The sequence below is a fragment of the Monodelphis domestica genome, chromosome 6, assembly GCF_027887165.1.
Source record: "Monodelphis domestica isolate mMonDom1 chromosome 6, mMonDom1.pri, whole genome shotgun sequence".
Lineage (NCBI taxonomy): Eukaryota > Metazoa > Chordata > Mammalia > Didelphimorphia > Didelphidae > Monodelphis > Monodelphis domestica.
In genome coordinates this window covers 289193659-289265747 of record NC_077232.1, presented here as the reverse complement: position 1 = coordinate 289265747, position 72089 = coordinate 289193659, and the positions used below count along the sequence as shown (strand labels likewise).

The window sequence follows — 72089 nt, the reverse complement described above, 5'->3', positions numbered from 1 at the left end:
GATGAATTTCATGTTTCTGCTTTTTGGAATTTGTGATGGTCATGTCTTAAAAGTTAATTTTTGTAGCTGTGCCATGTACTGCTGAAAAATATGTATAATTATTTCTACTGCTCTTTAGTGATTCCCAGAATCTAACACATCTAAATTTTCTAAAATTCTATTCAGATTCTTGCTATCATTTTAATGTATGTAAGTGTTTTGTTAGATTTGTCTAAATCTGAAAAGGGTACTATGCTGAAGTACCTAACTCTTACAGTTTTACTCTCTTATTTCTCCCTATAAAAACTTTCAGTCTTTCTTCAAATATTTAGAGACAATATCTGGAGAATATATTATGTACTGATATTAATTCATTGTCTAACACCATAAACTCTTCCAATTTATCTACATTAATCAAGTCTATTTTTGTTACTGTCTTATTTGAGACCATGATTACTAATTTGATTTTGAGTGTAGCTAAAATTCAAAGGATTTTGCCTCTTAATTTTAAGTTGATATTTTTATTTCATACATATTTCTTATAAACTACATATTGTGGCATTCTGCTTTCTAAAATATTCTGCTACCCTTTTTTTCTTTTTGGGGGGTAAATTTGTTCCATTAATATTCATTCATGATTATTAGTCATTAATGAATGTTCATTAATGATAATTAAATTACTTGCTTAAATAAGTATCTCTGTTCCATCCTATATACTTTTCCTTCTCTTTCCCCTCATCATTTTTACAAAGAAGAAGACAATGAAAGAGGAAAGTAGTTTTAGCATTAGTGATCTATTCTTGGTACAATCTGTTTTTATTCCCATGTCTCTTTTCTTTCTCCCTCATATGAGTCTTTTAAATCATATTTTCTTCCACTTTAAATTCATTCTCCAATGTTGGAGTTACTTATGTCAAATTCCTCCCTGAATATGCCAGCATTCTAATCTTTCCTTTCTTTTCTCCCCATTCTCTCCTGCTTCTCTGTTGAGTTGAATGGATTTATATACCAAGTTCTTGGTGTGATAATTTATGTTTGATTTCTTGCCAACTTTAAACAGCTCATATGTAGGTAAGATTCAAGTGACACTCTAATCATTGTTTCCACTAGAATTTATAATCTACTTGTGAATCTTTAATATATCAATAAGTTTTCTCTTCCTCTTTATTCTCTAGCACATTACTTCCTTCTGTCCTCTTCTTTTAAAGCCTAACAAAACAACTTACAGGTCTTTGGTTTATTTGACTCAATCTGAACTTTGATGACATTAGAGTTTTTAGGGGACAGCTGTTTCTTCTCTCTACTAAAATGAAAACACTTTATCTGTTGTATAGCCCTCTCTAATTGTACAATATATATTTACCTTTTTATACTTTTATATACTCCTGTGTTTTATATTTCCAAGTTTTTACTCAGTTTTATTTCAACAATATTTGAAAGACTTCATAAAAGGTCCAAATGATCCTGTACATTTACATTCAGTTCTTTCAAGTAAGTGATTCTTGGTTGTAAACCGTTGTTTTGTTTTCTGAAATCTTATAGTCTAAGCTTTCTTCTTCTTTAATAGTAGTTAAGTCCTCTGTGATCCTCCTGTGGTTCTTCTGTATTTGAACTTATTAAGGCTGCTTGGAATGTTTGGACCTGAAGACTCTGGATTTTGGTTATAATGTCACTGAAAGTTTTCAATTTGGAGTTTCTCTTGTGAAGTGATTAGTGGATCCTTTCTATTTTTACTTTGCCCTCTGGTTCTAATCTATCTGAGGAGTTCAAATTTATGAATTTATTAAATATTATTTCTGGACACTTTGCTTATTTGTAGCTATCAAGCAATACCTTGGTTCTTAGGTCTTTCTCTACTCAATATGTTTTCTTTTTCTTCTTTTTTAATATTTTAATTTTAAAAATATTTATTACATGGCTTATGGAATCACTTAGTCATTCTCAGTTCATGTAATGTTCATGGAAAATGCTACATTAATAAAATTTTGTACCTATTGTAGTAATGGATTCATTCTTCTTCCAAGTCTTTCCTCTGGAACTCTCATTCCTTTCCCATGTTTTTCTTTGAGAGCTCTCATTTAATTTAAAATATTATTTTAATAACAACAATAATAATTTTTGCATAGCAGCTGCTATGTGCCAGGAACTATGCAAAGTATTTAACAAATATTATCTTATTGGATCTTTACCACAATCCTGGGAGGTAGGTGTTATTATCATGCCTATTTTGCAATTGAGGAAACTAAGGTAAACAGAGTTTAAGTGACTTGCCCATGGTCATACAACTAGTAAATATCGGAGGCCACATCTAACCTAAGATGTTCTTGCCTCCATGCCCAGTGCAGTACCCACTGTTCCACCTAACTACCTTTTAATTCATGCTTCATATTTTCTAAATCCTATTCAAGCTTCTGTTCAAACTGTGTTTTGGTATAATGCTTTCATTGTAGTTTTTGAAGTGAGTTTCTTCTGGGTATAAGTCTTGGGCATTGGTTCAAACATATTTCTCTGTTTTGGGGTTTTATTTTCTGTTTACTAAATTTTCTAATTTTACTCCTCAAATTGAGATTTTGTATCAGTGCCAAATTGTGTATACTTTTGGAGTGAATTCTGAGGTTTGACTTAGTATTAAATTATGTTATCTAGACTTCTACTGCTACCTTGTCTGAGCATGGATGGTTCAGAAGAAACACAGGCTAGCAAACTTTAATCAATTAGTGTGTCCTGTATAGTCTGTAGAGTGTGGTCTGACTGCTGTTCTCCAGTTTTGATTCTTGCAGATTTGTTAGCCCCATACAGAGTTCATGTCACAACGATATACATATGACTTTCTAATGGAATGCAGGTCTCCGAAGGCAGAGATTGCCATTTTTATCTTGGTAAGTTGTTTTTGTTTTTGTTTTTTTAGCACAGTAGCTTGTACTTTTCAGTTATAGATGTTGGTTGACAGCAGCTGGGGACTTCTTATTTATCTTTCCTTGGAAATAATGCAATCCTCACTTCTTCCCTCATTTTCCCACTATCAATTTTTTCATTTCATATCTCTGTTTTTTATTTGCTAGTTTCATTTTAAAATGCTGACCAAGATAATTTCTGTATTCTTCTGGCTTTCTCATTGTCTATTTGTTTTACATGGGTTAATCTTCTCTAAAGTTTAAGCCTGATGTTTCATCACAGCCTGGATTTAGCCCCATGGCTTTGAAGTCTATGACAACTTCTTCCATGAGCCTGGAAAGGTTTTAAATACAGACACAGTGATGAAATGTATATCCATCATCCAAAGACCAGTCTAGCTAAATTCAGAGGTGCCTATCATTGTATTGCTACAGGGTGACTACTTTTAAAACTATAGCAACTCTCAAAGAACTTCTCAGTCCTGGAGGAATTACACTCTAAGTCTTTTGCTTCAATGAAATCATAAGTATTAATGGGGGGGAGGGTCATGTCCTTATGACATGGTGATAATACATGTTGATTTTTCAATGTCAACAGCTTATTTAAATAGAAGAGATAAGGGGGCAGCTAGGTGGCTCAGTGGATTGAGAGCCAGACCTAGAGACGGGAAGTCTTAGGTTCCAGTCTGGCCTCAGACACTTTCCAGCTGTGTTAACCTGGACAAGTCACTTAACTCCCATTGCTGTCCCTTACCACTGTTCTGCCTTGGAGCCAATACATAGTATTGACTCCAAGACAGAAGGTAAGGGTTTAAAAAATAAAAATAAATAAATAGAAGAGATAGGAGCTTTTCTATTGTACTGAGCATCGGTCTTCTCATCTTTAGCCTTCCTCTGGGTTGGTTTTAAATTTTACCTTTATCCTAATTCATCAGTAATCCTGACTGTCTAAATATAACTTATGTGGAAAATATTCCCACAAACTGTCTGTTTCCTGTTAAACTATATTGAAGTTCATTTATTTTGTTATAATGTTCAATATTCACTATATCCTCCACTATTTTTGTGAATAATTATAGTTGTATCCCTAGCACCTAGCACATTGGGTGGAGCACAGTAGGTGCATAATAAATACTTGTTAGTTGATATGCAGGTCTGAAGCCTCTAAGTAATCTATAAACTATTAGGGTCTTCTATTTCTTAGCCCTGCACTATGATTTCCAATATATATTTTTGCACCACCTCTCTTCATTACTGATTTCCTCATTTTAGTCAGAGGACAAATTTATATGTTTACATTTGTGACATCTTAGGAAGTTATTCATGAATTTTTGTGCTTCTTTCTCCTCCACAACTTATCAGTCTATCTGTCTTTAAAAAGGTGTCCCCTTGCCTAAAATTCAGTTACAGCCACTAAAATTCGAGATGTTCATGTATCAAAGGAAATTGTGTTTTTCTCATTGCCTTGGATGCATTATAAAATCAACTGAATTGAATCTTATTTGCTTTGCCAAAGAGAACTCTTGAGCTTTCCTTTCATTTAGCTGTGAGATCATTATTTCTTCTGAATTTACTTTGATCAAGAAATTCATTATGAATGTCATTTATTTACTCCTGTTCTTAAACTGCAAACAAACATCTCCTGTTTAAAGTAACTGAGTTAAATTAATGTGAGTGGATGGTCTAAAAAAAACTGTGATTCTCAGCATCATTTATTCGCTCTTCTACCTCTTCCATTATTCCTCTAGATGGGGAAGTAGGATGAAAATTTATTAGCAGAGATGCCAAAAAGTAAAACAAAGTCTTCAATCCAAAAATAAATGGGTTTATTGAGAGAGGGCCAATCTCACAATAAAGCCAGACTCTGGTTGCCAACTGAAGACACCCCTCCCCCCAATCCCTTCTTGCTAAAAATATTTTTTTTCAGGTTGCCACCAAGAATCAAGTTCCCAAGCAGCATATTATTCCTAAACATCAAGTACAGTCAGCAAAAATCAACCAAAAAGGAGAAATAAAGTACAAATCAGATACCATGTGGATGTTTGAACAACTATTTCACATAATACATCATAAGGTGGAAAATAGTCAGAAAACCTCATACCAACTGTGTGATTTACTTTTTAAAATGATTAATTTTAGAAAAGTTTAAGGCCTACAATCACAAAATAACCGAATTCGTCAAATACCTGCTATTACTGCTGCAGTCATGGGGAAGGGGAGATTTCACATTCATATTATACCTCCTCTTATCCAAAGAAAAATGAGGACTTTCTTTTTCATTTGGATCATTTAAATCTAGGGAAGTATAGAAGGTGCAGCACAACAATCTTATTATTAATGGATACAACTTATGTGAGTACAAGGACATTAATTAAGATTACTATGTTATAAAATCAAGAATTCAGTGACAAATGGTACAACAGGAATTTGTTGATGTTCCAAGAAATGTAGTCCAGGAACAATAGATCACTCTAGTACTTGATGTTGAAGAATGTTCAATGTGGACCACTTCATTGGTGCCTCAAAGGAATAGAGTTCATTCAGAGTAGAGGCAAGAGAGTTCAGAGACAGCCACTGGGCAAGAAAAGCTATATTTGTAGTGGTGCTAGTCACCAGCTAAAATGAGGGTTCATCCCAACAGGGCCTTTGCTTCCAAAGAAGAACCAAGCATCTTGCAGACAGAGTACATAAGAAGTCCACCAAGTATTTTAGAGGAGTTCATGCTTAGAAGATACATCTAATGAAAATCTATATTATATGCTTAGAAGCAAGTTATTATTTAGGAAACTGAGTAGGGTGACATTTTATAATTATCCTAATAAGGATAAGAATTCCAAAAAATGATTAGGACCCATTTAAGAATGAAATGTAACAAGCCACCATGTTTGAAAATGTGAGGATAGGTCTCGCCAAGAAATTTTATCCTCATTTACATGTGTGTTGTGCTATCTGTATAATTATCTTAATAAATTTTGTAATTCCCCAGTGTCATTGATGTTATCTCCCAAACAATTTATATATGAACAACATGATCTATTATTTATAGCACAGGCTCTTCCTTGGACAGTAGGGCCTAGGACATGATATTATGAGGAGTCCTGTGCTGAGTCACACATAACTTGAAAAGGGGTAAGAGATGTAAAACACTCAGAGGGGAAATTCAGGACTTCAAATTAATATGTTTGATTTGAGGAGTGTTAATAGGTCCCTGGTTTCCTATCAATTATCTGCAGATGCAAATAATTTTAGTTCAACATAACCTGTGAGTAATATATATATATATATATATATATATAATATATATATATAATGTTCTACTTTGTCTAAAACTAGAGAAAGGTATTTATCAGAATTGATTAGGATCAAAGTTGAATTTCAAAGTCAAAATGAAAGCCAAAATTTAATTTCTTTCATTTCTAAAATATTTCCTAAAATTGCTATATTATCCCTCCTCTTAGGGATATGTTGTTGCGTCATAAACTTAAACCAAAATATGAATATTCCCAAGTTCAGTAACTGATCAAACATAGTTGTAGATTTTCCTTTGCATTCAAACTTCCTATTGGCACTCTAGCTTTCAAACTTTATCATCTGTCTCTTCCTCATCCCACTTGCTTAAAAGAAAGCACTTTCAAACTAATTCTGAATTCTGATTCAACATTTCTCTTACCTTCTTTTACTTTCTTAGTCCCTTTAGTCTTTATTTCCAATCATATTCCAGACTACCTATATGTATGGCCAAACAAATTTCAGCTTTCAGTTTTGATTCCTTTTATTTAATAGGATCTCAAATCTTCCTGGTCAACTTTGGAAGTAAAAAGAGCTACCTTCCTCTTGTTAACTTGTCAATGATAACCAAACAACTTTTCAAACGTCCAGTTTCTAGCTAATTTATAAAATCAATTTATAAAATTGATTTGTGAAACTCAAATAAAAATTAATTTGCTAGAAGTGCATATGCAAACTTTTTAGAAGCATATTGGTTAAAAGTCATACATTCAAGACATTCTGATGTTATACTAGAAGCTACTGAGGTGATCTTGGGAGCTACCCATGCCCACCTTATTGTATCTGCAATTGCCTGTGCACTGTAATGACCTCCAGCAAGAACTGCCAGGCAGACCTGGTGATGACATTTTTATTTAGAAAGAAAAGGCTTGCCTTCCTCACTTACCCAGACTCCTTATAATTGGCTTTGCTTTTTACCATTACATCCAATTTTCCTTGTCTTCATTAGTGTCTTTATAGGTGATGGTTGGCCATATGCCTTTGTCCCCTCCAGTCTTAGTGTTCTCCTCTGCAGTATTTTCAGCAGCTTGAAGTGTCATTTTCTTCTGCTGTATTTGAGACTGAATCAGTTCTTTGTAGATGTTAGAGCAATGAATTTGGCTTCCTGGGCATTTAGATTAGACAGAAAAGAGGCTGACCACAAAACCACAGTCCCCTTCCTCTCCTCTAACTCAGGCTTGTCAGGGGAACATCTGTGAGAATTTGATGGTTTTTTTCTGTCAGTTCAGCCATGGTTTCACAATCATGCAAGGGTTTGTCAGATAAAGGATTTAAGGTGTTATTTCTTTTGATAGAGATATTTTCCATTCCCCAATTATCTAACAAGTCTTTGGTCTAAAGGAAGTTTGCATGGAGGGTTTATCAGCTTAAGCCACTGGGCATTGGGGGAATGCAACCCTAGGGCAGGAAGCAGTCATGAGTACTTTTGCAATAGAAGCCTTAGTGAGCATAGTAAATGGCTTCACAGTCTCCCCAGAAGATAGAACCATGACCAATAACTAGCTGCCCTTGGTATGGAATGTATCTCTTTCTTGGTTCTGGGTACTGACAGGTCCTGTAAGGTTTGTATTCTTTTGGGGGGAAAAGTCCTTTTTCTTGGTGCATTGAATATTCTGTGTCCATGCTGAGAGCATTCCTGAATCAAATGGAGCAACTTCATGAATACAGGAGGAGAGGAGCAAGTCATTTTTGTACTGAAGCAAGGTGGAAACATTAAAAAGTTGATAGTGGGCAAGTTCTTCTACAAAGTCTAAAACAATATTGTTGGACAATTTGTGGTAGTCTGTGAGAGTCTGGTGCATGTAAACTTGTGGTTTAGCCAGGTAAGTGTGAACAGATATTGGGGTTCAGGGCTAATAAGGATAGAATGGAAGGCAGCATGCAAATTAAATACTGAAATACAAGTGGCATATGTGACAAGGGAATCACTTTAAAAGACTGATATATATTAATTTAAGGTCGCCAAGGAATTCAGCTATGTAATTCCTAAATGAAAACTCAAGTCAGCAGTCAATCTTTTATGGAGTTTAATTACAATAGGAGGAAGAAAGGAATTAGAGATAGAGAGAGAGAAAAAGGGAGAGAAGGGAATAGGGCTTAAATACCCCTTCTGTTTAGGCTGGGCCAAAAGGCCCAAGCCCTTAGATAGCTGGGGCAAAGAAAAGAGATCAGTCCCTATTACTCACGTGACCAAAATGGAGAAACAGTCTCAGAGGCCCCCACCTTCAGCTACCTTCAGAGCAAGCTTCTCAGAGCATACACCAACCACACCGACCAACTTCTCAACCCCCCTATCCTTAAGGAAAACCATCCAAGTTCCCTCCCCTCAGTCCTCACATCTACCAATCACCTGTCCCTCAATTTCCCTGTGCCAATGGAGCTTAACCCAGGACCGCCCAGAGGTCTTCTGGCTTTGCACATGTCTGTTGAAGGTCATATTTTCAAATAATTAAATCTTTGATCCTTTGCTACAGCCCTTTCTAAATCCTGTTAACCTGAGTAGGGTAGAGATTGGAATAATTAAATTTTGATCTAGGCTGCAGCCCTTACTCAATCCTGTTAGGACTGAATAGGGTGGAGATTGATTCCAAGTATCTCCATTGTATCAATTCTAAAATCAATCATGACTCAAAGAAATTCCTGTTCTATGCTTAAGCATAGGTCAAAGTCCTTTCCATTGTTCAGCAAAAGGTTTCTGTCCTAAAGTAATCTTAAGAAGGGAAGGAGAAGGAACCTCCCATGCCAATGGGATTCACATTCCATAGTCAAGACCCACTATCAATAGGAAATTTTTCAAGTATGAAATTTCCCAATGGTGAAATTTCCAACATTTATAAGTCTAAGAAATTTTGAGGTTTACACATAACAAGGAAGAGCAGTCATAATAGTGACAGGATAACAATAGATAGGCTTACTGTCAGGTCAAGTGGCATAGATAGTGATTTTCTTCTTTTGGTGGTAATAGAGATTGGGACTGCTGATTTAAATAGCCTCATATTGGTTAGAGAGTTCGCCCAAACCTTATTAGGTAAGAAATCAGGATTAAGAGACCTAAATCAATGAACAGAGGAGTTAATTTTTCATCAGGCATAATAACAGTAAGTACATGGTCTGGCATAGAATAACAATTGAGAATAACAATTTTCAATTTACATAACAGATCTCTACCCCAAAAGATTAATAGTAGATTCAGGTAGTCATAAGAAGGAATTCATGACTGTGATGGAACCAACAGTAACCTTGAGTGGAGATAGCATTGTGGTCAGTTGACTATGTCCTCCACCTCCTACCACTGGTGTTCTTTTAAAAATATTACCTTTATCCTTGGGAACAAATCTTAGAAGAGACAGTGATGTTCCAGTATCAATTAAACAAAAACATTTTACACCTTCAACATATAGAATAACATTAGGTAAGGGAGAAGCATGGACTGATAGGGCAGAAGGAAGAGTCTTATTAGAGTTTACAGATCACACATTCCCTGCCTCTTCCCCACATGGTCATGCTGAAGCAATTTCCCTATTATCAGCACTCCAGTTCCCATATCTAACCTGATTCATGACCTGTCTTGTTCATTGCTTATTATATTTCTTCGCTATATGTACTCTTATACCACAGTAGTAACAACACCCTTTCATCCTGTCTTTTTATTTTGAGGCATTTGTTGCCATACATTTGGGAGTAACTGATTCCTAGCATCTCTTAGGTTAATGTGGTCTAATCTATCATCAAATCTCATTGGGGTCTTATCTTTCTCTTGTGTGCTATCTTGGAACTTACTATTGTTATCTAGGTCTTTCTGAGAAAAGCTCCATTCCTCAAGTTATCTCTAGTATATCTTAAGTAAAATCGCATATCTCCTACAATATTAAGGTCCTGTAGGGGCACTTCTTTATTGTTGGTTAGATTTCCTTGAGCATTTGGCTGAGTTTTATTTGTTAAAGGGAAAGTAAAAACTGGACATATTTCCTCTCCTCACTCTTTCCTTTATACTCTCCTTCTGCAAGTTCACTAGGAGACAACTACAGCCCTATACTAGATGAAACTCAGATAATTCTTTCTAGCAGTCCAAATTTTCTAACTTTTCCCATTTTTCCTATTGTCTATAATATAAAGATTAAAGGTTCCAGAGGTGGATTCAAGATGGCGGTGTAGAGGCAGTGAAAGTTCAGACCTCTGAAAACCCTTCCTTACCAATTACAAACTAAATGATCCTAGGGGACTGAAAATCAAACCTAACGACAAGACAGAGGCAAGGACCACCCTGCTGGACTCAATTTAAAATGTATGTCCCCCAAAAGCCAGAATTAGAGAACACTCAGGTTTATGGGAGAGGGAAGGTTCCAGGATCCCTCCCTCACCTAGAGCGCTAAGCCTCCAGTGGCAGCTGGAACCTGTGCGTGGGCAAAGGCACTGATTTGGAGGGAGTACTTTGCAAGCAAAGCTGTGGCAGTCTCAGAGCACAGAACACAGGAGGTGGGGAAGGATTTAGAGAAGGAGCACAGAGCAGACAGCCTAGTTGCAGCAGCAGAGACCCTCCATATTGCTCCCCCACTTCCAGGAGGTTTTGACTTCAGGGTAAATCCAGCCCAACCCAGTGGAATAAATCTCATCAACAGTCTTCAGAGGGCAGGTAAACTCAAGCTCCAAAATCCCTGCCCCACATACTGTTGGACTTTAATCCAATCAACACCTCTAGAGCACAGGGAAGGAAAAGATCCAATACCCTTCCCCCACAGACTGAACTGAGAGACTTGCTGACAAAATTCCAAGAGGGAAGACTGACAAAAAAGCCCCAAACCAAAAGAAAAAATAAGAGGAACAAGAGCACAGACAACTGCAAGGAGTAAAGAAGGGGTAAATATGAGCAAAGAACAGAAAAAGGAAAAAAGAAATTACAATCAACAATTTCTATACAGACAATGAACAAAGAACAAACAGAACAGAGGAGGAGAGAACACCAAGAAATAAAACAGAAAACCCAGAGAATTAGACACAGGCTTTCGAAGAACTCAAAATACAATTCAAAACACAATTACGAGAGACTGAAGACAATTGGGAACAGAACTTAAAAACTAAGATAAGTCATCTGGAAACAGAGGCATTTGAACTAAAATAATAAAATAGTGTCTAGAAAGCCAAAATCAACCAGCCTTAAAATGAGGCAAAGGAGAGGAAATATGAGGCAAAAAAGATGAAAGATGAAGAAAAGGAGATGAAAGATGAAGTAAAGAGAATGAAAGATAACCTCCAAAGAAAATTAGACCAGAAGGAAAAGGATGACCAAAAATCCAGGGATGAAATCCAGTCTTTAAGAACCAGAATACAATAACTAGAATCAAGTGACTTTACAAGGCAGCAAGACACTATAAAACAAAATCTAAAGGATGAAAAAAATTGGGAAAAAGGGAATTATCTAAGAAAACTGCCCTGATATTCTAGAACAAGAGGGAAAAGTGGAGATTGAAAGAATCCACAGATAACTGACAACACTGGGGAATGTTATTGCCAAATTAAAAAACTATCTGACCAAGGAAAAAATATTACAAGGTGCTAAGAAGAAGTCATTCAGATACCATGGAACCACAATGAGGATAACACAGGATCTGGCTGCATCTACACTGAAGGACTGAAACGCATGGAATATGATATTCCAGAAAACAAGGGAACTAGTTCTACAACCAAGAATCAACTACCCAGCAAAACTGACTATATTCTTACAGGAGAAAGTATGGTCATTAAAAAAAATAGATTTCCAAGCATTTGTAAAGAAAAGACCAGACCTAAACTGAAAATTTGATGTCCAAGCACAGGATTCAAGAGAATCATCAAAAGGCAATTTAAAAAGAGGGAAAAAGAAAAAACAAAACAAAACAAAAAAACCTTTTTTTAAGAGACCCAATAAGTTAAAATGATATGTATCCCTATAAGAAAAGAGGTCATTGGTAACTCTTAAAAACTGTTGTTATCACCTGGGCAGCTAGAAGAATTACACTTAGAGGGAACAGTGACAAACTATATAGAATGAAATAAAAAGACATAAATATGTATATAGATATATGTATGCATAAATACATATATATGTGTGCATATATATACAACTAGAGCTAAAAAAAGAGGTTAAACTAAAATAAATGGGTAAAGAAACTAAAAGGGGTAAATTTATGTGTCACAAAGAAGCACATGGAGGGAGGGGGGAACATCAATACACTGGAAGGGTAAAGAGGTTGGAGATAGGAAATATTCAACTTGTACGTGGATTGAAATTGACCCAAAGCGGGAAGAACAACTGAATCCATTAGGGTAGAGAATTGATTTGCAACATAAAGGGAAGTAGAAGTGTAACAAATGGACTGGTGGGTAGGGAAGCAGTACAAGGGAGGGAGAGGGTGGGGGGAAGTTTAAAAAGACTGTAAAGAAAATAAGGGGGGGATAAGAAGAGACAGGGTAGAAAGGAAAGTAAAATTAGGGTGGGAATTAGGGGAACTGATTTAAAAAAAAAAACATTGGTATGGAAGGAAATAGTCAAAGAAGAAAAACCAGGACTAGGAGTACAAATCAAACTGCTGGGAAGTACACAGCTGGTAATCATAACTCTGAATGTGAATGGAATGAACTTACCCATTAAATGCAAGCAAATAGCAGAGTGGATTAGAATCCAAAACCCTGCCATATGCTGTCCACAAGAAACACACATGAGGAAGGTAGATACGCATAGGGTGAAAGTAAGAGAATGGAGCCAAATCTATTGGGCATCAACTGATAAAAAGAAGGCAGGAGTCACAATCATGATATCTGACAAAGCCAAAGTAAAAATAAATCTAGTTAAAAGAGATAGGGAAGGTAATTACATCCTGATAAAAGGCAGTATAGATGATATTAGTACTCAATATATATGCACCAAATGGCATAGCATCCACATTTCTAAAGGAGAAACTAGTGGAGCTCAAGGATGAAATAGATAGGAAAACTATACTGGTGGGAGACCTGTACCTTCCTCTATCAGAACTAGATAAATCAAACCAAAAATATATAAGAAAGTGGTAAGAGAAGTGAATGAAATCTTAGAAAAATTAGAGTTAGTAGATAAGTGGAGAAAAATAAATAGGGACAAAAAGGAAAACATTCTTTTTAGCAGCACATGGTACATTCACAAAAATTGACCACGTGTGAGTGCATAAAAACATTGCAAACAAGTGCAAAAGAGTAGAAATAATAAATGCAACCTCCTCAGATCACAGTGCAATGAAAATAATAATTAATAAGGGTACATGGAGAGGTAAATCAAAAATTAATTGGACATTAAACAATAAGATTCTCCAAAATCAATTAGTTAAAGAACAAATCATAGAAACAATTAATAATTTAATTGAAGAAAATGCCAATGATCAGACATCCTTTCAAAACCTATGGGATGCAGCGAAAGCAGTACTCAGGGGGAAATTTATATCCTTGAGTTCATATATTAACAAACTAAAGAGGGCAGAGGTCAATGAATTGGGCATGTAAATTTTAAAAAAAACTAGTAAGTTAACAAATTAAAAACCCTCAGGTGAAGAATAAATTAGAGATCCTAAAAATCAAAGGAGAAATTTATAAAATTGAAAATCAAAGTACTATTAATTTAATAAATAAGACTAGAAGCTGGTACTTTGAAAAAAACAAATAAAATAGACAAAGTACTGGTCAATCTAATTAAAAAAAGGAAAGAAGAAAACCAAATTGACAGTATCCAAGATGAAAAGGGAGACCTCACCTCTAATGAAGAGGAAATTAAGTCAATCATTAAATACTATTATGTCCAATTCTATGGCAACAAATATGGCAATCTAGGTGATGTGGATGAATACTTACAAAAATATCAGTTGCCTAGAATAATAGAGGAAGAAATAGATTACCTAACCAACTCCATATCAAAAAAAGAAATTGAACAAGTCATCAAAGAACTCCCTAAGAAAAAATCCCCAGGTCCAGATGGATTCACAAATATCAAACATTCAAAGAACAAGTAATCCCAACATTACACAAACTATTTGACAGAATAAGGAAAGAAGGAGTTCTACAAAATTCCTTTTATGACACAAATATGGTACTTATGCCAAAGCTAGGCAGGTCAAAAACAGAGAAAGAAAACTATAGACTAATATCTTTAATAAATGTAGATGCAAAAATCTTGAATAGGATACTAGCAAAAAGATTCCAGCAAATGATCACAAGGGTTATTCACTATGACCAGGTAGGATTCATAGCAGGAATGCAAGGATGGTTAAATATTAGGAAAACCATCCTTATAATTCACCATATTAACAAGCAAACCAGAAAAACACAAGATTATCTCAATAGACGCAGAAAAAGCTTTTGACAAAATACAACACCCATTTGTATTGAAAACACTAGAAGGCATAGAAATAGATGGGCCTTTCCTAAAAATAATAAACAGTATATATCTAAAACCATGAGCATCCCATCTGTAATGAGCCTTCCCAGTAAGATCAGGAGTGAAACAAGGATGCCCATTATCACCTTTATTATTTAACATTGTACTAGAAACACTAGCTATAACAATTAGAGAAGAAAAAGAAATTGAAGGTATTAAAATAGGCAATAAGGAGACCAAACTGTCGCTCTTTGTAGATGATATGATGGTCTACTTAAAGAGTCCTAGAGAATCAACTAAAAAGTTATTGGAAAATAATCACCAACTTTAGCAAAGTTGCAAGATACAAAATATACCCACATAAGTCATCAGCATTTTTATATATCTCCAAAACATCTCAGCAGCAAGAATTAGAAAGAGAAATCCCATTTAAAATCACCCTAGACAATATAAAATAGTTAGGAATCTATCTGTTGTGACCAACATAGGAACTATATGAACACAACTACAAAACAGTCTCCACACAATTAAAACTAGATCTAAACAATTGGAAAAAAACATTGATTGCTCATGGGTAGGATGAGCTAACATAATAATAATGACAATCCTGACGAAATTAATTTACTTATTCAGGGCCATACCCATTGAACTACCAACAAACTATTTTACTGAATTAGAAAAAAAACATAACAAAGTTCACTAAATAAGTTAACTTAAAAAAACCATTTGAGAAAGTCTCTCCCACTTGTAAAGAAGACAGGAATGCAGGAGAAAGGTGACTACCTCATTACCTCTCTCTCCAGAATTCCTAAGTGCCCATTTGGTTTCTGTTGAAGTATAGTACAAGAGAGAAAGTACTGAAGAATCAGTGGAACTGAGCTCAAATTCTAATTTTATTACATGGGTAAGTTCAGATAAATCAAGCCTTTCCAAGTCAAAAAGAGGCAGTTGGACTAAACCTAATATTCTTTCAAGTTGTAAACCTACAATACTATGATGAAGTTCCAGGGCATTTTGCATGGCCCTGAAGTTCATTGGGGCAGTTAGATGGCACAGTGGATAGAGCAATGGGCCTGGAGTCATAAAGACTCATCTTCCTGAATTCAAATCTGGCCACAGACTCCTCCTAACTGTGACCCTGGGAAAGTCACCCTATTTGCCTCAGTTTTCTCATCCATAAAATGAGCAAACTATTCTAGAATATTTATCAAGAAAACCCCAAATGTATTTTTTGGTGATGGAATACTATTGTGCATAAAGGAATAATGAACTGGAGGAATTCCATGTGAACAGGAATGACCTCCAGCAATTGATGCAGAGTGAAAGGAACAGAATCAGGAGAGCATTGTACACAGAGACTGATATACTGTGGTATAATCGAATGTAATGTATTTCTCTACTAGCAGTAATGCAATGGTCCAGACTCCAAATGATCACCCTAGTGTAAATATTATCAACAATATAGAAATGGGTCTTGATCAATGACATGTAAATCCCAGTGGAATTGTGCATCATCAGCCACAGCAAGGGGGTGAGGGGAGGCTTGAGGGAAAGAACTGAAATCTTGTAACCATAGAAAATTACTCTAAATTAATTAAATAAAGTTTTAAAAAAAGATTAAAGGTTCCAAATTCAAGTCAGAAGTTCCTAGAATTCTAGCACTTATAACTCCTGAGTTTGGATATTTGAATTTAATATATAAGAAAACTGAGGCTTTTGATCACACTCTAGACTTGATCTCACCAGGCACACAGTTGATTGCCTTGCTATGAGACTCTGCCCTGAGTTTTCAGCACAATTATCAGGGGGCTCCAGCTTTGGATCAACCAACTACCCCAAATTGGGATCTATGTCCTTAAAACAGGCCCTGACTGGAACTCCTGGCTTTGCTCTGGGCTCACACAGATCAGGCAGCTTCAGCACAGACTCCTCCAGGCTAGAACTCTGGACTTCACTGCAGTGTGAAAAATATTATACATTATAATGTAAAGTCCAGGATTTCTGAGCTAAAATAGGGACAGAATAGAAGCAAGGGACTTCCTCTCCTCACCACCACTGATATAAAGCACCTCAAAAGGACAAAAACCAAAATCAGACAAGTGAAGGGGCTCATCTGTAGGGCTCAACCTTGAAGGCAGGCAGGGTTTGGGCATTTCCACTCTATAAGGGGGGTAAAATTACTCCTGTCAAAGGTCAAGCTGATTACTCATCCTCCATTCCACCTATAGCTCCAGAGTCAGAGGGAGTGTGGGACAATTGCTATTTCTAGAAGGGCTGATTGAGGATACCATAGGCTTACCCCAGAAAGCAGCAAGACTTGGGACCCCAGGAAGCTGAGGAACTTAGAGCTTGGGCTCAGAGATAGGGCAGAGAGGGGATGCACAAAGCAGATGCAGCAGAGACTGAAAAATAGCATCAGAGGTTTGATACATAGAGAACGTGCCCTCCTCACTCAGACTTATGACTGGGAAGGGAAGAAAAACTAAGAAAGCAATGGCCACCAACACCCACGAATTACAATCTACAACTACAAAAAGAAAGAAAGAAAGAAAGAAAGAAAGAAAGAAAGAAAGAAAGAAAGAAAGAAAGAAAGAAAGAGAAAGAAAAAAAAGAAAAAGCCTCTGACACTGGATAATTTCTATGGAGAAAAACTCCCGAGACAGCAGAGGATATCAAACAAGCAAACCTGTCCAAGCCTTCCCCCCAAAAAAGGAAATTGGTCTCAAGCTTTTGAGGAGCTCAGATTTGGGATGATGAACCAAAGATAGAAGAAACGTGGCAAGAAAAGTGGGAAATAGTTCAAAAAGAAAATAACAGTTTAAAAAGACAGAATCTCCCACTTGGAAAAAGAAATCCAGAAATCAGATTAAATGATAAGCAAACTGAAGACCAAAATTGATCTACAGGATGCCATGCAAAGCAGGACATACCAAACAAAAAGGAAAATCAAAATATCATAGCTGAAAAATAGTCTTTAAAAACTTGAGAGGGAAGAGTCAAGATGGTGACTTAGATGCAGCAGAAGTTCAGACCTCTGAAAACCCTTCAGTCCTAGGGGACTGAAAATCAAACCTTAAAAAAGGACAGAGACAAGGAACCCTCCTGCTGGAGTCAATCAAAAAAGTATGCCCCCCCAAATCCAGAATCCGAGAACACTCAGGTTTAAGGGGATGGCAGAAAGAAGGTCCCAAGACCCGTTCCCCCCCTCACCTAGAGCACTAAGCCTCCAGTGGCAGCAGGAACCTCTGGACAGGCAAAGGTGCTGGTCTGGAGGGTGCACATTGCAGGCAGGGCTATGCCAGTCGCAGAGAGTTGAACACAGGTGGCAGGGAAGGAGCTGGAGAGGAAGCGCAGAGCAAGCAGCCTGGACAGAGCTGTGGAGACCCTCCATATTGCTCCAGCCTTCCAGGAGGTTTTGGCATCAGGGCACATCCAACCCAACCCAGCTGAACTTAATCCCATCAAAAGTCTTCAGAGGTAAGAGAAGCCCAAACTCCAACACCCCTCCCCCACATACTGCTGGACTTTAATTTAATCCAATCAAAAGGCTGCAGAGGACAGGGAAGCTCAAACTACAACAACCCTCCCCCACAGACTGCACTGAGCGACTTACTGACAAAATTCCAAGAGGGAAGACTGACAGAAAAGCCCAAAAACAAAAGTAAAAAAATGAGAGGAACAAGAGCACAGACAAATACGGGGAGCAAAGAAAGGGGTAAATATGAGCAAAAAACAGAACAAGAAGAAAGAAATTACAATTGACAACTTCTGTACAGGAAACAAGCAAAGAGCAGAGGGGGAGGGATCAGCAAACAATAAATCAGAAATCCCAGCGAATTGGATACAGGCTATGGAAGAACTCAAAATACAATTCAAAACACAATAAAGAGAGGATGAAGAAAATTGGGAAAAGAACTTAAAAACTAAGATAAGTCATCAGGAAACAGAAAATAGTGTCTTGAAAGCCAAAATCAATCAGCTTGAAAATGAGACAAAATAGATGAAAGATAAGGCAAAGGAGATGAGAGATGAGGAAAAGATGACCTCCAAAGAAAATCAGACAAGGAGAAAGATGACCAAAAAGCCAGGGATGAAATCCAGTCTTTAAGAATCAGAATACAACAAGTAGAATTAAGTGAACTCACAAGGAAGCAGGACACTATAAAACAAAACCAAAAGAATGAAAAAATTGAGGAAAATATGAAACATCTCATTCACAAAACAGAAGATTTAGAAAATCGTTAGAGGAGAGATAATTTAAGAATCATTGGTCTAACAGAAGACCATGACAAAAGAAAAAGCCTGGACATAATACTACAGGAAATTGTTCAAGAAAACTGCTCCAATATTCTAGAACAAGAAGGAAAAGTGGAGATTGAAAGAATCCACAGATCACCTCCAGTACTGTGAATTTCAAAACTACTCAACCCTGTTCAAACCATTCTTTAGAGGATGGGATTTGGCTATTTCCTGATCAATAACAATAGAGATACTTGGAATGACAGAATCAGGTCTTAGAAACTACAATCTCCACCCTACTCAGGGTAACAGGATTTAGGAAGGGCTGCAGCAAAGCTCAAGATTTAATTATTTGAGATTATGGCCTTCAACAGACATGTGCAAAGGGGACAGCTCTCTGGGCAGTCCTGGGTGAAGCTAGAGCCACCATTGGCACAGATGAGACACAGGGAGTGAGGTAGAGGACAGCCGAGGAGTTCTGGGGACTTCCTGTGTGAAGGAGAGAAGGTTGTTGGAGCCTGGTGCTTGGAGAGGAGGCCCTCAGACTATTTCTCCATTTGGGTCATGTGAGTGATAGGGACTGATCTCTTTTCTTTGCCTCGGCTATCCAAGGCCTTGGGCCTTTGGTCCAGCCTAAGCAGAGTGGGTATTTAAGCCCTATTCCCTTCTCTCCCCTCTCTCTCTCTCTCTCTTTCTCTCTCTCTCTCTCTCTCTCTCTCTCTCTCTCTCTCTCTCTCTCTCTCTCTTTCTCTCTCTCTCTCTCTCTCTCATACCTTTCTTCCTACTCTTTGTAATGAAAACTCCATAAAAGGTTGACTGCTGACTTGAGTTTTCATTTAGGAATTACATAGCTGAATTCCTTGGCGACCTTAAATTAATATATATCAGTCTTTTAAAATAATTTCCATATCACAGTACGTAATCCCCAACTGACAACACTGGGAAATGTTATTGCCAAATTCAAAAACTATCCGACAAAGGAAAAAATATTACAAGGTGCTAAGAAGAAGTCATTCAGATACCATGGAACCACAGTGAGGAAAACACAGGATCTGGCTGCATCTACACTGAAGGACTGAAACGCATGGAATATGATATTCCAGAAAACAAGGGAACTAGTTCTACAACCAAGAATCAACTACCCAGCAAAACTGACTATATTCTTACAGGGGAAAGTATGGTCATTAAACAAAATAGAAGAATTCCAAGAATTTGTAAAGAAAAGACCAGATCTGAACAGAAAATTCGATGTCCAAACAGAGAACTCAAGAGAACCATCAAAAGGTAATTAAAAAAGAGCGAAAAAAGAAAAATAAAACAAAAAACCCTTTTTTTTTAAGAGACTCAATAAGTTAAAATGATATGTATCCCTATAAGAAAAGAGGTCATTGGTAACTCTTAAAAAACCGTTATCATCTGGGTAGCTAGAAGAATTACACTTAGAGGGAACAGTGAAAAACTGTATAGGATGAAATAACAAGACATAAATATGTATGCAGATATTCATATGCATAAATACATATACATGTATATATATTTACAACTAGAGCTAAAAAGAGGTTAATACTAAAATAAATGGGAAAAGAAACTAAAGGGGATAAATTTATATGTTACAAAGAAGCTCAGTGTGGGAGGGGGAGAACATCAATACACTGGAAGAGTAAAGAGGTTGGAGACAGGAAATACTCAACTCTTACATGCATTGAAATTGACCCAAAGAGGGAAGAACACTCCAATTCATTGGGGCAGAGAATAGATTCCTGTCCTATAGGGGAGTAGAAGGGTAATGAATGAACTGGTGAGAAGGGAAGCAGTATAAGGGAGGAAGATGGTGGGGGGGGTAGTTTTAAAAAGACTGCAAAGAAAATAAGAGGGGAATAAGAAAGGAGTGGGTAGATAGGGAAGTAAAATAAGGGAGGGAACTAGGGGGACTGATTAAAAACAAACATTGGTTTAGAAGGAAATAGTGAAAGCAGAAAAGGCAGGACCAGGAGTAGAAATCAAAATGCTGGGAAATACACAGCTGGTAATAATAACTTTGAATGTGAATGGAATTAATTCACCCATAAAATGCAAGTGAATAGAAGAGTGGATTAGAATCCAAAACCCTTACATATACTATCTACAAGAAACACATATGAGGAAGGTAGATACTCATAGGGTGAAAATAAGAGGATGGAGTCAAATCTATTGAAGTAAGAGGAGTCACAATCATGATCTCTGACAAAGGCAAAGTAAAAATAAATCTTGTTAAAAGAGATAGGGAAGGTAATGAAATCCTGATAAATGGCAGTATAGACAATGAGGAAATATCAGTACTCAACATGTATGCACCAAATGGCATAGCATCCAAATTTCTAAAGGAGAAACTAGTGGAGCTCAAGGAAATAAAAAAGTGGTAATAGAAGTGGTTGAACTCAGAAAAATTAGAGTTAGTAGATATGTGGTAAAAATAAATAGGGACGAAACATGGTACATTCACAAAAATTGACCATGTATTAGGGCATAAAAACATTGCAAACAAGTTCAAAACAGCAGAAATAATAAATGCAACCTCCTCAGATCACAGTGCAAAGAAAATAATAATTAATATGGGTACATGGAGAGGTAAATCAAAAATTAATTGGAAATAAACAATAAGATTCTCCAAAACCAGTTAGCCAAAGAACAAATCATAGAAACAATTAATAATTTCATTGAAGAAAACGCCAATGATCAGACATCCTTTCAAAACCTACGGGATGCAGCCAAAATAGTACTTGGGGGAAATTTATATCCTTTTGTTCATATATTAGCAAATTAGGCAGAGCAGAGGTCATTGAATTTGACATGCAAATTAAAAAACTAGAAAGTTAACAAATTAAAAACCCTCAGGTGAAGAATAAATTAGATATCCTAAAAATCAAAGGAGAAATTAATAAAATTGAAAGTCAAAGAACTATTGACTTAATAAATAAGACTAGAAGCTGGTACTTAAAAAAAATAATAAAATAGACAAAGTACTTGTCAGTCTAATTAAAAAAAGGAAAGAAGAAAACCAAATTGATAGTATCCAAGATGAAAAAGAAGACCTCACCTCTAATGAAGAGGAAATTAAGGGAATCAATAAAAACTATTATGCCCAATTATATGGCAACAAATGTGGCAACCTAGGTGATATGGATGATTACTTACAAAAATATTAGTTGCCTAGTCTAACAGAAGAAGAAATAGATTACCTAAACAATCCCATATCAAAAAATAAAATTGAATAAGCCATCAAAGAACTCCCTAAGAGAAAATCCCCAGGTCCAGATGGATTCACAAATGAATTCTATCAATCATTAGAAGAACAACTAATCCCAATATTATACAAACTATTTGACAGAATAAGCAAAGAAGGAGTTTACCAAATTCATTTTACGACACAAATATGGTACTGATCCCAAAACCAGGCAGGTCAAAAACAGAGAAAGAAAAATAGACCAATCTCCCTAATGATTATAGATGCAAAAATTTGAAATAGGATACTAGAAAAAAAAAAACTCCAGCAAGTGATCACAAGGGTTATTCACTATGACCAGGTAGGATTCATACAAGCAATGGAAGGATGGTTCAATATTAAGAAAACCATCCACATAATTAACCATATTAACCAGAAAACTGACAAAAATCACATGATTATCACAATAGATGAAGGAAAAGCTTTTGATAAAATACAAGACCCATTCCTATTGAAAACACTAGAAAGTGTACAAATAGAAGGGCCTTTCCTAAAAATAATAAACAGTATATATCTAAAACCATCAGTAAACATCATCTGCATTGGGGATAAACTAGAAGCCTTTCCAATAAGATCAGGAGTGAAACAAGGATGCACATTATCACCTCTATTATTTAACATTGTACTAGAAACACTAGCTATAGCAATTAGAGAAGAAAAAGAATTTGAAAGTATTAAAATTGGCAATGAGGAGACCAAGCTATCACTCTTTGTGGATGATATGATTGTCTACTTAAATGATCCTAGAGAATCAACCAAAAAGCTAGTTGAAATAATCAACAACATAATAATCTTCATTACAAAAACTTCTGACAAAAGTCTAATTACTTAAATTTATAAAGAAATAAATTAATTGTTCAAAAAATCAAGCCATTCTCCAATTGATAAATGGGCAAGGGACATGAATAGGCAATTTTCAGTTAAAAAATCAAAACTATTAATAATCACATGAAAAAGATGTCTAAATCTCTAATAATTAGAAAAATGAAAATCAAAACAACTCTGAGATATCACCTCTCCCCTAGAAGATTGGCTAACATGACAGCAAAGGAAAGTAATGAATGCTGGAGGTGGTGTGGCAAAGTTGGGACATTAATGCATTGCTGAAGGAGTTGTGAATTGATCCAACCATTCTGGAAGGCAATTTGGAACTATTCCCAAAGGGTCATAAAAGACTGTCTGCCCTTTGATCCAGCCATAGCACTGCTGGGTTTGTGCCCAAAAGAGATAATAAGGAAAAAGACTTGTACAACAAGAACATTCATAGCTGCGCTCTTTGTGGTGGCCAAAAATTGGAAAATGAGGGTATGCCCTTCAATTGAAGAATGGCTGAACAAATTGTGGTATATGTTGGTGATGGAATACTATTGTGCTAAAAGGAATAATAAAGTGGAGGAACTCCATAGAGACTGTTACAACCTCCAGGAAGTGATGCAGAGTGAAAGGAGCAGAACCAGGAAAACATTGTATACAGAGACTGATACACTGTGGTGCAATCGAGCGTAATGGACTTCTCCATGAGTGTCAATGCAATGTCCCTGAACAATGTGTAGGGATCTAGGAGAAAAAACACTATCCACAAGCAGAGGACAAACTGTGGGAGTAAAAACACCGAGGAAAAGCAATTGCTTGACTACAGGGGTGGAGGGGATATGCCTGAGGAGAGACTCTAAATGAACACTCTAATGCAAATACCAACAACATGGAAATGGGTTTGAATCAAGAACACATGTGATACCCTGTGGAATTGTGTGTTGGCTATGGGAGAGGTGGGGGGGGGAGAGGAAAAGAAAATGATCTTTGTCTCCAATGAATAAGGTTTGGAAATGACCAAATAAAATAATATTTTAAAAAAATTTGGAACAAGACCAAAGGCTGCTAAAAGACTGTCTGCCCTTTGATCCAGCCATAGCACTGCTGGGTTTGTAACCCAAAGAGATAATAAGGAAAAAGACATATACAAAAATATTCATAGCTGTGTGCTCTTTGCAGTGGCCAAAAATTGGAAAATGAGAGGATGGCCTTCAATTGGGGAATGACTGAACAAATTGTGGTATATGTTGGTGATGGAATACTATTGTGCTCAAAGGAATAATAAAGTGGAGGAATTCCATGGGAACTGGAACAACATATAGGTATTGATGCAGAGTGAGAGGAGCAGAACCAGGAAAACATTGTACACAGAGACTAATACACTGTGGTATATCTGAATGTAATGGACTCTTCCATTAGTGGCAATGCAGTGATCCTGAACAACTTGGAGGAATCTATGAAAGAAACTACTATCCACATTCAGAAGAAACACTGTGGGACTAAAAACACAGAAGGAAAACAATTGCTTGAATATATGGGTCGAAAGGATATGGTTGGGTATGTAGACTCAAAATGAATATCCTAGTGCAAACAACATCATTGAAATAGGTTCTGATCAAGGACACAAGTAATACCCAATGAAATTGAGCATTGGCTGCAGGCAGGGTGAGTGGAAGGGAGGGAGGGAAATAAATCAAGTATTGTAACCAAAAATATAATATAAAATAAAATAAAATAAAAAAATTTTAAAAATAAAATAAAATTTGAATTGGGCAAGTAGAAGCCAATGATCTCACAAGACAGCAATAATTAATAAAGCAAAGTCAAAAGAATGATGAATTAGAAGGAAACATCAAATATCTCATTAAGATGTCTGACATGGAAAATAGGTTTAGGAGACACATTTTGAGAATCATAGGCATAGCTGAAAACCTGGGGAAAAAAACAGAATCTTTGATATCATAGTACAAGATATTATCCAAAGAAATTTTGCTGATATTCTTGAATAAGAGGGCAAAATAGATGTTGAAAGGGTCCATAGATTATCCTCTACATTAAATCCTCAAAAGATAACCCCCTGGAATATAATTGCCAAATTCAAGAGCTTCTAAGCTAAGGAGAAAATATTGCAAGTAGGCCAGCTATATGCCAAAAAATATTTCTTGTGGAATTTAAGTATTCTATTTCCTCTTCTGTTAAGCAAAACAATTTGCATTTTTGTAAATATTCATCCATTTCACTTAGATTATCAATTTTACTGACATAGAATTGGGCAAAATAACTCCCAATAATTAATTTCATCTTCATTTGTGGTGCATTCAACCCTTTTATTTTTTATACTAATAATTTAGTTTTCTTCTTTCTTCCTTTTGATCAAATTAATCAATGAAATATCTATTTAATTTTTTCATAAAAACAGCTTCCAGTTTTTTAAATAACTCAATGAATTTTAATTTTAGTTTTATTAATTTCTCCTTTGATTTTTAGGATTTCTATTTTGTTTTTTAATTGTGGTTTATAAATTTCATTCTATATTTTAGTGACATCCCATTTATTGATCTGCTCTTTCTATTTTTAATTGACATTAACATTTAAAAACATAAATTTTTCCCTAAGTGCAGCTTTGGTCAAATCCCAGAAATATTTATTTATTGCCTTATTGTTGTCATTATCTTTATTGAAATAGTTGATTGTTTCTTTTATTTCTTATTTGACACACATTCTTTAGTATAAGATTTTTTACTTTGCAACTCATTTTTAAAATAAGCTTCTAAGTCCCTTTATTATAATTTTTCTTGCATTTAAGGGAATTTAGGGGGATTCAGACAGCAAGTGGTTAATAATGGGAATTAAGTAAACCACACTATCTCCATTTTTGTAAGTCAATTACAGATCTACTCAATTCCTGTTCTATTCAGTTATGAGTCTAGTCCATATTCTGTTTTGTGAAGACACTTTATTCAATTGTGGGAACTGAGGGAAAACAAGTTTTATATTGTTTGAGCTTAGCCCTATGTGCCTGGGAAGCTGGAATACCTTTCCCTGCTCATTAGAGACACTTTCTAGGTTATGTTGACTAGAAATCCAGTCAGAACCAAAGACTAATGCAAAGAGTTTTCTCACAATCATACATCTTAAGTATCCTATACATCTTACCTGAAAACTGGCCCTGCACTTATCAGTTATCATTTCCATGTTCCCTTGATTGTTTACAGACAGTACCTATTTACTTTTCTGCTTCTCAACTTGGAAAATTCCAAATGTTTCATTTAATTAGAAGTAAAATTTTGTAATGTTGATTTGTTTTATTTTAATTAATTGGATTTGTTTGATTAATTGTTTTTAATGTATAAAAGTCTATCTCTCCCTGTACTCGGGGTCCAGGTCCAAGATGAAGAAGGGACCTAGTGTCAATTTGTTGAGTAACTGCCATACATTGCTTAATAAATGTATATTTTCAGAAGGAAAAAAAAAAGAAAATATTGCAAGTATCCAGAAAGAGACCATTCAGATATCAAGGAGCACCAATCAGGACTCCAGAGGATCTGGAAGCCTCCACAATAAAGGACCACAAGGCTTGGAATATGATATTCAGAAAGGCAAAAGAATTGGGCCTAAAACCAAGGATAACCTACCCATCAAAAATGATTTTCCTGGGGAAAGTATGGCAATTTAACAAAATAGAAGATTTCCAAGTATTTGTAAAGGAAAGACCATAACTAAATGGAAAATTTGATGTCCAAATACAAAACTCAAGAGAAACATGAAAAGGTAAATAAAAAGAAAGGGAATGTTTTTTTCCCTTTTAAGGGCTTCAATATGGTTAAATTGTTTACACTCCTAAATAGAAAAATGATATTTGTAACTCTCAAAAATTGTATTCAATATCATAGTAGTTAGAAGAACTATTCTTAGGTAGAGGTTGGGATACTAAGTGGTTTTAGATGATATGTAACAAAAGAAAGGGGGGAACAGAAGATGGCACCAAGAAAAACATGAAGTAATAAGAAAAATTGGATAAATTATACTACAAAAAGAGGTACATGGGAGAGGGAGGGGAAGAATACTATTATAAGAAGGAGAGGAAGAAAGTGCTGATAGATAATACTTAAACCTTATTCTCAGTGGAATCAACTCTGAAAGGGAAGAGCATCTGGATCCACTGGGGTATCAAATTCTATCTTACCCTACAGGGAAGATGAGAGGGGAAAACTTAAGGGAGGATTGTGGTTGGGAGTACCAAAAGGGAGGGGAAGAGAGGGGAGAGGAAATTCAATAGACCCTAAATTATTAATTATAAATTATATATATATATATATATATATACATGAAGGGAAGTAATATAACAGTGGGGATTAGGGGGGGTTGATTAAAAGCAAAACACTGGTATAGAAAAAAATGATAGAAGGAAGGCCTGGGCTAGGAGAAGAAATCAAAATAATGAGTAATACACAAGTGGTAATCATAACACTGAATGTGAATGGATTGAGCTCACCATAAAACAGAAGCAAATAGCAGAGTGGATTAGAAACCAAAATCCTACCATATGTTGTCGACAAGAAAGATATATGAGGCAGGTAGACATTCACAGGGCAAAAGTAAGAGGCTGGAGCAAAATCTGTTGGACATCAACTGAGAAAAAGAAGGCAGAGGTTGTAATCATTATATCTGACAAAGCCAGAATAAAAATAAATCTGATTACAAGATATAGGGAAGGCAATAACATCCTAATTAAAGGCAGTATAAGCAATGAGGAAATATCAGTACTCAACATGTATGCACCAAATGTTATAGCATCCAAATTTTTAAATCAAACCAAATAATAAATAAGAAAGAGGTAAGAGAAGTGAATGAAATCTTAGAAAAATTAGAGTTAATAGATATATGAAGAAAAATAAATAGGGACAAAAAGGAATACACCTTTTCAGCAGCACATGGTACATTCACAAAGATTGACCATCTACTAGGGTATAAAAAACATGACAAATGCAAAAAAGCAGAAGTAATAAATGTAACCTTTTCAGATCATAATGCAATAAAAAATTATAATTATCAAGGGTACATGGAGAGCCAAATCAAGAGTTCATTGGAAATTAAATTATATGATTCTCCAAAATTGGTTGGTTAAAGAACAAATCATAGGAAAAATTAATAATTTCATTGAAGAGAATGACAATGATGAGGCATCATATCAAAATCTATGAGATGCAGCCAAAGCAGTACTCAGAGGGAAATTTATATCCCTGAGTGCATATATTAACAAATCAGGGAGGGAAGAGATTAATGAATTGGGCATGCAAATGAAAAAACTAGAAAGAAAACAAATTAAAAATCTCCAGATAAAAACTAAATTAGAAATTCTAAAAATTAAGGAGAAATTAATAAAATTGAAAATTGGTATTTTGAAAAATCAAATAAAATAGACAAAGTACTCATTAATTTAATTTAAAAAAGGAAAGAAGAAAACCAAATTAACAGTATCAAAGATGAAAAGGGAGACCTCACCTCTAAAAAAAGAAATTAAGGTAATTATTAAGAACATTTTGACCAATTATATCGAAATAAATATGGCAATCTAGGTGATATGGATGATTATTTACAAAAAATATAACTTGTCTGGATTAACAGAAGAAATAAAATACTTAAATAATTCCATATCAGAAAAAGAAATTGAAAATGCCATCAAAGAACATGCTAAGAAAAAATCCTCAGGACCAAATGGATTCACAACTGAATTGTATCAGACATTCAAAGAACAACTAACCCCAATATTATACAAACTATTTGACAAAATAAGCAAAGAAGGAGTTCTACCAAATTCCTTTTATGAAACAAATGTGGTACTGATTCCAAAGTCAGGCAGATCAAAAACAGAGAAAGAAATCCAGATCAATCTCCTTAATGAACATTGATACAAAAATCTGAAATGAAATACTAGCAGAAAGATTTTAGCAAGTGATCCCAAGAATTATTCACTATGATCAGGTGGGGCTTATGCCAGGAATGCAAGGATGGTTCAACATTAGGAAAATCATCCACATAATTGACCATATTAACAAGCAAACTGACAAAAATCACATGATTATCACAATAGATGCAGAAAAAGCCTTTGAGAAAATACAAAACTCATTCCTATTGAAAACACTAGAAAGTATATAAATAGATGGGCCTTTCCTAAAAATAATAAACAGTATACATTTAAAACCATCAGTAAGCATAATCTGCAATCGGGATAAATTAGAGACATTCACAATAAGATCAGGAATGAAACAAGGATGCCCATTATCACCTCTATTATTTAGCATTGTAGTAGAAACACTAGCAGTAGCAATTAGAGAAGAAAAAGAAATTGAAGGTATTAAAATAGGCAATGAGGAGACCAAGCTATCACTCTTTGCAAATGATATTATGGTCTACTTAAAGAATCCTAAGGAATCAATTAGCGAAAGAACATGATTCATGCAACTCTGGAAAAATGTTCTTAATTAATTAATTAAAAAATACAAACAAAAAGAAAACTGGAAAAAACCCATAATTTTGTATTAATTTAGAAGAAAATAAAAAACATTTGTCACAATTCAAGACAATATTCTATATATGTGGTATATGATTAGGGTTAGTCCTAACAGTGTAGGTGTGATCATATAACTCTCCTCCTGAAAAATCTCCAATGCTTCTCTTTTGTTTGTAGGATGAAGCACAAATTCCTCAGCCTGGCATGTAATGCTCATCTTCCAGACTTATTTCACATAACTCCTTTTCATGCAATCTACATTCCAGACAATCTGGCCTACTTACTGATAATTAAACTCAACATTCCATCTCTTGCCTTGGAACAGACTCCTTCATTTTCTTCACCTCTTCTAATCATTCACTTCCTTCAAACATCATTTCAGTTGCTGCCTCCTACAGGAAGCCTTCCCTTTCTCCACAGGTACTAGTGCTCCTTTTCTCAAAGAATCATATATTTCTATGTTATACCCGCAGTAGAATGAAAGTCTCTTAGAGACAGGGATTGTGTTCATTTTTACTAGTGCACATCAAAGAACTAATTAATTTCTTGTTTAGTTAAATTAGTCTGGAGAAAGAAGAGATTTTATGTGGTATAGGAGCTTTCTGGTAATCTTACAACTCTCTCTTTTTTTCAAGATCAAAAGGACAAAATTTAAAGCTATGGGGTAGGGGGTCCTTAACCTAGGGCCCTCAGACCAATTTCAATGGGGTCTGTGAACTTGGAAGGGAAAATATTCTTTATTCATATATAAATTAGTTTTCTTTGTAATCTAAGCATTTATTTTATGCTTTTCAAAACATTCTGAGAAGGGTTACATAGACTTCTCCAGATAGCCAAGAGGATTTGGGATAAAAAGTTGAGAATCTGTAATGTAAAGGAATTTAGATGTTTACTAATCTGTTAGCTTCATTTTATAAATGAGGGAACTGAAGCTGAGATTCTATGACTCCAAATTTGGGACTCCTTACTCTACACTGTACTCATGGTCAGACTTCTAGAAAAATCCACTTTTTATTCTTTGTATATTAACCCAAAATTATATTGCTAAAACAAAGTCTAAAGACTGAATGACATTGAAGATGCATTTGATATTGTTAAATGGATATTTTAATTCTACTAATTATTGGTGCAAAGTCTTGGCTCAAGTAACCTCTTTATTTTAACTGGTTGCAGGAGAAGTAGCAAGGATTGATAAGAAGGTTGATATTTCATGTACATGACTAGAAAACCCAGCAAAAATGCTTTGAATAAGAGCAGTAACATTGTGGACTTTAAAGGAGGGACTTCCAATTAAGCTCCCCCCTTGTGATATTTTTAAGTGATATCAGAGTATCCCAATCATGTTTATAATTAATATCCTATAACCATATTGGTGAACCTATGGAACATGTGCCAGAAGGGATTGCTCTCCTCCCCCTCTCCACCACACCTAAGGACATTTTTCACATCACCCACCCCTCTGCAAAGCAGCTCAGTGGGAGCACTTCCTTTCTTCCTCTCTCCCCTGTCTAGGGTAAGATGGTTGGGGCAATTCACATATGGCATGAGGGTTGCAGTTTGGGCACTCAGTTTCACCATCAATGTCAAATAAGCATCCATAACTCAGTATTGAGATAAATGACTTTTATAAAGTCACAATCAATTATTAATGTAAATGCTAGTTTTCAGGAAGCATCAAAATCAATATATCATGTAATAAGCCAGTCTCACTAGTAATGTAATGATTACTGAACATGTGTATGTATGATGAAGCTCAAGGGGTTCATTCTTTAGTTATGATACCTCCTAAGTGTCTTTATCATTTGCAAATAAACAAATTCATGTTTTTAAGTGATGATGACATCATTACACAAATAGAGGATGATGCTAGTGCTTCAAAAAACTTGATTATGTTATTAATATTTTAATATGTAATAATATAAATAATTACATAATATAATACTGCTTATATGTACTATTAAAAGTTATTTAATTTCATTTTCCCCTCTTTATATAAGTTCAATAACCTTCAGATTGCCTTCCATCCATATAACCTGAACTCTAGTATAAATCCACAGATGGAAGATGTATATTTGTGTGTCAAATTACCTCTTCATTCATTCTGAGGAGAGCAGTCAGGAATATGAAAATAGTCTTCCAGTGAAAACTTAAGAAGAAACTGTGGAGTTTTTTCTTTAATAAGAGATTGTGTGCTTTTTTTGTTTCATTGATGTTTTATTTGTACAATACAAACATTTACACATTACTCCCAAGTTGAGTAAAACTAATAATACAGTGATCTCATCAGAAAATGCATGCAACAGTTTACATCTGTAGCAACCCCGCTTTTCTATTTTAAAAAATAATCTACTTTCACCTCTGTCCTACTTCAGTGGAAAAAGGAAAAAGAAAAAAAAGAAAATTCCTTTTAACAAAAATTCCTAGTCAAGAAAAACAAATTCCTTTTATAGCTGTATGCAAAAATTTATGTTTAATTCTGTACCCTAAATCTGTGAGTTCTTTTTAATGGGTAGCATATTTCATTTTCTGGCCTCTAGAATTATGACTGGTCATTATGTTGATGTAGTTCTTACCAGCTTTCAAAATTATTTGTCTTCACAATATTATAGGTACCATACAAATTGTTTTGCTGGTTTTGCTTATTTCATTCTTCATAAGTTTATAAAAATCTTCAAAATGGTTCCTTTTATAATCTTGATGTTAAGATTATCCATCATTCTGGTTATACCCATGTTACTATGCATCAGTCCATATCTTACCAGATCTTGATTAAATCACTGATTTCCTCATTTTTTATAGCACAATAGTATAATGTCACATGCATATGCCACATTTTATTTAGTCATTTCTCAAGTATTTCCTAAAGTATAAATTCAAAACATATTTTCCCTCTAGAGGTTATAAAACTTTCTTAACTTGTTTTGTTTGTTTAAAGGAAAAATAGGTAATGGTTAGCACCTTGAGATAGTGTACAAGGATAGAAAGAGGGACTGGATCTGTGACTTCATTGTTATAGGGAACTCCCCAGGTAAAGAAACTCCCTCTGCCAATGGAGAATAGTACCTGCTCTGCAACTTAAAGGCTTAGAGAGCTGCTTAGAGCATTGAGAGATGAAATGACTTGCCTACTGCTAGTCACAAGTGTAGTATGTGCCAGAGGTGAACCTGAAAACAAATCTACCCGAATTTGAGACCACTTCTCTATCTACCATGCTGTGTTCTTTAAAACATGATGAAATAGAACTTCTGATCTTACTTTCCAGGTTTTGGACAAGATTGCAAAAAAATAAATTCAAGTTAATTAATAATGGAATCCAGTGTTAATCTACTTATCTCAGAGGGATGTAATAATAATAAATATAATTATAGTAATTACAGGAAACACATTATTGCAATTTGCCTTTAAAGATTTTAAAGTGTTTTACATGTTTTATCTCATTTGATCTCAAGAGCCAACTAATAATCCATAATTGCTAGTGATTTAAATTTAAATTCACCAAAATGGTTAAGTACACTGGTCCTTGTGAAATGAACTTATTTTTTAGTGATAAAGAACTTTCTTTATATTCCAAATCTCATGTATAACTGACCCTAGCTTGATGGACCAAAAAAGATTAAATGGTCCTTGTAAAGTAGAATTGTAAGGTCTGATATAGTAATCTTTTTTTGGGGAGGGGGTAATGGGACTATGGTTTTTTGAATAGGAAACATGATTATTTAAATACCTGTTAACTGTGGTCTCAGTTCTATCCCTAACTAAGTGACCTTGAACAAGTCAACTACATTCTCTTGAATTTAATCTCATTTATCAAATGAGAGGGTTGAACTACATCAGGAATTCTTAACCTGGAGTCCACAGACCCTTAAATAATCTATGGATAGATTTCTGAGGGTATGTGAACCTCAATGGGAAAAAAAACTAGCAACCTTACATGATTATTTCAATATGATTGCTTTACCTTCTAGTCCTATGCATTAAGAAGAGTTCCATGGGCTTCATGGAAATTTGGACAAAACAGTCCAAGACACAAAAGGTAACCAAACCTGAGGTGATCTTGTGGCCCCTCTCTACTCTCACATTCAATATAACTTGAATGTCCTAAGTTCTAATATAAACATTTCTTCAAATGTGTTTTTGTGTTCTTTTTCTGGCCAAGATGATATCCAAGCCAAGATGCTTATACAAGCACTTGGACACAAATCCATGATTTATAGATCTTTAAGAGGAAAAAACCCACAAAGGAATAAACAATAAGTAATGCTCATGTAGTCAGGGACCAGTGAGTTTCTCATGTGTCATGAAGAAGCCATTCGTGAAAACTCAGATAAAAAATTGAGTAAACATAGAGCCAAAAAAAGAAATATTTCTTCACTCCATATGAAATCAAACTATGCTGTGGAAAAATTTGAAATCAAGGTTGGTATTTTTTTAAACAGATAATAAGATCTATGTTTATAGGCTTAACCAAAGATGAAATAATTCTTCTCTTAAATTCAGTATACTATTGACAAATTTTGCCTTGACTGAATTTTCCTCATTTCTTCCCCTAACTTTTTCTTTTTGGCACTGGATTAGCTTAACTAAAATGTGTTCAAATCAAGTGCATTTTTCCTTCCTGCCACTGCTTGTAGAGACTTGAAAAACTTCCCACTGAAGTCTAAGGATGGACTCACATCTCAGACTCAGTCTGGGATTTTTTTTAATAGTCTGTATCCTTTCCCCAAACATTTCTGCTCATGTATTTTTCCTGCTTTTTGAAATATATTACTAAAATTGCCATGAGGCAACAGCAGAATTTAATATTTAATTTCACAAACTAGTGAGAGTAGAGACCTAGCTTTTTTGTCTAGTTAGATCTGTGATTTAATTTGTATGTAGGGAGTTCCTCTACCAGTGCAGATTTATGCAATTTATGGTTTTGGAGAACTGCATGGAGGTAGAGGGTGGGGTGGGGAGCTGAGAGGTTAAGTGACCTTCCTGAAAGTTACACAGCTAGGATGTGCCAAAGAAAGGACTAAACAAAGTTCCATATGATTCTAGATTCCAAGGTTGCCTCTTTATTCACTGCCATGTTTTTCATTAGAGAGAGAGAGAGAGAGACCAATATTGATTCATTAAATAGTTCTTTGCCTATATAATATTCCAACCCATTATACATGACTTTTGGGTTTCATGTCACAAAAAAAAAAAGACCATAGACTAACCTAAAGATATGATGAAAAGTACAATTTGAGGTTTTCATTTAACATAATGATGCTGAATGTGAATGGAAACTTCTGGGACTGGTGAAGAAAAGAAGGGATAATAAAATTCTTAATACTTATTCAATGTATCATGCTAGAAATCTTTAAGAGACATGAAGTTGAAGTTCCTGCTTTAATGAACTTAAAAACCTTAATAGAAAAGTAACATACCAGCAATCAAAAAGTTAAACAGTAGTAAAAGACAACATATGATTGAATGCTAAGTGATTTACATGGGCCATAAGTTTGGGAAGATTTTAGTAAAGGGAAGGATCATTTGTAGCCTGGGGTATGCTTTTGTGAAGATAAAACTAGACCTTGAAGGATGGGTCTTAAGATATGCCTGTGAAAGGGGAAATGCATTCAAGGGCACAGAGGTGAGAATGAGCAAAGCAAAATTCCCAGGTATAATGAAGAGATGAGTCAGTCTATTCTGGAGAGTTTGTTTGGGGAATATCTCTGAGTTAAGATTAGAAAAAAAGAGAGTGGTCCTAGATAAAATGTCAAGCTAAAGAAGGAGTATAAGCATTTATTAAGCTCCAACTCTGTGCCAGGCACTTTACTAATTTAATCTTATTTGATTCTCACAACAATCTTGTGAGATAGGTGTTTTTATTATCCTTATTTTTACAGGTGAGGAAACAGAGGCAGACAGAGATTTAGGAATTTGCTCAAGGTCACCTAGCTAGCAAGTGTCTGAAGACAGATTTAAACTGAACTCTGGATTCAGGGACTTTATCCTCTGAGCCACCTAGGTTTTTGAACCACAAGATGGCAAACCCAGACTAGAACTAATCTTACAACGGTATGCAGGATAGGCTGGAATGGGAGAAAAAACTAGATTCAGGGAGAAGATAGGAAGTGACATGCAATCATCTAAACTGTAAGTGTGTAAAAAAAAAAAAGAAGTGAAAGATGTAGGGTTATAATATTTATTGAAGAAACAGAAGCATGGAAAGATTCAGAGGACATTTCCAGTAGAATTCAGTAACAGGTTCAAAAAGAGAGCCTCACATTTTCTAATTCCTATTTATGTAAGCTGGATAAAAATAAACTCTGAAATAACTGACAGATTATTGTCATTTACTTAGAATAAATAGATTTATCTTTATAGAAGCAAAAAATAAACGGTAAATATGTGAGGAGAGGGGGATTGGAGCAGGTGGAAAGCAAAGGAAAGAATTAACAATAATTCTAGGGGACTGTGTTTGGCTGACTGATTTGCTGATCAAATTCCTCCTGAATGAGTACAAACAAGGCGAAGCGCTTATTTTTGGTGGAATCACACATACAAACTCCTCCATCCCCTAAATCCACGCGATGGACATCTTTTACAGGAAGAGACCTTCTTCGTCCGAAATTTACCTCATTCCCCTTGATGGACAGTGGAGGTCACCTTTAATTGCTCCAAGCTTGTTAAGCCCGACCCCACCTTCCACTCCAGAAATAAAGCAGACAGCTCAAAAGACTTAGACATTCTAAGGGGCCCTCTTGCTGACCCCGCCCACTACTTATTTTCCTCCTCCCTCCAGATCCCTGCTCTATGCAAACCACCCCTTTTCAGCTCCCCGAGCGGCGGAATTCCGGACTTTTCCAAATCCTTTGCGGTGGCACCAGCCCTTCGTTCCTAATCCAGAGAAAGACCTGGTAATGTTGGCAGAATCAGCTGGGGGTCACCCTCCCCAAGGAGAAAAGCAGATTGTTTTCCCCTTAGCCAGGTCCAGGTGGGCGAGAAAAGAGGGAGGAGCACAACCTCCTTCCATCTCGACCATAACAGTGTCCAGAGCTGTGTCCTGGGCCACTCCTCCCTCCCCCCTGCCCAGGATCTGCCAAAGCGACTGTCCCCAAAACTATTACGACATTTTGGGAAGTTTAGGCCCTTGTCTCCTCCCACAGGGCACATAAAAACAAGGCACTTGTCGGGTCCACCTCACTCGTCGGACAGGACCTGCTGCATTGTCCCACACGTAGTCCGAAGAAGGCACACCTGAGTCTGACGGTCCGTCGCACCAGCTCTTGTTATCATCACCCGAGATCGACCCTCTCTACCTGACCCCAAAAGGACTATCCAGGTCAGCAAGGAGGTCACTCGCTGGCACCTCCGTCTTTTCAAGTCAGCTAGCCCAGACAAGAAGTCCCAATTCTTTCATTCATGCTCAGTCAGAAAGAAAAAACGTGGACACGTTCTCCCAGAATGGACAGCTACTTCTGGAAGATCTTTTTGGTGCTGCTCATCATTGGTAAGTCCACCCTTCTTCTGCCTTGCCTCTGGTCCTTTTTTCTTTTGGATGGATAAATCAGGTTCTAGGATTCTAGATGTAGGTTTGGAAGAGAAGACAGAGATGATGCATTCCAGTGGTTTTCTGGACCCCTTTGCACTCCTAAAAATTACTGAAGACCCCACAAAGAATTTTTGTTTATGGTGAGCTATATCTATCGTTAGTTACTGCCTTGCCAATCAAAATGCTTTAGGATTTTTTTAAAAATTTGAAACTCAAGGCCCCTCGGAGTTATTGGACTTCACTTTGAAAAACTGCTAGTCCAGCCCCATTATTTTAAAGAGCGAGAAACTGAATCGCAAGGAATTGGAAGGACTTGTCAAAAGTTGACCAAGTGGTAAGTGGCAGAATCCGTTTTTGAACCCAGGCACCCTAGATCCAGTAATCTTTCACCTTCTATTGCCTGCATTCGAAGGACAGGAAGTTTCAGGAAAGAAACTAGGACCAAGAGGGAGAATAAGAACTTTGCTTTCTCTCTTAATACCTGTGAAAAGCCATTACCCAGTTAAACGTGCCGGGAGCAATTTCCACTTTGTCTGGTTACCAAAGAGGATGACAGTAAAATATTCGATGGCATTCTCAGGCAGGAGAGAGAGAGAAAAGGGAAGTGTGTAGGTTCCTTTCCGCACCCCCACGCTTTTTTCTCTTGAGGATTAACTCAAGCTGCCTCCTGACCATTCTCCCAGTCTCAATGAAGTGTTCCCTGTTTCCTGACCTGTGTGGTCGCTGAATGTGTGGCATAGAGTAGGGTTTTTCTTCAAAAGATTTATGGGTTTATCTTCAATTATAGGAGAGTGTGTGTGTGTGTGTGTGTGTGTGTGTGTGTGTGTGTGTGTGTGTGTGTGTAATAATAGTGTAATAAGCGCCTTCCTCCTAGAGCTTCTCTAAAGAAAAAAATCACCTTGGTTCCGGTTCAGCTTTAGTAAAGAGCTGAAGTGTTTTCTTAGTCCTGATGAAAAGGACAATGATTGTTCTCGCTTTTCTCTGAGGTTCAAATGGAATTCCGCTGATGTTCCCGAGCCCACATACACAATTAAATCATCTTTTGGCTACCTTAGCTTCAGAAGTAGGTAGACCAGTTGAAAAACATGCTATGTATACAATTTACATTACAAGGGCAGGGACTGAGTCCAGATGCTTAAGGAGGGAACTAGGTTTGGGAGAATTCTTCTGGAGAGAGAGAGAGAGAGAGAGAGAGAGAGAGAGAGAGAGAGAGAGAGAGAGTAGAGAGAGAGAGAGAGAGAGAGAGAGAGAGAGAGAGAGAGAGAGGGAGAGAGGAGAGAGCGAGAGAGAGAGAGAGAGAGAGAGAGAGAGGAGAGAGAGAGAGAGAGAGAGAGAGGAAGAGAGAGAGAGAGAGAGGAGAGAGAGAGAGAGAGAGAGAGAGAGAGAGAGAGAGAGAGAGAGAGAGAGAGAGAGAGAGAGAGAGAGAGAGAGAGAAGAGAGAGAAGAGAAGAAGAGAAAGAAAGAAGAAAGAAAGAAGAAAGATAAAGACAAGAAAGAAAAAAAGAAAGGAAAGAAAGAAAGAAGGAAGGAAGGAAGGAAGGTGTGCCATACCTGAAGTCAGGAAGATAGCTTCAGGAGATCAAATCCAGCCTTAGATACTAGCTGTGTGACCCTGAGCAAGTCTCTTAACCTTGATTGCCTCCGTTTCCTTATCTGTAAAATGAACTGAAGAAGGAAATGGCAAATCACTCCAGTAACTTTGCCAAGAAATTCTCAAATTTGGGTTGCAAAGAACAGGAAAAGGAACAAAGAACAATAACAACATATTACAACCACTTGTAGGAAAATATAGGAAAATTATCAGTTGTCAAGTTGGTTTTTATTTTTTTAATAGACTCAGGAAATTAGCCTAGAGGTCAACAATTGCTTGACACCACCTTTCTACCTCATGTAATATCATCTTACAATGCATATGGCTGTTCAGCAACCAAAACATTAATATTCTAATTTGAAACTATAAGGACCTATGAATAAACTGGTGTGTTTTTGTTATGAAAGTGCTTAACCACTTTATTACACTACCTAATTAATTATAGTTGACCTGTTTCATCAGGTACCCAAGCCTGTTTCCAAATAAGCCACTTCGGTTTCTGTTTTCCCAGTTTGTTTAGATATTTCCATACCTCTTGGAAAGGTTTGGTTTGCAGCTTAATTCTTTTTATTATATTCACTTGCAAGTAATCTGGTCTCTAAATTCATTGATGATGGCACTTAAGAACACAAGACTATCCCTAATCATTTTGAATGCAGCCAATTATATAGAAAGAAAGACTGGGGGGGAGGGCATCAGTGGATTGAGAGTCAGGCCTAGAGACAGGAGGTCCTAGGTTCAAATCTGGCCTCAGACACTTCCCAGCTGTGTGACCCTGGGCAAGTCACTTGACCCCCATTGCCTAGCCCTTACCACTCTTCTGCCTTGGAGCCAATACACAGTATTGTCTCCAAGACTGAAGGTAAGGGTTTAAAAAAAAGAAAGAAAAAAGAAAGAAAGAGGAATCATAGAATATGAGAGTTAGAATGGTCTTTAGAGATAGATTCCCAGTGTGTCAGTAACTAAGGAAATATTTTCTCCTCGCTTGTCAGGAGTAGATTACATTTCTTTGACTTTTGTTATATGCTAGAACTAGTTTCTGTATATGATTGAAAACTTCCTTTGAAAAGGAAAAAAGTGGCTTTTTTTCCTAGGCATATCAACTTTTTCCTCTTGCTTATGAAAACTTCTTTAAAATATTATTCTTGAAAAATGCACAGAATATTTTGTCAATATAACTGCAACATAAATCAACACTTCTAGGTTTAAATTAGCATCTTTTCATTTGTTATTGCTTTGTTATTTTAGTTGCTTTTATAAGATGTATGTGTGTGTGTGTATGTGTGCATATAGGTTCCATAAACTTTGATTTCCCCATTTTACAAATTGGAACATTAATTCGCAAGGAAAGTCGGATGATTTGCTTAAAGTAGCAAAGTGCATGAATGGAAAGAGCAAACTTCAGTTTCATTTCCTTGAGCAGCAGGTAAAAGGATAAACAATGATTTTGAATAACTCAAAGGTTATAAATTGCTTCCCTAATTGGTCAAATCAGCTAGCTGTGTTTGATTGAGGAAATCCTGCTTTGGTGATTGTCCCAAACATATGAGGGAAAATATTTCTCAATAATTCCATAAGAAAGTTTACCTAGATTTGCAGCCTTAAAATTCCATTCTTATTGGTGCCATAAAGATAACGAACATAGCCGAAAGTAAAAGAGCTTTGTCATTAGCTATTTTAAGAATCTGATCAAATTCCAGCTTCGATGACAATAAAGTCTTGTTCTTAAACTAGAGAGTTTTCAATAGTTGTTGTCTTCAAGTTTCAGCATGGCTAGAGCAGGGAATTTCAATTCAAAAGACTGACAAATGAACATTTGGAAGGTTCAGTACTCAGTAACTTCCCACAAAAATTCTCCAAAGAATTATTTTGTGCTTCTAAGATGCACCCACCCAGTAACCCTCAGTTTACCCTGGAATTATGTTCAGAGTCAGAGGGTGTGGCTGCAATGAGAAGCATTCCCAACAGACCTACCTGATCCTTTGGCTGGCTCGAATATATCAAATTAACATAGGAAGGCAGTTCTGCTCCAGAATCCACTTATGGAAAGGAGGGCCATTGTAAAATAGTGCTCTCCTGATTCAAGATGACCTGGAGCCTGGATTTCACACAAAATCAAGCAACAAGAACCTTGTGGGGTTTTTTTTTTCCCCTTTACAGACTATGTTGTAATATCTTGCTGAAATGGATATATCAAGGGAAAACTATTTTTCCAAGGAAACATAATAATAACACTAGCTAGTATGCATCCAATGCTTTAAAGTTTGCAAAGTTTTTCAAATATGTTGTTTCACAATCCTATGAAGTAAGTGCTAGTATGATTTCCATTTTTTGTAGACAAGGAAACTGAAGCCTATAGTAGTTAAGTGACTTGTCCAGGATCCCATTAGGATTTGAACTCAGATCTTCCTGACTCTAGGTCTAGCACTTGATTTGCTATGCCACCTGTCTCAAAAAAAAAAAATAACTTGAGCTCTTTTTAATCCTATTTTGAAGTGTATTTTTATATCCTGCTTAATGGTAATTTGTGGATATGCAAATGTCTAGTCAGAAATCTTATTTAAAGGAATCCTATATAAAGAAATTTCTGAACCCATCAATCCCAATACATTCAAATTTATTGATTTATATAGAATTTATTTATAATCTGATTGATGCAAATCGAACTCAATCAGGGTATTCTAGTGGAAGGCAAAGGAAATTCTATCCTAAAATGTGATCCCAGAGGAACTCAGGGAGGGGCAACATGACAACTAAAAGACTTGTCTGAGAAATGTAAATTATTTTCTAAATGAAAGAATGCAACAGACTGGATAGTGCCTAATGTAAGCATATGTGTGCATGTATATACATATGCATATGAAATACATACTATAGAATCTCAGATGTCCGATTTGTGTCTCACAATATGTATGTGTGTATATAAAATATAGGTACCATCATTCTTGATGGACCTTTCATAAGATTCCATGTTTGGATAATGATTCCTTTAATTTAAGCACCTTGTAAAAAGTTAAAATGTTTTCAGATCATTCTCAGGTCAGCTTATTCCTGACAGATCCCAGTGACATCTCTTCTGAATTTGGCATATATTATAATTATCTGTTTATGTAATCTACCACCACCTCATTTACCCCATGATGGCAGGGATTCTTTCTAATCTGAACTTTGCATAAAGCACACACTTTGTCTCTTTCTTCCTCCATGCAGAGTGAAATGCTTATTCTGCATTCGGTATTTCAAAATGTTTCCTTAATTAAGTTACTATATTAAAGCAAGAACAACTTCAGGTATCTCTTTACTTAGGAGGAATCAAACAATTTGAATACTGATGAACCACTGAAGTGGTCATAGTGGCATTACGTGGGACATTCCTGAGGAAAATTGTTTTGTCCAGAGAAAGCAATTTCCCCTAAAGTTGATTAATTAGGAGGCAATTTCTTAAAATCTCTATGTCAGATCTCAACTCTGACCTACATGTATAAACTTTCATAATGCTACCACTGACACGGGTGAATTTTTCTGACATGAAATAAAAACTTTATCAAAGTAGGGAAAATATCCTGGATGCCAAAAAATTATGATGAACATTTTCTAAATCCCATTAGTATATTAGTATTTAGAATGTTTAAATATTTATTTATTTATTATAAATATATTTATTTTATTATATATTATATGTTATATATATTATAAATATTAAATATTTAAATAAAAATATTTAAAAATATTTTACTTCAGTCAGTTCCTCTTTGGAAAGATCTTTCCTGAGAAGCAAATAAGACTCCATTTTTAAGTGAAACTTGTATTTTATTCAGAGTTTGAATTCTGATATCTCAGGTTCATTCTAATTTCTCACCAGCTGCCTCCTTCCCTCCTTCCAGATTCTACAGTATGCCTTCAAATTTTAATATGAACATGAAGACAAATGAATTTTTATTGTATATGTCCCTAATGACTGTAACCAAACTAAAAGAAAATTAGTTAGGAAAAGGAAAGGCTTTTGGTATTTGAGTTGTAGGAATCAGCATTTTTTTCTTGTGAAACTATTCAAAATCATACAACTTAATTAGTCATAAACAATATATCTTCAAAGAAGGCAGAGAATAGATATAGACTTGAGGATATAATTCCAGGGGAAAGCCAGTTTGAATTTATAATAATAAGTTGCATATAGCTGACATATTTTAATGGCTGACCCTTTCAGAAGTCAGGGAATGACATACTAAATCTTTTAGACTTAAGTTGATTCACGCATTGACTCATGAGTTTTCTTAAGGAAACTGAGGCCCATGGACATTAAGAAAAGAGAAGGAAATGTGCAGTGATCCTTTCCAGTTATATCCTTGATTGTGGATTATTCAATATTGTTTTCCAGTGGTTTATTTCTCCCTCCCTCACCCCACCCCCAAGATTTTTGCAGTAGTTGCTGCCAAGGCTAGGAACAAATTTTGAAAACTGAAATGAATTAATCAACTAACTCATTTTGGCTCTGTATCCTAAGGACCAATTCAAAGTGGATATTTAAAAATGTACTTGAGATTTAAGTTATGAATTTTGAAATTATGAAAGTCTATACATGTAGATTGGAGATGAGATCTGAGATCCAGTACTGACTGCTCAGACCATTTAACCTCCATGGATCTCAGTTTCCCCACCTGTAAAATAAGAAAGAGGTGGCCCAAATAGCCTTTGTGGTCCTTTGTTAACTTTAGATTTATGATGTTTTTGCCGTATAACCAATGTCAAGGTAGAATGGGTGCAGATGATTTAATCTGAAGGCTATCACTCCTTTTGTCATAATAATGACACTAAAATAGCATGTTGGTAATAGTTAGCTGGAAGCATCCCCAATATTATACTAATCAAGAGAACTTTTCAGACTCCAGCCCACTTCTTCATGCCTCCTTCAATGGAATGCTACAATATGGAGTGAATTTACAGAGTACCTTGCCTATGATGGAAGTGTCATAATTATAGTCACATTGCACCCCACCCCTGCCAGAATAAAACTTCATAAGAGCTGCTAGCAAGTAGCAAATTTGACTGAGTTCCTGGGTGTGATACTGATGACCTGTGGAATAATGGAATGTAGAGTCAGAGAAAGGAGATGTACAATGCCTAATCATCTCCTGAGTAACTGGAATCAAACAAAAAACATACATTTATCAAGGACGATTGAATACCAGGCTGGAAGTGAGGAAAGGCTCACCTTCTTACGTTGAATTCCAGCCTCAGATACTTATTAGCTGTGTGACCCTGGGCAAGTCACTTAACTCTTTTGCATCAGTTTCCTCTTTTGTAAAATGAGCTGGAGAAGGAAATGACAAACTATTCCAGTATCCCTGCCAAGGAAACCCCAAATGGGGTCAAGAAGAGTTGGAAACAACAGAAAAAGCTCAACAATACACTATTCTCAGAACAAGAAACAGAAGGGCAAAAGTCACATAATCCTTGCACTCAGGGATTTTACATTTCAAAGAGGAGAAAATTACTTTCAAAGTAAATAAAAAGCGATTGGGTACAATATATTAATATGGAAAAATCTCTTGAAAGAGATAGCCTTTGAGCTGAGCTCTGAAGGGAAGTAGGGATTCCAAGAGACAAAGATCCAGGAGTTGGGGACAATTTATGAAAAGTCATGGAGGCTGAAACTAGAATGTTTTGTTTTGGGAATAGCAAATAGGCAATTTTGGATGGAATATGTACTGTGTAAAGGGGAATAGATGTAATCAGCCTAGAAAGAGATTTTCGAACAAGATTAAAGGGCTTTAAATGCCAAATAGAGGAGTTTGCATTTTATACTAGAAAAGATAGGGAGTCTGATATTTTTAGAGGAGGAGAGTGATATGATCAGCCTTGTATGGTAGAAATATCTATTCGACATCTATGAATGGATTGTTTATAGCAGGAACAATTATGAAGCTATTGTAATAGTACTCATAAGAGGTGACAAGGACCTGCTCCTTGGGATATAGAGAAGGAGGAGCCAGATGGATGTTGATTTTTAAAAAAATTCAGAGAAATGAAGTTAATACTGATGTCAATTCAGGAAGGATTTCTAATTTTATCATTGTAGGAAATTTGGAGTTTGGAAATTCCCTCCACTAGTACAGATATCAACCCATTCATGTTCTAGAAGATTTCTTATGCATCTACCATGTGACCAAAAATGAAAGTACCTTGAGGAACCTACATGTTACTATGGGGGGGGGGGAAGGGGACAACACTTATAGATTAGTATATAAATTTAACTCAGGCTTCTCTGGGCATCCTGACTTCTAACATGAAGGAGCCCTTGAAAGGCCTTTGGAGCATGTCCACATTGCTTAAAGTGGAGACATCTTTGCTACTGCCAAATGGATGAGAAAAGACTCCTTTCATTGGCTTCCTTTGTCTTTAAAACTATCAGGAAGGAGTTGATGGATCATTCTCTTTTCTACTACTCTCTTTAAGCTGCACTTTTGTACTTTGGAGTAAAGCGGTGAAATTTGGCAGCTTCAGAGAGAATGCCATGAATTGAACCAATCTAGACTCCCTCTAAGTTTTGGGAAGGGAAGCCCTAACAACTTAGGGAAATCAGAAAGGATCTCTGAAAAGTGATGCTATTTAAGTTGAGCCTTGAAGGGAAAGCTAAAAAGAGAGGGTATAAAGGGTATTCCATTTTGGTCATGGACTTTCCAAATCAACAGAGTCAGGAGATGGAATGTGATCTGGGAGAAATGAGGAGGCCATTTTGGCAGGAGGGGTGTATAGGGGAAAACCTAATGTATTTATAAGGTGTATTAAAGCCTTTTGTAAAAGGATGCTGCAGAGCTTGTTCAGAGGTATGAACCTCCTTGTGCTTTGGGAATATAAGTTCCAGTTGTTTGGAAGATGAAGGGGAGAGAAGAAGATAGACTGGAGAAGTTGGATGCAGGGAGACAAAAACAAAAAAAAAAATCTCAGGAATTGCCTAAAACTCAGAGAATTTAAATGACAATGACAACTCCAAGGGGGAATTTAGACTGATGTTTTCTATTTCCAAGTGTTATATATGGGGAGAGGATCTGGTTTATAGCACCTGTTGAGATGGTTTACCAGGATATGGCCTCTGTATACACTATATCTTTTTAGAGCCATAGGAGAGGGCTGAGTTGGTGGATACCAAAGGAATAAAGCAGACCTGAGAAGGGGTAGCCTTCCCTGAACAACCAGACACTCTGATAAACTGTTTCAGCAGGTGAGCTTAAACCAGGCTGAAGTAACTGAAAGGCCTCAAACCTATTGGTGATTTAAGGAGGAGTCTACCCCAGGTATATGATGACTTTTCCCATCAGAAAGGGTGGATGAGAACAATTTGTTCCAACAGCCATATAGTGGCATAAGAAGGTGCTATGGAGTACTTAGATCTTGATTAGATGTCAAAGGAACCAAGATCATCCATTGCATTCCAGACTAGTCATCTTGAATTTTGTCTTGCCATTGGACTGTAGAAGAGAGAGTGAGGCCAACGACTTTGTGCAAGTCTGACTCACTTAAATCCAATTTATGTAAGAGTCAAAGGATGTGATGTCATTTTGGTCCTTTTTGAGCACAAAGAACAACAATCACCAACAGGGAAAGTCAAAAAGCTTAGATGAGGCATATCCCTTGCCCTCAGGAAGCTTACAGTCTGGCATGTGGGCTAAGATTAAAAAACAATCATTATAATGAAATCCAAGTCTTTTTTTACATAACATCTAGATTAATATATAAGTAGATGAAGATATCTCTATATCCATTGATGATACCACATACTTACTAGTGATGAGTATATAGATGGTAGATAGACAAAGTAGGGACTTGGGATCCTATTAGTCTATATAGCTTTGGATGAACAATCTGTAAAATGGAGGTAACACTAACCCTTACCTCAGTGTTATGATATGAGGTGTGTAAAGTGCTTTGTAAATCTAAGCTCTCCAATGATTCTTTTTCTTTAAATCTGTGTCAATTGGTCCTGACTCTTCTCTTTATGGAATATATAGATTTTACTGCACTGATTCTTACACAAAATTTCCTTACCTCCTGAAATCTCATGCTATAATATATCTTTGAAGTTCTCAAAGGAATGATGCACTTATTGCATTCTCTGACTGACAAAAAGAATAGCTTTGAGGGATAGTTGTGAATGAGAGAGAATTTTGATGTTTTTACTTTCTATTCATTGATTGTCTTTGAAGATGTTGATTAAAATTGTATTTCTACAATGAAATGTCACTCAATGTGTTTCTAAGAGAAAAAAGAAACATAACATGAAAATAAAACATGAAGAGTCTAAAATTGTATAAATAATATAATGAAGAGAACATAAAAACCTAATATTCTGGGTCCAATTAGGTGACTCAGTGTACTGAAAGCCAGATCTAGAGATGAGAGGTTCTGAGCTCAAATCTGGCCTCAGACACTTCCTAGCTGTGTGACCCGGGGCAAGTCCTTTAATGCCCATTGTCTATCCCTTACCATTCTTCTGATTTGGAATCAATACGTAGTATTGATTCTAAGATGAATCTAAGGTTTTTTTTAAAGACCTAATATTACCAAGATCACAGCCCTAGATTAGATCACCAGTAGCAATTTTCCAGAAGTAGGCAGACTTAGGGATGGAGGAAAGGCAGAGGCAAATGTTATCCTTCTACCCTCTTAGAAAAGGACATCAAACAGAATGTACCTGCCTTGCAGGGGTCAAGACCCACAGTTATCCACTCCTATCTCTCTCTTTGGTGCCATTCATATATCCCCTAGTGGACAGCTCCAGTTCCTGATCATCCAATAGGCATCTCAGACTCTACATACTCAACTCCATTTTTGAACATGTCTTCCTCCTAATTTCCCTGTTTTTGTTGAGGGCTTCACTAGTCTTTTAGTTTCTCAGCTCTGCAATCCAAGAGTCATCTATTACTTTTTCCTGCCCACATTTTACCAACCTTCTTACACCTTATTCACCTCCACATATTCTGTGACCCAATGACACTGGCCTCCTTGTTCTTCCTCTATCAAGATGCTCAATTTCCTGACTACATACATTTTCACTGACTGTCCCTCATGCTGGGAATTCTCTTTCTTCTCATCTCCTTCTGATTTTCCTGACTTTCCTGACTTCCTTCATTTCCCAGAAAAAATCATCCCTTCTATAGGAACCCTTTCCTAATCCCTCCTAATATTAGTGTCTCCCCTCTGTTGAATATCACCAGCCAATCCATCCTGACTCCATCTTACATGTGTGTAAATTGTTTATATGTTGTTTCTCCCATTAGACTGAGAGTTCCTTGAGAGCAGGGACCATTTTTTGCCTTATATATAGCACTTAGCACAGAAGCTTGGGACAAAGTAGGTGCTTAATTATTGCTTATTGACTTGTTGATTTTCCTTAATTTAAGGGAATTGACTTCCTCAACTTCCAAATCCAATCAAGTTACCATATATTAGCTAATCTTTCTCCATGTCTTCTCTGCCATTTGTCCCTTTCCCATCATCTGTAGGGCCACGGCCCTAATTCAAGTCTTTCTCAATTCTTACTGGCATTGTTTCAGTAGCTTCCAATTTCTCTCCTATACCTAATATCAGCCATCTTCAAACTATTCACCACACTCAGTTGCCAAAGTGATTTAAAGTAGGAACCTGAACAGAGAACTCTGAAGAAGGAATCAGGAAGACTTGAATTCAAATTCTGCCTCAGTTATTAGCTGTGCCACCTCCACAAGTCACTTAAATTGTCTGTCTTGGTTTCTTCAATAGTAAAATGGGAATAATAATAGTGCCTACCTCTTAAAGTTATTGTGAGGATCAAATGAGATAACATCTATAAAGCACTTTGAAAATCTCCTGTTATTCTAATAATTATTAAAATTATTATATATAGGGGGCAGCTGGGTAGCTCAGTGGATTGAGAGCCAGGCCTAGAGACGGGAGGTCCTAGGTTCAAATCTGGCCTCAGACACTTCCCAGCTGTGTGACCCTGGGCAAGTCACTTGACCCCCATTGCCTAGCCCTTACCACTCTTCTGCCTTGGAGCCAATACACAGTATTGACTCCAAGACGGAAGGTAAGGGTTTTTAAAAAAAAATATTATATATACAGGCAGAAAATATGGCTATCAAACTATCCTTGGAGCCAGGAGACTTGACCCATATAAGCTGGGTTACCATGGGCAACCCACTTAACTGTTTTCAATGCCTTAGGCAAGATGATAAATTGGGGAGAAGGCGCCAACCTATACCAATAGAGGGAATTTTTTAATTCCTCCTTTATGGAGGGATTTCCTCTATCTGGACCTCTGATTTAATTGAAATGCTTTCATCAATTAAATCAAAAGTTCAGTCCCTATCCTCATGAATATTATGTAGAGACCATCTGAAAAGTCTCCATGCAATTTTAAGCTTTAGTAACTTAAAATATTTTTTAAATTATTTTTACTATTGCTTTATTTGAATGTGTGATGCCAATTGCATAAAACTGAAAATTTCAACAATGTTTTACTCTATCTAGAAATAGTTTATAAATTAATCTAGCTTTTAATAGCTTAAAACTGCAGGGAGACTATGGGACACCTTGCATTGTACAAAGAAATAAAGTTTGACATTTATCAAGTACTTTAACAATTGCAAAATGTTTTATATACTTTCTCTCATTTGCATCTCGTAGTAACAAGTATCACCCCTGTTTTTTAGGTGAAAAACTCAAGGCTAAATTAAGGGATTTGCCCTTGATCACAAAACTAACCTCTTACAAATAGAATTTAAACCTTCCATCTTCCTGAACCCAAAATTTTCCTTCTATTATCCTATGTCATGTGACCTCTCACTGAAAGGAGTAAGTGCTTTTACCTTTTGTCTTTTTGTTTTTACTTTTTTACCTAGCTCAGGGACTTGAACAGTGTGTGAGAGTGACTGAATATTTGTGTGTTTGTGTGTGTGTGTGTGTGTCCAGATCAATGATTTTTGTCAGTATAGACAGCTCTCAGTGAGAAAATTTCCTCTACCAATGTAGATCAGCCATTCTTCCATAACTTACTGTCTTAGAGAGTTTCTTGGGGCTCTGAGAGGTTGAGACTTGCCCCATCGCACAACCACGTGGGACCTGAATTCAGTTTCTCCTGGCTCCAAAGCTGGGTCCCTATCCATTATGCCTCACTATTTTTATCCTTGAACCTAGCCAGGATTTAATCAGAATTTGATGAAAGAAATACATTTTACAAGGTCCAAAGAATCCAACAACTAAAACCAAACAAAGTCCCCCTAAACTATCTAATTAAATGAGTGTTTGAACAGTACACTTTATACAACAAGGCTGTCTTTCTATTATATATTATTATAAATAACATTTCCCATCATTAGCTAAAATATAACTTCATTAAAAATTATCAGTGCCTTATTTGAATTGTGAACCCAGCACTGCATAAATACAAGGTTTTAATATATCCAGAGGTAGGTTGTAAGTTACCAGTAAATTACAGTAATAAAGCAAAATATCTCAAAAGGACCAATTCAGAGTAGTCCTATCCTTCCTATGAATGAAAGAACAGCATATATTGAGAGTTCTTGCCATGCTGCATAATAACTTAGCTATTAAGTGCAAATATCTACAATTTCCTCTTGCTCTTATCAAGATCTAGCTTCATTTTAAACATTTCTTAGGCATTTTTAATTCAGTTCTTAATGAAACATAATTATATGTTTGTTGGCAGACAGTAGGAATAGGAGTCATTTATAGCCAAATCAAAGCCTTGCAAAAACTCTGACATTTGCATTCTTCAATAAAAATAAACATGTTGCAAATTGAAAAGTGCAAGAAGAAAACAGTGCTTATTCATAACTAATATGATGGGGAGCTTATAATTGTTTTTAGTAGGCGAAGTATGACCTTAACTGTTAATGAAGTTTAATAAACAGATTGAGGACTTGGGACTCTTCCTTTTATGTCCATTCCCCCAAACAAAAACAACCAAATTCTTTGATGTTTTGTGTAATTCCTAAAATCATAGAATATCCCCTGAAGAGTTATTGATAACAAGTTGGTTAATGTCTACTTGGTCAAGAGTTGGTTAATCTTCATAGAAAATAAAAGTGAAAAGAAAGAAGATTTTGTGACCTGGTTGGGCTGGGCAAAGATTGATGATCTATCAGATAAATGTCTGTTTTAGATGTTTCCTGCATATTTAAGTACTTCAGGAATTGAATCCACTGATGTGGATTGTAGTTAGGTAGTGCAGTGGATAGAGCACTGGATATGGAATCAGTAAGACATCTTCCTGAGTCAAAATTCAGCATCAGACACTTACTAGCTGTGTGACCCATTTAATACTATTTGCCTCAGTTTCCTCATCTGTAAAATGAGCTAGAGAAGGCAATGGCAAAGCCCTCCAATATCTTTGCTAAGAAAATCCCTAATGGGATCATAAAGCGTTGGGCACAACTAAAACCACTGAATAACAAAAAAAAAAAAACAATGGATATAGTGAAAATACATTGACCTATTGACTAGTCTTTTGATAATAAGCCTCCCCAAATCTGGCTTTTGCTGGTTTTGAGATGACAAATGAACAATCCATCTCTAAGTCTATCATTGAAGCCTTTCCAATTTGGTTGGACCTGCCAGAGCTTGCGCTCCATAGTCATCAACTTTTCAAAGTCTAGGGTGGCCTCCAAGGCAGAATAAGGCTGCAGAGGAAGAGTGTACTACTGAGTATTTTTATGTTTGATTCATCCATTTAGTGAAATAAATGGCAACTAATTTTCCAATCGTGTCTAGTTTAACTAATCATGATATTACATTTACCAATTGTGCTACCCAATATGGCTTGTAGGAACCAAGTTAGAGAGAACTATACGCAATTGAGAATGACATTTCCGACCCCCAGAATTCCTGTGAACAATGATGGGGCAAATACCTTCTAATATAGTGAATGCTCCAGGGAAGTCAGTGTTTAGTAATAGGGCTTTGCCCCCATTCCAAAGGATGGCACTCACACCTCCCACACACCAAGGCCCCTAGACCTGTGCAAGGGTGTGGGTTGAGTCCTGACTCAGAGGGAAGAGGTAGCTTGTCTGCTGTGAGTCACCCACCACACTTCCTGCTGTTATACTGGAGTTTTCACTGATGTGGAACCATTCAAAAACTTGTACCCATCAAATTTTTGTGACCCGAGAAGTTCAAGACCCAAGCATGCTTTCACCAGATTTCTATCTTTTTCAAGTTTACGTGTAAAAAAATATTGAGTATGTCTATGGAAGGGGATTGAGAGAAGAGACATGGCAAATGAACTTGATTTTGAGAGCAACCATGCTTAACCTGGGCAAGAGGCTGTACTGTCTGTGGTGGCTTTCTTTTTACTTTGTAACTTCTCTTAAATCTTATCCTATCTCTATCCTTTTCCCATTACATTTTGTAGCAGCTCTCTCCATATAGGTATATATGAATGTAAATATATGCATGGATATATGCATATATTCATACATGTATATATACACACATGCAGATGTGTATGTGTATATGTGCAAATGACACTTTTATTTATTTTTGTTTATTCATCCTTAAAAGGCAGCATGATATAGTATACAGCACAGATATGAGCTGTGTTATATATATATATATATGTATATATATATATATATATATGCAGATATAACCTGCATCAAATCACATAATCTCCTTAAGTCTCAGTTTGGACTCAATGGCCTCTGAAGTTCCTTCCAGATCTCATTCTAGGAATCTGTGACCATAATCAGACAGCTCTAGCTTATCCTAGTCAGAGAGGCAGCTGGGTTGGTAATGTAGTGGATAGAGCACCAGGCATGGAGTCAGAAGGACCTGGATTTGAATGTGGCCTCAGATACTGTATGATCCTGGACAAGCCATTTAAATTTGATACTAAGTCCGAAGGTAAGGGTGTTAATGGAGGAAAATCACTGTCTGATTACACTATTAGAGGAGAAAATCATAGTACAAGCTATGTCAGCCACATATTGGAAGCTCTACCAGGAGGTCAATAACTGAACTATAGAATGGATATTCTGTTCCCATAATCCAGAGGAACTGAAAGATTCAGGAAATTCATAGGTAAAGCATTTATGCCATCCTTAATTGATTGTACCTTAGTTCAAGTCATTGTGGTACCAATGCAATGCAATAGAACTGGTTTAGTTCCATGTTTATCAGGCATTCACTTGGAGAGGTCATGGAAGATGAGCTGCATTTGAGCTACAGAAGACCTAGATTTGAATCCCAGGTCACTTAGTCACTAAGTGACTTGGGACAATTCACTTCCCCTCTCTAGGACTCAGTTTCCTCATCTGTAAGATGAGGATGTTAAAGCAGAGGATCTCTAATATCTCCACCAGTTCCCAAGTCTGTGATCTTACATGTACCATTGTTACTATGTACAAGGGGAGAAGCAAAGATCAATTTTTAAAAAAACTTTCTGTCCTCATGTTGCCCTTACCTAATGACTACAGCCAAGTAAGTAAAAGATGGCAACTGAATACAGCTGATAAGGGGAAGCTTTGGAATGAGATAAAATGAGGTTCAAAAATGAAATATTAATCCAGCAATTCAGTGGCAAGACTCACGGAAATCTTCCTGATCACTGGACTGGCTCCAAGGGAGGGCCGCAGGTAAGGAAAGCCCAGTTCTCAGGCTGGCACACCCTGAATTGAACATTCTTTAATTAACAAAGACAAATATTTCACCTGTGGCCTGAATGAACTGGAACCAAGTTTCCAGCAGTGGAAAAATTAACAACAAAGGAAAGGCTAGTATCTGGTTTCTGTGAAGCATAAAGAGACTAGACTAGATAAGTGTGTGTTTTACAGACTTGTTATTTCTCATAAGAAGATTTAGTAATATGCCCTCTTGGGGTTTTCATTATTTGTTGAGAAGATTGAATGAGAATAAATAATAATATAGTTAAAACTAGTATTTTTTTTTTTAGGAAACTGACAAAAGGTTGAAATCGATAAGAATCCCACTGCTCCTTTGCAGTGAGTAATGTGGATTAGATTGGAATGTTTTTTCTTCACCTTAGTCCATTTGGACGAAAATAAACAATAAAGATTGTGTGTCTATATTTTATCATTAGAGATTAATAGAGAAATATCAGCCTACTCACAGATTCAATTGACAGTCTTGAACTTTTTAAAAGCTATTACTGACACCTCCTGCTTAAAACCCCAAAGGTCAGAAGGATTGTGAGGCCCCGCTTTCACGGTGTGTATTCATACTGAAAATTGGTTCTATGAAAGCAGGTTGAAGATATGCTTTTGTTTCCTAGCCTTTTAATTTTACAGTATTTTTAAATATAAGCTACTGATAAGTGGTGTCATCCTTCAGACAAAATAGTTCAGCTCTATGGGCAGCAATCTCTTTCTATTTATAAAAATTAAAATGTTGACATAGATTAGATGGTTTATGTGATCCCTGACATTTCTGAAATTGTAGGAGTCCAAGACATACATGGAACTGAAGCAGATACACCATTGTTCTATTAGTGTAAACACCAATTGGGTTTAGGAGATTGGGCACGCTGCACCTAGTTTTAGTGAATGAAAAATAGGGCATCCAGCTTTAAAAACCTACCCCCTGGCATTTCAGGAAGGAAGAATATCCATCAATTGTCCAGAGACAGGACTTTTAAAAATGCCAAATAGAGTAAGCAGGGATGGGTGGCTATTACCTCTTGAATGGAACCATACTAATATTACCATGTGGCAGTAGAGGGCACTCTCAGCACACTCTGCCCACAAACACATACATCCACAGGTACATGCACAAATAGGTAATTGAACAAATAAATAAACCCATGAATGATTCATCAAATAAACACACCTAGATGGATTCCCTGGGAAGTCAATCCCAGTAATAACTTTAATTTGTTTTTGTTTTTTGATTCCAAATTTCACAGAGTCCAAATAAAATGGCTACTTCCATACACATTGTAGAAAAGAAGGAAAGAATTACATCCAAAGATGAGAATTTCTGTTGTGTAAAAGCTTACTTTTCAACTTGTCCTGCTTGTTTGTGATTATCTCGGGCCTCTTCTTCTTCCAGTTATAACTTCTGGGATCATAAAATCTGATGCTGCTCAGAGAATCTAGACTCAGAAGTAGCCTTGATGAACTTCTCATTCAAATCTGTCACTTTTCCAAATGAGTAGATTGAAGCCTTAGAAGTTTCAATCACTGACACACAGAGAGTCAGGCCATGATTTGAACACAATACACCCACTCCAAATATGGTAGGAGGAGAAAACACCTTGTTTTATTAATTTTGCCCATTTCCAATCTCTGTTCCTATTACACAAGGTCTATTTCTGTGTAGTGGAACTAGTCACAGAGGTTAACATCTGGATCTTCAGCATAACAGAAATTATTCTTTTCTATTTGTTTTCAGCATATGTTAAGTAAATCGGTAACAAGTTGAATGAGCACCCCCTCTTTTCCTCTCAGTTCTCATATTTTTGCATCTGTTTGAGTGTTTTGTATGTCCCTGATAGGATGATCCCAGGATTAAACAATGCCTTGGTGCTTTTCAAAGCAAACCATTATTTGGGGAACTTTGACTACTTCTGTTTCTCTGATAGAAACCAGGTAAAGGGAGTTGAACTGCCTTCTCAAGTTCCCAGTGAACTAAGAGATTGTATCAGAGCAGTAGAACATAGTATCTGAATGTTTAAGTCTTACAGAGCCCAAGTATCTATTTAGCCATTTCCTATATGTGATAAATGATATGTGATGTGGGATGACTGAATTTTACTTCAAATTTATGGATTTTTACTTAAAGAAGGAAGAACATACACAATCAACTGGTTATAGAAAACCGTCTTCCCCTATAGAAAAATAGGAGGGAAAGGGGATAAGACAAGTGGGGAAGCCAGTAGAAAAGAAGACAAATTGGGGGATGTAGTAGTCAGAAGCTAACCACTTTTGAAGGTGCACAGAATGAAAGGAGAGAGTAAAGGGAAACAGGGGGGAAATAGAATGGAGAGTAATATACAGTAATCATACTGATGAAAAATGTTTACAATTCTTTCTAATAAAGACCTCATTTCTCAAATACATAAAGAAGTTAATTGAACATACTCAAATACAAGTCATTTCCCAATTGATAAATGGCCAAAGGAAATGAACAAGCAGTTCTCAAAGTGATTCTCTATAGGTTTGTGAAAAAAATGCTTTAAAACACTATTAATTAGAGAAATGCAAATTAAAACACCTCTGAGGTACCACCCCAAACTGATCAGATTGACTACTATGACAGAAAAGGAACATGACAAAACTTGAAGAGGGTGTGGGAAAAGGGAAACACTAATGCATGGGGGGGGGGGGGATTGTGAACTGATGCATCCATTCTGGAGAGCAATTTGGACCTATGACCAAACAACTCTGAGATACCTAATACTTATCAAACTGACTATAATGATAAAAGGACAAAATGACAAATGTTGAAGGGGATGTGGAAACAGGGAGACAGTAATACATTGTTGGTGGAACTGTGAACTGATCTAAACTGGCTATTTAGAGAACAATCTGGAATTATTCCCAAAGAATTATAAAACTGTGTATACATTTTGACTCAGCAATATCACTTATTTCCTAAGGTGATCAGGGAAAAAGGAAAAGAATCTATATGTTCTAAAATATTTATAGCAGTTCTCTTTGTGGTGGAAAGGAATTGGAAGTTGACAGGTTGCCCATCAATTAGGGGATGGCTGAACAAGGTGTAGAATATGATTGTGATGGAATAATATTGTGCCATAAGAAATGATGAGCAGGCTAATTTTTTTTAAAAACATGGAAAGACCTATATAAAATTTTGAAGAGTGAAATGAACAGAACCAAGAAAACATTATATACAGCAACAGAAATATTGTTTGAAGAATGACTTAAATATGTCTACAAGTTATTCTGTAAATATACAAGACATAGTTTTATATAGAAATATATCTTTTGTCAAATGATGCCTTCTCTAATGGGGGAATGGAAGGAGGAAGTTACCTGCATATTTTAATATAACAAATAATTAATTAATAATATAATAATAATGAATTAAAATTTTAAAAATTTAATCAAAATAAAAGATCACTTACTTTAAAAGAATAATACTGAATTTTTAAAAGTTTACTTTCTCTGTCATTCATCAGTGGAAGACATGAATTCAAATCTGGCCTCAGACACTTATTATCTCTGTGACTCTGGGCAAGTCATTTAACCCGATTTACCTGTTTCCTCAATGGTAAAATGGAGTTTTTAACAGCACCTCCCTGTCAGGGTTGTTGAGATGATCAAATGAAATAATATTTGTAAACTGCTTAGCACATAGATGCTTAATAAATGCACATTTCTTTTCCTCAATATAAATAGTATTATATATTTATACATACACACACACATACACACACACACTTTTATATTCTTTTGATATCTGCCTTACCCTCACAGTATGACTCCAATACATAGACATTCATTTTGTGGTTGTTGAGTCACGTCAGTTGTGTCCAGCTTTTCATGTTACCTTTTGGGGTTTTCTTGGCAGAGATATTGAAGTTTGCCACTTCCTTCTCCAGCTCATTTTATGTATGAGGAAATTGAGGCAAACACGGTTAAGTGACTTGCCCAAGATAACATAGCTAGTAAGGCCAGGTTTTAACTCAGAAAAATGAGCCTTCGGACTCTGGGCCTGACTCTCTATTCACTGTACCACCTAGACCTTCATTTTAGAATTAATGGAGTTTCTGGAGTTGACTGTGGAGCTTATGATTTCAACTCTCCCATCTCCCTTTCATGGTACTTTCTTAAATTCCTGCTTCTTAATTTATTTTTGCTGTAACTTACCTTTCTGTCTTCAGAAAAGTTACTTATGTCACATTAGTTAACAGAAGAATAAAAGTAACTGCTGAAACATAATGTATGCTTATGCTAGAGAACTGAAAGCTTCTTTTTATTATTTTTATTTATCTTGAGAAGACATCCATGCTCAAGGAATACATGAAAGATCTCTGTAAATACTGTAATCATTTAAAAGACTATCTAGACCTTTATTTGAAATATTAATGGAAATCCCTTCCTTTGAAACAGGTTTGTGCCTTTTGCAAGATGTTCACAATACAACTGTGATTCCATCATGTATCCCAGGAGAATCAGATGATAACTGCACCGCTTTAGGTATAATTATTTTAAAAAATTATTTCTATGTGTATTTATAATGCATGTGACTACTCTTTCCCTATGGAACCAAAACAACTCCCTTCTCTTCAAAAAAGCCCTCTCATCATAAGCATGCATAGTCCTGCAAAGCAAAGTTCCACCCTGTCCATCCCTAAAAAACATACATCTCTCTTTTCATTTTAAGTTGATCACTTCTCTGTAAGAATGTAAGTGGCACATTCCATTGCATTGACTAGAATTATAAAGACTTTTATTGTTGCTTTTTCTACAATGTCCTTTATATATACATATAATATATATGGGACATATATACAATGGCCTATAATTCTATAAATTGTTATCTTAGTTTTGCTCACTTAGCTCTCTGCATCAGTTCATAAAAGTCTTCTCAGTTTCCTCTGAAGCTCTTTTTTTGACACAATAATATTATATTTCTGGCATATAAATATGAATTGGCATATGGCACATAAATATGTGCCATAATTTGTTTAGCCAATCCTCAACTGAAGACCAATCCATTCATTTCCATTTTTAGCTCTCATAAGAAGAGCTGCTCTGTGTGTGTGTATGTATATGCGTGTGCCTTCTTTCTTTGATCTGTTTGGGGAATAGGCCAAATGGTATCACTTGGTCAAAGGAGAAGCACAGTATAGTATATATTTTGAGCATAGTTCCAAGTTGATTTCCAAAATGAGGTGACCAATTAAAAGCTCTTCCAATACTTTGCCAAAGAGGGACACTTAGATGATGCAGTGGGTAGGACACTGGTCTTGGAATCAGAAATCAGGAACTCATCCTTTTTAGTTCAAATCTGCCCTCAAACACTTTAGTTGCATGACCCTGAGCAAGTCACTTAACTCTGCTCCAGTTTCTCATCTGTAAAATGAGCAGGAGAAGAAAACGGCAAACCACTCCATATTTTTGCCAAGAAAAGCCCAAATAGGGACACAAAGAGTCAAATGTAACTAAAAAATGTCTAAAAACATCAAAAACAAAAATTGTCCTGTAGTTCTGCTAACAAGTGTTATATTCATCTTTGTTATTATTGACCCTAAGAATGAAAAACACTCAAAAGGCGATTTTCATGTATGTGCGCACATACATGTTTATATGTGCACATATATGTTTCTATATGCACATGCATGTTTATATATACACATAGACATATATCCACATAAATGTGAATACAGAGACACAAACACAAAGGCAAGAGCAGTACGGTAGGGCATGGGTTCAGTGAGCTTGAGCAAATAATTTAAACCCTGAATCTCCATTTTCTCACCAGTAAAGTGAAGGGATTGAACGTAATGGCCTCTGTCTGAGTCCCCTTAACTGCAAAATCTATGATCTTATGAGTGATATTGAACCTGGCCATAGAACTACTTTGATAATTCAAACATAGAGATTAGATAGGAATCAAGTTCGTGAGTTCAGCTGTAGGGAATTCCTGGATGAGGAAACTCCCTCTACTAATGCAGGTTCCATTTTCTCTAAAACTTAGAGTCCTTACAGAGCTCCCTTGGAATACTGAGATGTTAGGTGACTTGACCAGGATCACAAAGCCAGAATTTTTCAGAGGCAGGAGAGGAGAGTATGAAATGAAAAAGGGAAACCCTGGAATTCCACCTAACAGAATAACTTTTTTTTTTTTTAAATTGAGGAGGAATAGACTTGGGGGGGGAAGGGAAGAAAATAGAAAAGTAGAAATAGGACACTGCTTAGGGTTCAGGAAGGGAAATGGATCCTAGGAGGACCTTAGGAGGACTCATGTCTATAATAGTCATACAGAGAAGTCCTCCTATAAAACTTCCCTTCGAAAACATTCTCCTGAGCGATATCTGGTGAAATTGGGTAAGGGGAGATGTGCCCATGCTAAGCATTCAGTGAGTCTTTTGGGGGGAATTTGCCTTTCTCGAATCTATTTCTATTTTTGACCTTTTATCACCTTTGGGGCTTTCAAGTCTCATAAACCTTGCTGTAACCTGAAGTGCCAGAAAGTTGAAGGATTAATGAGCCATGAAGCTGTTAGTAAGGGAAGAGGCAGTACCCACAGATAGAGGGGACAGCTGAACTGTCAGCAGCAAGTCTGGAATTTGGCAGGCTCAGGAGCAAGGAAGCCAAATAAAGACGGGGAAAGGAACCCCACTTTACAAGGCCAAGGGTCCAAGAAGAGAGATCAAGAAAGGCAAGCCAGGTACTAACACAAAGTAGGTGGGAATAAGAGTGGTATAATATCTTCCTGCCTGTGAGACCTTGGCGAGTCACTTCATTTCATAGGACTGTAGGATATAGGGAAGGGAGGGACCTCAGAGTCCAGGCTAATGTCTTCATTTTAAAGATGAAACCAAGATGGTGGTAGGGTAGGGATGGTAAGTATTTTGATCAAGTCACACAGGGAGAAAGTAGCAGAGAGGATTTAAGCCCAAGACTTCTAATGGAGAAGCAGTCCTTTTCCCACTGTGTTTACAGTTTCCATTTCTGGACTTTAGGTATCTTATCTATAAATGAGTATAATACTAGCACCTACTTCCCAGGGTTATTATCTTTAATTACCATCTCTAATTTATCCTCTTTATGTCTTGTTTATATGTAGTTGTTTGCCTGTCATCTCTCTCATTAGACTATGTTTTCCTTGAAAAAGGAGACAGCCAAGTGCCTCCATGGTATATAGAGTTCTGGGCCTGGAGTCATACAGTCCTGAGTTCAAATCTAACCTCAGATATGTGCTAGCTGTGTGACCCTGAGTAAGTCACCTGACTTCTGTCAAAACTCAAAACTCATCAACTGTAAAATGGGGATAATAATAGATTCTATCTTCTATAAAGTAATATTTAGAAAGAACTTAACTTAGTGCCTTGAATGGATGGAATTTCATGAAAAAGTTTTCCTTTATTGAGAGCACAGAATGTTTTTTGCCCTTATTTTGTATTCCCAGACCTTAATGCAATCCCTGGAACTTAGTTTTGTTATTATTGTTGAATCAATTCAGTTGTGTCAAACTCTTTGTGACCTAATTTGGGGTTTTCTTGGCAAAGATACTGGAGTGGTTTGACATTTCCTTCTGCAGTCCATTTTACAGAGGAGGAAACTGAGACAACAGAATTAAATTACTTTCTCAGGATCACACAGCTAGGAAGTAACTAAGACCAAATTTGAACTCAAGTCTTCATGACTTCAGACCTGATGCTCTATCTACTGTGCCTATCTAGCAGCCCCTGGCACCTAGTAGACATTTAATAATGCTATTGACTTGATGACTTGTAAGGATATAAAGAAAATTTTTTGTAAAGTTCTTTATAAGCCTTGAAGCTTTATATAAATTCTATCTATCTATCTATCTATCCATCAATCTATCTATCTTCATCATCATCATTGTCTCTGAGGGTTCATTACAACTTTAGATCTCTGAACTTTGATGAAAAAATACTTTTCAATTTACAAAACACTTCTCACCAAGTACCTAGTTTCGATACTTTTATCCCCATTTTATGAATGAGGAAACTGAGTCTCAGAAGGGAAGCAATTTGTGGATATTGACACATGTAGTAAGTAGAGAAAACAGGCTTTGAGCTGATATCTTCTGGGTCCAGAAGTCAGTGCCCCTTCCCTGTACTCCACACTATCTTTCAAGGAAGGTGCCAAATTCAGCTCTAGCATGGGCTTCAGGCCTCCTGTCCTCATATCAGCCATTTCCATACATCCCTGTGGCTCTTGGCTTGGACCTACCCAAATTCCTACCGACCATGAGGCCTTTCATTAGTCCTTGTGGTGCTTCATCAAATGGGCACCTTAAACAGAACTGGCAGGTGAGGGTCAGTAAATCTTCCCTTGATTTAGGATACTGGCACATTTGTTGGAATACCTCTGAGTGCCAATGGGCAGGGCAAGGTCTTCAAGTCAGCTACACTGTGCATACTCCTCATCTCTTCCCTCCCCCCACGCAGCATCTAAGAACAGCCTAGGTGCTGCATTACAGAATCAGGTCCTTCCTGTTCTGCTTCATACCAAGCTACACCCAGGGCTCAGCACTTGGGAACTGCTCACAGGATCTCTTCATTGGGATGACAATGGTGAATGCTGTAGGGGAACAGCAGCACTGCCAAAAGGCAATGTCTATGGGTTGTAGTGAGGAAGGGAGGCCGGCTCCTTCCTTCTCTTTTTTAAAAAAGAAATTTTGTTTCCAATTAATAAACATTTCCTTTTTCTACATCCTATGAGAAAAAAAATGAAAAAAATCCTAGTAACGAAACAAATTCCCACATTGGCTGAGTCCAAAAATGTGCTTCTTATTGTGCATCTTGAGTCCATCCCTTCTCTGGTGGGACGTGGGCAGCATCTTCGTCCTCTCTGGAAGGGGGTATTTGGAATAATCCAGATGTTATCAGTCAGACTAAACATTCACATTTCTATCCTGTTTTATTCTTCCAAGGGTCTTCAAGCACGTTATTGAGGGGAAGTAATGTAGTCCTATCAAGAAGCTAGCCTCCAAATCAGGAAAACCTGAGTTCAAGTCTCATACCTAACACATATAGGTATTGTGTGATCCTGGGCAATCTTGGGGTGCCAGACAATTCTATAATCTGAATGGAAAAAAAGGTGGACTGGCATTAGTAGCAGGAAATGTTCCCTGGGAGTTTCCTATACTCTCTATACTATATACTATATCTATCTATCTACCTCTCTCTCTGTCTGTCTGTCTGTCTGTCTGTCTGTCTGTTTGACTGTCTGTCTCTCTATTTCCTTATCTCTGTCTGTCTATCTATCTGTCTATGTATCTATGTATGACATATATACCTGTCCAGTTAAAAATTGGGGTATGGGGAGGTGGCTTTCATGTCCTTTTTTTCATTTGATCATCCCAAGGGCCCCATAAAGGTAGATGCCCAGAGGTCAATTGGACATCAATCTGGCAATTCTGAATAGGTTTTCCTGTTGGTTGAACTATAGGAGCTGAAACCAGTTAAGCATTTATCAAGCCCTCCCTATATGCTAGGCACTATGCTGAGTTTACAAAGAAAGGTCAATAAAAGGTGGGGAGGGAAGAGATTATAAGAAAAAATAGAGGTAGATAAGATTTGAAAACACCTCTAGTTCATATTAGTAATGATGATAACAATGATTGATAGCATTTATAGAGAACTTTAATGTTTTCAAAACTCTTTACAAATATTATTTCATTTGATCCTCACAACAACCCTAGTAAGTAGGTTCTACTATTATGCCTATTTTACAGATGAGGAAACTGAGATTAACCTAACTATCCCAGGGAAATCCATAGAAAGCATCTAAAGTGGAAAGAAGAAGGGAATAAGCTTTTATTATACATCCACAGTATACTAGGCATAAATGATTAAAGTTATAATCCCATTTGATTCTCACAACAGCCATGGAAGGTTGGTGCTGCTATGATCTCCACTTTACAGTTGAGGAAACTGAGGCAGAAGTTAAGTGTTTTGCCCAATGTGACAAGGTAGCAAGATCTTCTTAGGTCCAGGGCCCAGAGCTTTGCTCACTGTGGCATCCCTTAGCTGCCATTGTTTGAGGCAGTATCTAAACTTGATGCCATGTGAGGATAAGTAAAAATAAGTGCGGTCCTGGTGACTTGAGAGAGACATGGCTATTGGATTCAAGTATCTGAAAGACTGCCAGGCAGAAGACTTGTAGCTGAGAAAAACTGATGGGAAATTCTATCTCAGATACTTATTATCAATGGGACCTTGGGTTTCACCTCTGCTTACTTCCATTTCCTCATTTGTAAAATGGAGATAAAACAAGCAGCCTCCTCCCAGGGTTGTTGTGAGGATAAATTAAATAATTTTTGCAAATCACTTTAAAGTTATTTGTTTTTATAAATAAAATATGCTCTTATTATTATTAAACTATGAGTAGTGGGTGGAATTTCTATGAAGAGCCATACAAATGCTATTTGTTATTATCAGACTAAGATTAATGGGTGGAAGGGCAGCTAGGTGACACAATGCTTTGGACCGGGAGCCAGGAAGACCTATCTTCATGAATTAAAATCTGGCCTCAGATTCTAGCAGTGTGATCTTGGGCAAGTCATTTAACACTATTTGCCTCAGTTTCCTCATCTGTAAAATGAGCTGCAGAAGGAAATGGCAAATTCCTCTAGTAATTTTTGCCAAGAAAATTCCAAACAGGGTGACAAAGGCTGAAATGACTCAACAACAATAGACAGATAGAAGTTCATAAATTCTATTATTATGAACATTATTACCATTAAACTAAGAGTAATGGATGGATGCTGCACAGACACATATTCAACTTAACATCAGGACAAGCTTCCTAAAAATTAGTTCAGTCAGAAGGAGGAGAGGACTACCCTTTAGGTGCCCTTCTGTTTTCCATCACTGTGGTTCCTCAGGTAATGACTAGAGGACTACCTAACAGGGAGGGATGTGGCTTCAGGGAATTTTGCTCACAGACAGGCTAGAGTAGAGGTCCCAGAATCCCCCTTAATTGGCTAATATAAAATTGTGCTCTCTTATTCTGGTGCCATGGCATGGTTGGTCTGACAGAAGGCTTCTGTCTATTTTCCTAAATCTCTTCTTTGGGTGTGCCACAGATAAGAGCCTCAATTTCCTCACTCCTAGGGTCCCTCCAATCCAGAGATTCCATGTTTCTATTTTAAAGGGGCCAACCATTCTTGATAGTAGTCAGATGGCATGATTATAGTGAAGTCAACACTCAATTTTTAAGACTGAAGCAAAATAATCCACCCATTTTCCATTCTTTCCACAGTCCAAATTGAAAATAATCCTCGGGTGGCCCAAGTGGCAATCATGAATTGTGGAGAAAACATGCAGGGCTACTGTTTACATGGACAATGCATCTATCTGGTGGACATGAAGCAAGACTACTGTAGGTATGTACGTGGTGGTCATCACCTCTTTCTTGGATAATTTCTTTCTAATTGTTTTACCTGCTTCTAGACTCTCCCCTTCCCAACTTAGCCTTTGCAAATCTGTCAAAGTAATCTTCCCAAGGCTTCCTAAGTCTGACTATGCCACGCTCCTGGTCAGCATTCCCCAGGGGCTCACAATGCCTGGCACAGACTACACAGTTAACATATGCCTGTTGGGTTTAATTGGATTAATGAGTATTTTGTGTGTACCTTGCATGAATTTTAAGAAAATTTCAGGCAATAGGAAATAGGCATCAATGTGTTAGCCTCTTTTTATGGAGTATTCAGTTAATTACGCTCTTGATTTGAAGCCACTTTTCTCTTTAAAATTATAATTTACTTCACATATTGAAATAGAAACAAAGAGAGTTTTAAACCCTCGTTCCCACCTCAAAGCACCAGGTCTGGAATCAAGAAGACGAGTTCAAATCTGGTCACTTAAGAGCTATGAATTTTTTTTTAAAAATCTACAGTATTTGTCTCTTTATAAATAGTTAGCATTTATGTAGCACTTTAAGGTTTGCAAAGCATTGAACAAATATCACACTGAGCTACATTAACAACCTTGTGACGTAGAGGCTGTTGTTTATAGATGAAGAAATTGAGCAATAGAGTGACTTGCCTGACCACCATCAAACAGCTGGTAGGTGGCTGAAGCTAGAATTGAAGTCAAGTCTTCCCGAATCCAGGTCCAGCTCTCTAAACATTGTGCCAGTTACCTGCCTTCAAACTCTCAGTTTCTGATACACAGTGATGGCTTCTTTTATAACCATTCCCATGTGTAGGGAAATGACATTGTTTCTTTCATTTTCTTATAATTTTAATTTAATAAATAAAACTCTGTCCTTGCCTAAGCACTTGGGATACAGAAACAAAAATGGAAGAAAAGAAAAGCCTTTCCTTTAGGTCTACTGGGGAGTGGGGAATAGCATGTGCACCAGAGTACAAGCCCATGACTTCCTCTGTGCCAAGCCTCTATATTTCTTTTCCCTCAAAGGTGAATCTTGTATTGAATGGTCACGTCTATCTTTTCTATTTTGATCTAGGTGTGATGTGGGCTACACTGGTGTTCGATGTGAGCACTTTTTGCTAACTGTCCAAAAACCCTTGAGCAAAGAATATGTGGTACTTACTGTCATCCTTGTTATTCTGTTCCTGATCATCATAGCAGGATCCATGTATTACTTCCTCAGGTGGTAAGACATTTCTTCATACTCTTTTTGTTTTACTTTTAAATTTTCTAGCTCAGAAGAATTATTATAGTTTGAGTGAAAATCTAGATGGAGCTTTCATGACCAGTTAAGAGACATGTGTGTGTAACCAAAGAATAATGTTCTAAATTGACTAATTAAGTAAAATTTTCAAAAAAAAAAAAGAGAGATGTGAGCAAGTCCCTGAGCTTCAGTCTTTTTATCCATAGAGCCTTTGTGACTTTAGACAAGTTGATGAACCTCTCTGAGTTTTCAATTCCTTACTTGTAAAGTGGAGAGAGTAGATTTAATATTTTGAGAAAATAATGTTTTTGATCTTCTAGTACTTGCTATATGGTTACTAGTTATTATTACCTAATGCACAGGTTGTCATGAAGGCCTTTATGGGACTGGAGCTTAGGGCTTGGGCTTATTTAATTTGATTCAGGAACTCCTCCTTCCTATGTAGTTTGGCATTTTCTCTACCACTTAGATTCTTACATGTCATCCAGAGCACTGAAATGTCAAATAACTTGCCCAGGGTGTCCTTGCGATGTCAAAAGAAAATAAAGAAGGTTGTGAGCACATTGGATGGTCATTTGGGATGACCTCATGGACAGGATGGACAAGTACAGATGACTTACTATCAGTTTGATTGGATGAAACATCCAAATCATTGAGATCACAAATGCACATAAATGTTTGAAATGAAAAGAAGGGAAGGTATAAGTACTGTCTAAATACATGCCTACAGCCTTTTATTTGAAAAAGACTACTTTTCTGAGACAGAATGTATCTATGGTAGCAATGCAAGAGAACATAGGAATGAGAGCTGGAAGAAATAATAGAAAATGGGCTCACTATCCTTTTTCTCTTTTTTATTTTTTGTTATTAGGGAGAGGAGGGAATATATTGGGGAAAATGAGTGCTGTCAAAACAAATTACATCAAACATATATATATATATATATATATATATATCTGTATATCTGAGAGGGGGGGAGAGAGAAAGAGAGAGAGCAATAAATAATATGGATGATTTTAGTCTTTATTAATGATATTCCTTCAGAGTATGGATATTTGCTGTCATTAAATATGACATTGTTATATAGGGGATAAAAAAGGAGATGGCTGAAAAAATAGCAATATGGTATTGGTAGCATTTATGAAAATGTTGGAGGCTGAGGTAAGGTTATAAGGGCAGCCAGAGACTAATGGGGGAAATGCCCTGAATTGGGGTACAGGACTCATGGAATCTGAGTTTGGATCCAAGCTCTGTATTCATTCTCTACTCATCCTTGAGCATATGACTTAATTAATCTGTTCTTAGTTTCCCCATCTGTAAAATGACTAGATGTACTAAATGGTTTCTAAGTCCTCTTCCAACTCGAGATCTAAAATCCCATTGGGTTAACAGTAATTTATCATAAAAACAAAACAAAAAACTATGCCATATTGGCTATGAAACTTCAGATTCTTGAGGCAAGATTGGATAGGTGTTCCTCTTTGTTGTTCAATGACACAATTCTATTTTTGATCATCTAAAGTCAACAGCAACAAAAAAGTTTATCATGTACCCTTGGTTAATGGTAATCATCAAATAGTCAAACCCTCCCTATTATTTTGAACTAAAGATGATCACTTGGTCAAGGCCATATATTCAAAGTCTGGCATAGATGTTTGGTAGCACTGATTAAATGAGATGGGGGAATATGTAGCTTTCAAGTCCACCTAATTATTTCTCACGTTAACATTGTAGACTTGCTTTGCTCTTACCTCTGCTGACTGAAATACTAATGAGTTTTATTTTTCCTTTCTACATATTCTCAGGTATAAAAACAGAAAAAATAAAGAATCAAATAAGGAATATGAAAGAGTAACTTTGAATGACGAAAAGAACTCAACACTGCTACAAGTCTGAAAGAAGAAGCAAATGGCACATGCCCTACAATTTGCCTGGTGACAATCTCTTGGTGTTAATAGTGTTGTTTTATTAATAATATTTATGTTCAAAACAAAAAAAGGTCAAACCATGTATTTTTATTTTAAAAGAAATCCTTGGAGAAGATTTATTTTTATTTTTTATTTTATTATTTTTGTATGATGGAATATTTACTAGCGTATAAAGTGCATACAGTATTTTATACATAAAATCAATTTTTATAAGAAATTCAAAATCCTGGGCTAAGTGTTTTATTGAAGCAACAAAGCTTTTTAAGTCTTTGTACAGAAATCTGATCCAAGACTATCTCCTAGAATGTGTCCAGGATGCTCAAGTAAATGTTAACTAATGACAGCAAAGCAAGTCTTACTACTATGCTGAGCCCATTGGTTGGAAAATGTCATGAAAATTGGCGTCAAAGGAAGGGGATCAGAAGATGAAGATATAATTTTCTCTGGAGTCTTGTATCAATCAAAAAGATAAAAAATGTAAAATATGGACAATGGGAATAGTCTGAACAAAGATTTTGGGTTTTTTTTCCCCCCACTCTCCAGCAAGAATGTTCATTTACTTCAAGTGGCAGTACACAGTGTTCTGTTTTATGGCTTAATTACCATATAAACTCAATGATCAAATATACAGTTAAGTCTCAATTAGTATGAATAATGAATCCTGGTATCCAAATATTCATAAATCATAGTTATAATTATATAAAATATGGTCAGTGGTGCACAGCCTATGCAGTGCAAACTTGAATAATGCAACCACTTCAGGAGATTAATTATTTATAGTAATTTGAACCTAGTGGTATATTCCTCATGAACATTTAAAAAAAAAAGTTGGCTATAATTTTCATTTTTGGTATCCTTTGTATTGAGTGACACCTTAGAGTCTCATTAGTTTTCTTCATTTTATACTTGAATATTCTAAAAGGTTTGAGTTTTCTTCACTGTGATTTTTCTCTACCAAAAAAGCATTATAGTTTGCTCTTTCAGAAACAGTTTCCATGAGTTTCCGTGAGAGACCAAACTTTGAGTAAGGAGCCTCTTCAAACTTAACTAGATAGTTGATTGATCACTCAATCAGTATTTATTAAATCTGCACGAAGCTTATGCTATTTCTGGTCTGGTGTTCAGAGGTCTTTCTAGCTTTTAGGATAAGCTACTTTGTTGCCCTAGCCTAACAGAACCCAGGTTGAACTTCCATACTACAATGAAATATTGGAATGAAGCTTTAGTAGCAGTCCTATTTGTATAGTATTTGTTGAGAAAAGTTGATGGATGATTATTAACGTCTGTTGTTGTTGTATCATTGTTGTTGTTGTGTTGTTTAATTATCACATGAAAGTCCCTAAAAATGAGAGTATATTTCATGCTTCTTTCTCCAACATTTATTTCCATAAAATCTTTAAAAAACTAGATCCTAGTTAAAATGTGGGCATACTTGTATACCTACAAGCACATGCAAATGCACACACACACACACACACACACACATGCATACACATACAGAAAAGCTTTGATGGTAGAATCTTATGTTTTAATGTGTAATACTGTTAAACAGTTGGTTTCATAGTAGACAGAAACAGTGCAAGATGAAAGTCAGCGTGGAATTATTTCCCTCCAGCAGTGAGCTACAGTTACCATGAGATCACTTAATGGATGTGTGTATATATATATCTTTAGTTTTCTAATCTGCAAAGTGAATGCTATCCTCTACTCTTTTGTACAGCAACATAGAATTCCTAAAGGTTGGGCATTCCAAGATGTCAGTGGAGCTGGGATGTCATCAGCTTCCAAATGTCCTCCAAACATGCAAAAACAATCCATCCTGTGCATTTCTTGTCTTTTCTCCCTTAAAATCTGCCCCTGGGAATGCACTTGATGTGGACCAAAAAGTGTTAAAAAGGAATCTTTTATGATATGTGGAGTTTTCTTATCTTAAAAACTTGGTGGTTGCACAGTTAACAGCCTGGGATGAGATAACAGAGAGAAGTTTCCCCTTTTTGCCCAGTGGTTTATCTGCCTAATGTTGTCTGAAACAATCTCATAGTTTTAGAGTTCATAAATCATGAGTTCTCTTTTATGCCTTTAGCCTAGTTTTATTCATTCTTGCTTTGGGATGGGGAATAGATCATTCAGTAAAAACATACAGTAAAAACAAAATATGTCTTACCATATCCAACTTTTGACCTACAAGAATGATGTGCCTTAATTACATCCATGTGCAGAAGTCTAACGTTACAATAAAAAAAAATAAACACAATTAAGACTTCTAGGGGCATTTTATAATTTATAATTTAGTATTTATAATTTATAATAAAGTAATTCCTAATTTTTCTTTGTAGATAGATCAAGCACCTCCAAAATACAAATTCCTATACACAGTGAGTGCTTTGCTTAAAATGAACACTTAAGTAAACTGAGTTCGTGGACAGCCTCAGAACAAGCTGATGTTATAATATTCAGCTAGCTAGGCAACAAACCATGGTGCCAAATGGAAAAACTTTGTTTGTAAACAAATTTCAAAAAACTAAGTTAACTTTCTATAATTAAATACAGAAAATATACTGATTTGCTAAAATAAATAAGATATCATATACTAACTCTTCACTATAAAGAATGTATACCAGAACACTTATGAACAGTGAATGATTCTTATTAAGATGTTACTATACTAATGTTGTCTAAATAGAAGCGCATATTGTGAAGCGCTATGGGTGGCAATAAATCGTGAGTTCTGATGGTGCAATCCTATGAAGGCTGCCAAAATAATAGATAATACCCTGCTTTAAGAGCTAAACTAGTAGTCTCTAAGAACCTCAAATCAGTTCTTGGGAACAGCTAGGTAGCAACTTGATCCCTTCTATTTTATTCTAACAAATTTAAGAATGTCAAAAGTTCTTAAAAATTGAGGATAAGACTACTCAGGATTACGTGTCAAATGAATCCCCTTCTTTTTTCTCTAGACTTTTCTTTGCCTTCTATTCTGAGGTATAGACCCCAGAACCACAGGTTAGAGACAATAGTCACTGACTGCAGGAGCGTCATAACTTTCTACTTTTGCTACTTATAAATAAGTGGTATTTGTACAAAAACCACACAGCTGTATCTTGGGCATAGTGCCTATTTCTTGTGAACTTTCTCATCATAACTAGGGTTTTGAATGAGCACCTTTTAAAAAAAATCTTAAACAGAATTTATCTAAAATTATTTGAACAAAAGTAGTGTAATAAGAATAGGTGACATCCAAAACAATATAATAATATCTGATTACATAAATTAAGTCAAATTGTGTTCTAAATTCTTTAAACATTTCATTTATTCAATAGATTTTAACACCACCTATGTAAACATTGAGCATCATGTTTTCAGTCATGGTCATCATGTTTTCACCTATATTTATGCCTTGGCTATTTCTAATCAACTGTCTTGCTGAAATAATTGCTTAATGGTGACCCATCCATTTAATTTATAGACATGACCTTAATTCACCATAGGCAAGCCAATCCAGAATAAAGTGAAAAATCAACTAACCTCTATACTTAGTTGGGTCTTTCACTGAAAAAGCACATGAAAGAAGGAGACAGGAATTGGAACTTGTATTAGGAGAGAGAGTAAACCAACAAAGCTAAGACTTTTATTCAAGTACAAGTTGGTTGTTCCTCAGGAGCCACATTGGGCAATGCTATTTTCACATTCCTTATACAATTTTGGAGTGTCCCTTATTTAAGATGTCCACAGAATACCATTTTGAAGCTTCTATAATTATGCTGTTCACTACCAATATCTTTCCTTACCCTGGATCTCATAATTTTTAAAAACTCTATGAGTGAGAGGGGAAGCTAAGTGACTCAATGGATTGAGAGCCAGGCCTAAAAAACAAGAGGTCCTGGGTTCAAATCTGGCCTCAGATACTTCTTAACTGTGTGACCCTGAGCAAATCACTAACTCCCATTGCCTAACCCTTACCACTCTTCTAGCTTGGAACCAATTCTAAGATGGAAGGTAAGGGTTTCAAAAAGATGTCTATGAGCATCAAAGATATAACTTTAAAAGGAGCTATATGTGTCAAAAACATGAGAATATGAATGGGAACACATTTTTAAAGGTCAATACTAAACTTGATTTCTCAGAAAGTTGCAAGATTATTCACTACATTCTAACAATAAAGGAAGAGGGGTGGGGAACCTAAGATAAACAACACACAAAAATGCCTGGAATTGCATTAAAAGACCTTGCTTAAAACTTATTAACATTTAATTTTCACAAATTCCAAATTTAATAAAATCCATTCTTATTAGCTTAAATAGTCTCACTTTTTGTATGCAAGATACAAATGAGTATCCTAAAGTCTGGTGTCATCTCCCA

General features: G+C 36.2%; 1 protein-coding gene across 2 annotated transcripts; it reads left to right on the top strand.

Annotated features, from left to right (window-relative positions):
* Nucleotides 1-36175: 36175 nt before the first annotated feature.
* On the top strand, nt 36176-69616 carry EREG (epiregulin). 2 transcript variants are annotated; one of them, XM_007495676.3, is made up of 5 exons: nt 36176-36849; nt 57574-57660; nt 64426-64549; nt 65635-65781; nt 67608-69616. In XM_007495676.3, exons 1-5 carry the CDS (start codon nt 36762-36764, stop codon nt 67696-67698), a joined length of 537 nt encoding a protein of 178 aa, XP_007495738.2. In that variant the 5' UTR covers nt 36176-36761; the 3' UTR covers nt 67699-69616. The 2 variants fall into 2 exon arrangements, with proteins under 2 accessions (XP_007495738.2, XP_001375342.4); XM_001375305.5 differs by having other exon boundaries at nt 65635-65784.
* The last annotated feature ends 2473 nt before the right edge of the window (nt 69617-72089 follow it).

Bases quoted from the DNA above. Each gene is read 5' to 3' on its own strand.
- EREG (XM_001375305.5), top strand. From the start codon at position 36,762: ATGCTCAGTCAGAAAGAAAAAACGTGGACACGTTCTCCCAGAATGGAC. The intron at 36,850-57,573 runs GTAAGTCCACCC...CCTTTGAAACAG, and splicing joins TTTGGTGCTGCTCATCATTG to GTTTGTGCCTTTTGCAAGAT. The intron at 64,550-65,634 runs GTATGTACGTGG...ATTTTGATCTAG, and splicing joins ATGAAGCAAGACTACTGTAG to GTGTGATGTGGGCTACACTG.